The sequence below is a fragment of the Mya arenaria genome, chromosome 3, assembly GCF_026914265.1.
Source record: "Mya arenaria isolate MELC-2E11 chromosome 3, ASM2691426v1".
Taxonomy (NCBI): Eukaryota; Metazoa; Mollusca; class Bivalvia; order Myida; family Myidae; genus Mya; species Mya arenaria.
The window spans coordinates 7801598-7873686 of record NC_069124.1 but is presented as its reverse complement, the minus strand read 5'-3'; the positions used below and the strand labels follow the sequence as shown (position 1 = coordinate 7873686).

The 72089-nt window shown below is 36.5% G+C and overlaps 1 long non-coding RNA gene and 1 pseudogene across 1 annotated transcript; one reads left to right on the top strand and one right to left on the bottom strand.

Moving 5' to 3' along the window:
* Positions 1-37811: 37811 nt before the first annotated feature.
* On the bottom strand, positions 37812-39670 carry LOC128227432 (uncharacterized). Its single transcript, XR_008259818.1, has 4 exons — positions 39580-39670; positions 39014-39110; positions 38677-38774; positions 37812-38380 (listed from the first exon to the last, which is right to left on the bottom strand). It is a non-coding gene; the product is annotated as an uncharacterized LOC128227432 (long non-coding RNA).
* A 3089-nt stretch (positions 39671-42759) lies between these two features.
* Positions 42760-44288, top strand: LOC128228675 (uncharacterized; annotated as a pseudogene).
* Positions 44289-72089: the final 27801 nt, after the last annotated feature.

Below are 72089 nucleotides of genomic sequence, written 5' to 3'. Positions count from 1 at the left end.
GACTAGGATGTTTACCAAGAGAAGTGAAAATTGAAATTGACAAAAGTGCAAAACCAGTAGTACACCCACCGAGAAAAGTTCCGATAATGCTTAAGGACAAAGTAAAGGCAGAACTACTGAAAATGGAAAGACTTGGTGTAATAGTGAGACAAAAAGAGCCTACACCGTGGGTGAATAGCATGGTTACTGTTACAAAACCTGACAAGTCAGTGAGAATTTGTATTGACCCAAAAGACCTTAATAATGCCATACAAAGAGAACATTACCCTATGAAAACAATTGAGGAAGTTGTTGCAGAAATGCCAGAAGCAAAAGTATTTAGTACTATAGATGCAACCTCGGGATTTTGGCAACTTAAGTTAGATACTGAAAGTTCCAAGCTGACAACATTCAACACACCATTTGGAAGATATAGATTCTTGCGTGCTCCGTTTGGGATAAAGTCAATCCCGGAAATATACCAAAGGACTATGACAGAAATGATTCAAGGCCTTGAAGGAGCTCAAGTGATTGTTGATGACATTTTAGTATGGGGTAGAGATCAAAAAGAACATGATGAAAGACTTTCAGCAGTGTTAAAAAGGGCTGAAGAGTGGAATCTGAAATTGAGCGAGAAGAAATGTCAGTTTAGGAAAGATGAAGTAGAATATGTGGGTCACAAAATTACTAAAGAAGGGTTGAAGCCAGATCCAGAAAAGGTGCGAGCAGTACAAGAAATGAAACAACCAACAAATACAAAAGAATTACAAACATTCTTAGGGTTCATCACCTATCTTCAGAAGTTTCTTCCTAATATGTCACAAGTTAGTGCTCCATTGAGAAAGCTGTTAGAAAAGGACATAGCTTGGCATTGGGAAACAGAACAGAAAGATAGTTTTCAAGCATTGAAAGAGATGGCATCAGAAGCACCAGTATTGGCATTTTATAACAAAGATGAAACAGTAGTATTGAACGTTGATGGAAGTTCCTGTGGGCTCGGGGCAGTTCTACTACAAAACGAGAGACCTGTCGCATATGCCAGTAGAGCATTAAATAGTACAATGAAAAAGTATAGTCAGATTGAGAAAGAAGCTCTAGCGATAGTCTTCGGATGTAAGAAGTTTCATGATTACTTATATGGAACACATTTCATAGTTGAGTCAGATCACAAACCTCTTGAAAGTATCTTCATGAAATCAATCACTGAAGCGCCACCACGAGTGCAAAGATTCGCGATCGCCTTGCAGAAGTATGACTTCAAGGTTGTGCATAAACCTGGAAAGACTATGCTGATCTCAGACACTTTATCAAGGTTGTACTTACCTGAAACAAATGATGAACTTGTTCCTGATCTATCAGTTAATGAAGTACAGCTTAATGCCCATCTGCCAGTTTCAGAAACAAATTATCATGAGCTGAAAAGGGACACTGAAAATGATAGTGAATCACAGTTACTGCATAAAATGCTTGAAGATGGTTGGCCGCAAAATAAATCTCAAACACCAGAACCAATTCAGAAATATTGGGCAATGAGAGATGAAATTACTTCTATTGATGGCATATTGATGCTAATGGTTGTCCATGAAACACACATGGGCGTGGTCAAGTGCAAAGCCAGGGCTAGACAATTCATGTATTGGCCAGGAATGATGACAGAAATACAAGAAACTGTTGAAAAATGTGAAGTTTGTGCAATTAACGATAAGAAGATGAACAGAAAGGAAAGTATGATATCACATGACATGCAAGACAGACCATCAGCAAAGATAGGAGCTGATCTATTTAAACTGAAAGGCCAGCATTATTTACTAACTGTTGATTACTACTCCAAATGGCCAGAGGTAGAAAAGTTGGACAATTTATCCTCTGCAAATGTCATAGCCTACATGAAAAAGCAATTTGCTAGATTTGGTTATGCAGATGAGCTAGTAACAGACAATGGGCCACAGTTTAGTAGTGCTGAATTCAAAAGGTTTGTACAAGAATGCAATTTCAAGCATACTACTACAAGTCCACATTATAGTCAAGCAAATGGAAAACAGAAAGATATGTACAGACAGTTAAGAATCTGATCAAGAAAAGTGCCGACCCCAGCAAAGCGCTTTTGGACTACAGAAATACACCACTGGAAGGTATTAAACTTTCACCGGCACAAATGCATATTGGTCGACGACTCAAATCTTCATTACCAACAAGAACAGAACTCTTGAAACCGACATATGTAAACCAAGAAGATTTACTGCAAAAGCATAGACAACGCCAGAAAACTCAGGCAGAATATTACAACAGACATAGTGGTGCGCCACTACAACCACTAAATAAAGGACAAAATGTTACCATTAGACATAATGGTAAAATACTACTTGGGAAAGTCATCAAGAAACATGAAGCTCCACGTCGTCGAGACCAGCACAGGCAGGATTCTTCGCAGGAATAGACAACACTTGAAGCCTTCACGAGTACAGTTTCAACAAGTGAGTGATTCTACACAAGTATACAGAGATCCGAAGAAACCAGTTCAGGGAGAAAATAGTGAAAATAGTGCTAATAAGTCAAGTGTTGTAAGCTCTAGTCAAGAGAAAGTTAGTGAAGATGTAATAGTGCCAGAAGATGAGAGTGAGAATGAGAAAGCTAATCAGAGTAGTGTTGAAAGATCTAGTCAAAGTGAAGAAAAAGTCACAAGATCTGGAAGAAGTGTTAGAATGCCAGCCAAGTATGATGAATATGTGTGTAATCCAGTTGAAGTGTTTGTGTAAATGTCATTATAATGCAAAATAAGTGTTAAAATTAAGTATAGTGAAATATATAATGAGTAAATATAGTGGATAAATCAGAAGAATTCATTATGTGCCAGAGAACAAGACCAGTAGTACAGAAGAAGAGTCAAGAGTCACAGCTTTGATTTTACTATTTTGTTTAAAAGTTCGTTTTAAAGATACATTATTATCATGATACACTTAAGTCTAATATTATAATGTATATTTTATGTGTATGCATGTACTTTTAAGATCAATACATTAACAATTGTTGATATTTAGATTTAAGGTATAAGTATACCATTATCATTCAAATAATATGTAAGCTAATTTTAAAACATGATATGACAGATAACTTGTTTGGTTTGTATGAATGTGAAAGTGTATGTTTGAACTGTTCTATAAAAATAGAGGCTATGAGACATACTAAATTTATATGCATTGCTTTTATTCTATTGAGATACTTGAACATGAATGAATATGGAACTGTCTTTTCACTATGAACTTAGATTAGAAGTAATATCATTTAATGCCAAAATTGATACATTTATTTATGTAACCATGGTAACATTTCTTTAGAGAAGGGGAGATGTCAGATATTGTATTACTAATGGTTGTGTGTAACCTTGTTCTATACGGTGTTGTATCATATAATAAAATGTCAGCCTCCATGTTAGTTGTTCGTACATGACAGGTTGTACAAAATGTACCAGAGCCGCCATCATCTGGGGCAACTTCATAGAAACAGTCGATGATGTGGTGCCACTTACAAAGATGGCCGCTGATTCAACTTCAGTGGTGGAGGTGAAGATTGCTGAAGTTGCGGTTGATATTGGACAGCCAACTTCTGCGTTACCATCAGGTAACTCTGACCTGAAAGACCAACAAAAAGAAGATGAGGATTTCTGTTTTCTTCGAGAGTGGCTCATGCATAAAAAAGAACCTCCAGAAGGAACCTTATTCCTCGCAAACACATCAGCCAAGTATTACTGGATGAACAAAGATTGCTTTAGCTTGATTGACGGTATCATCTGGACAAAAGACTCGAAGAAAAATAGCAAACAGCTCCTAATTCCTGAGAGTCTGTGGGAGGAAATTATCAACCTAAACCATGATATACCAATGGCTGGCCATCAGGGCGAAGATCGTACGGTTGCAAAGGTGAAAATGAAATACTTCTGGCATAGGATGTCAAAAGACATAGTGAAATATGTGTCAACTTGTGCTGTTTGATTAAAAAAAATGGTTAAGAAGCCGAGATGGGAAATGAGTCTGTATCACTCTGGGATACCTCGTCCATATCGACTTCTTGGGACCGCTTTCTGTGACAGAAAACGGCAATCGCTAGGTTTTAATGGTCTTGGACCAGTTCCCGAAGTGGGTGGAGTGTGTCCCTTACCGTCAGAAACAGCCGAGGAAACAGCTAAAGCTGATCACATTTTCTGCAGACTATGAATTCCATTAGAGATTATGATGGATGGAGGGACAAACTTTGAAAGTGGACTGTTCACTGAATTGTGCAAACTGCTGGGAATACACAAAACTCGAACCACTGCATATCGGCCAAGTACCAACGAGCAGATGGAAAGATACAATCGTAACCTCATGGATTCTGTTCGTTGCTTTGTTTGGACAAAGCAAAACACCTTGGACAAGTACTTGCCACAGATTGCATCAGCTCTCAAGTCGTCACTTTGTAGAAGCACTGGGTACACACCAAATCACCTAATGCTTGGACGTGAAGTTTTAACTCCAGTAGAACTGGTATACCTGCTCACAAGCAAGAATGTAGAATCAACCCATGAGTATGTTAAATCCCTGGAAGAAAGTATGGTGGAGGCACACGAAACAGCCAGACTATGCTTGAAGTCTTATCAACAGCATATGATAAGAGACCATGATGTAAGGCTGAATCAGATTGCTTATGCTGTCGGAGATATTGTATTTGTTCTCAACACTGCAGAGCAGAACGGAAAGGCCAAAAAGCTTTTATCCCAATGGAGTGGTTCGGTGTGGTGCAAAGGAAGTATTCTCCATACCTCTACAAGGTGAGAATGAAGTCAAAGATCATGAATGTTAATCATGACCGAATGATACTATACAAAGGCAGAGATCTTCCAAACTGGCTTGTGAAGGCGAGAGAAGAGAGCGCTCGTACACATGTAGAGTGGGATGTCGAGCTGGATTCGTGTATTGTCTATGTAGAAAGGGAGATGATGGAAGTTTCATGATCCCATGTGACCAATGTGTCGAATGGTTTCATAGTAGATGTGTTTATGTGACAGAGGAGAAAGCAGAAGAGATAGACATTTATATATGCCCTAAGTGCGGAGCAGGACAAGCGTAAGGCTAGATCCAGAATTTATTTAAAAGCAATTTAAGCCAGCCTTCTGGGTTTCTGTACAGTGTCAGATTTTTGGCCTGGTATAGGTAAGCGCCAGATGCAGACTTAAAGGGCAAGGTATCAGGAGAACTTTTGAGCCTACCAAAATTTAAATGTGGCCTCAAAGCTATTAGAAGGGGAGTTCTGAGAGCTAAAGTTTGACACGCACCTGAACTTTTAGATGGACTGGAGTTTTGATAGGATCGTTCCTGGATCAATTTAGTTTCAGTCAAGTTGGGGCTATGGCCTATCAGTAAGTCCCAGAACATGGAATTGTGCCGTTGTATGTTACATTGACTGTTAACCTTTTAATTAAAAAGATATTTATACACATTTCTTTGTTCATCTTTATTTCAAATACATCAAGCCCTGATGTGTAGGTTGAATCTGAAAATGGGTTTTGATGTGAAGTAAAAGAAAAAATGAGCCCCCCAAAAATGGGCAAGTAAAAAATCCATTCAGGCAAGTGAAAATGGCTAGGTGGTTGCCCTTCGGGCAACCAAGTATTAGAATAAGCGTCAAGCCCTGCCGTTATTTCTGATGGATCAAATGACGCCTCATATCAAGAAGCAGAGATTGTTTATGTTAGTACCTGTCAAAAAGGAAAAATTCAGGTTAACTTTTCACTTATGACAAATGTCCCAAGGTGCAATGCAGAGACAATTTGTAGTGTCATGCAAGATGGATTAAAAAACTTGGCAACTAATTACAGTGAAAAGCTAGTTGCTTCTGGTACGGATGGTGCCAGTGCCATGTTAGGGTCAAAATCAGGAGCTGTACAGCGTCTACGGGAAGCAGCTGACAGACCTTACATAGTTGGTGTGCACTGTAACGGTCATAAACTGGAGCTTTCCTTTAAAGACTCTATTAAACAGAAAATCAACTTGTACAACAAAGTTGAACTGTTCCTTACCAACTTGTATTCCTTCTATCAGAATAGTAATGTTAGAAGGTCACAGGCCTTCCAGCAGCTACTTACAAAAAAGTAGGAAAAAAGTAGGAGGTTTTCTGACAGAAAAGAAGGAAATAGTATGAGTATTTTTTACAAAAAAGTAGGAATATTTTTGGTTAAATATGTAATTATTAACAGCTATTAACTTACCTAGAGGAGATGTTTTTAATGCAAAATTATACCATTCTATATGCCACATTGAATATTTTAGTGAATGATGCTTGGTCGGTTTCTGTTGCTAAACTGTGTGGGTGAAAAGATGATGCACGTCAAAGTGGAACATGTTGACACACCTTTCAACAACAGAAACCAGCCAGTTTGACATCTTTTGTTCATTTTCTGCAAATTAAACTAGCACAAAGATTAAACTTTAATATTTATTTTTGCAGACTTTATTTTCAAAAAAGTAGGAATATTAGTAGTAGAGTTTTTTAGAAAAAAAGAAGGAAGCTGTTAAAAAAGCAGGAAAAAGTAGGAAAAGTAGGAAAAAGTAGGAACGCTGGAAGGCCTGAGGTCAGGACTGAAAGAATCAAGCAAAGCAATGGGGAAGAAAATGGCCTTTCCTATCAAGAGTATCTGGCACCAGATGGGTTGGCCACATGAAGCTAGCCATTGAGAATTTTCTGAAAGGCTATGACATATTTGACACTCATCTTGGACAGGTGCATATTCTGATATAATTACATTTGAAAATGCATTCAGATGAAGTAATATCATTGAAGAAATAAATAACATGAAGGAAGTGTTAAAGATAGTAGACGCAAGCATCAATACTGAAACCCTGAAACAGCAAACCCCTCAAATGAAAGTTTTGTGCGACAGTTTGGGTGTGCGGTATTGTGCGCCTCACACCCGCAACACGACATTGCGTATGTCTGCCACATAACGTTGTTGTGACCTCACTTTTAGTATTATTTGATTCGCATAAATCTTATATATGATCCGTATTATAAACATGTACCGGTGTCATAGATCACCTTCCGGAATAAACAACAACAGAAACGTTTATCCATCGTTTATTATATAAATCGTTCTCCATCCGCTCCACAAACATAACATTTGGCGACGAGGTAGAAAATAAACATTATTCAATGTGTTATCGTCAAGTTTAACTATGAGTTTGCCATTGTTTCCGTCGTTTGACTACGAAATGGATAAAAGTAATGCCGGGCCCCGTTGGGAGCGATGGGTCGGTAGACTAGAAAACCTTCTAGTTGGTATGGCGATAGAGGACGACGAAAGAAAACGTGCATTGCTTCTTCACTATGCTGGGGATAGAGTGTACGATATATACGATGCTCAAAAAGGCACATCAGATAAAACGTTCACAGCAACAAAGAAGATTCTAACTGACTACTTTTCACCCAAGAAAAACGCCCAAATGGAAATCTACAGATTTCGATCTTGTAAACAAGCAGAGGGTCAAACACTGGACGATTACATCACTGAACTAAGAACATTATCTAAGAACTGTGAGTTTGCTAACTGTGATACTGAAATTCTCCAACAGGTTATTCAACATTGTAAAGACAATCGACTGCGGAGAAGGGCTCTGAGAGAACCTGACAAATCGTTAGCAGATATACTGGCTCTTGGTCGTGCGTTTGAAGTATCAGAAGAACAGGCACAGGTCATGGAGAAAGAGAGAGAACCTGTGAATGCCATCAAGAACAAGCCTAGTCGAGGAAGAGGTAAAACAAGACCTAAGAAAAACTTTGATCGATCTCAGAATAATCATTCATGGCATACTGATAAGCCAAGTCAGAAGTGTCGTAATTGCGGAGGCGACTACCCACACAAAAATGGCTGTCCCGCTAAAGGCAAATTGTGCAATTTCTGTAAAAGGCCAAATCATTTCATGAAAGTATGTCGGAAAAAGCACAAACAAAGTGTGAATGAAATTCAAGAGGGAGCAGTTGGTGAGCTGTCCGATTCTGGTGACAAAGGTCCTAGGACTAGTGTCTCGATAAACCAGAAGAAAATAAACATGATGGTAGATACAGGGGCATCTGTGAACATCTTGGATGAAAATACACATAAATTGGTGGGTCAAGTTAAACTATTGAAGAAAAACCTACCAAATATCATGCCATATGGTGGTAGTAAACCCTTGCCAGTGAAAGGCAAATGCGAACTGGTAATTGAAAAGAATGATCGATATATTCTAGACACTTTCTACATTGTAAAAGGTAATCATCGTGCATTATTAGGTTTCGATACAGCAAACAAACTTGGTGTGACTCATGTAGTAAACACAGTTGAAGACAGAGAGAAGAAATATCCTGGTCTATTTACAGGAATAGGCAAACTGAAGAATTGTACAGTAAAGCTGCACATTGACAAATCTGTGAAGCCTCTCGCTCAACGACAAAGAAGAACACCATTTCATCTGCGTGCCAAAGTAGAACAAGAATTAGATAAACTACTGAAAGAAGACATTATTGGAAAGGTAGAAAGGGAACCAACACCCTGGATTTCTCCAATTGTGACACCTCCAAAGAAAAACACAGATGAAATTCGATTATGTATTGACATGCGCGAGGCCAATAAAGCTATACAGCGTGAACGCCATCTTCTTCCGACAATCGATGAGATTAATGACTTGAATGGCTCGACAGTCTACAGTAAACTTGATTTACGTGCAGGATACCATCAGCTTGTCCTTGACCCCGAGTCTAGATACATAACCGCGTTCAATACTCATGTTGGAGTTTTCAGATACAAACGTCTGAATTTTGGAATATGTTTTGCGTCTGAAATTTTCCAAAATTCAATACGCAATGTCATACAAGGTATACATGGATCAAAGAACATTTCTGATGACATTATAATATATGGAAAGACACAAACTGAACATGACAAAGCGCTCGAACAAGTATTTCAGCAAATACATGAAAACGGTCTAACACTGAATGAAAAAAATGTGAATACAATAAAAAATCAATCACATTTTTTGGTGTTGTCTTTAGTGGTGAAGGCATATCTGCTGATCCTAAGAAAGTCAATGCTATACAGGAAATGACACTGCCACAGAACGTTAGTGAACTTAAAAGTTTCCTTGGTATGACCAGCTACTGTTCGCGTTTCATACGAAATTATGCTAACATCACTGAACCCCTTAGAAAGCTGACAAAGAAAGATGCAGAGTGGAAATGGGACAAAAGTGAACAAAATGCCCTTGAAATGCTCCAAAAGGAACTGTCTAGTGAAACTGTCATGTGTTTCTACGATCCAAGGGAAGAAACTCAGATTATGACGGATGCAAGCCCTGTTGGTTTATCTGCCATAATGACACAAAATGACAAAATAGTCGCATACGCGAGACGAGCTTTGACCGACACAGAAAGTCGCTATAGTCAGAAAGAGCGAGAAGCGTTGGCTGTGGTATGGGCATGCGAACACTTTGAAATATATCTGCGTGGTGCTCCACATTTTACAGTATTCAGTGATCACAAACCACTAGAGAAAATATGGCAGAAACCAAGACCGCCATTGCGTATAGAAAGGTGGGGCCTACGCTTACAACCATATAAAATGACCGTGAAATACAAACCAGGGAAAGACAACCCTTCAGATTACATGTCACGTCACCCAATTAACTCTGAAAATGAAAAACCTAAGCTAAATGCTGCTGAAGAGTATGTTAGATTCATTGCTGAAAGTGCAGTGCTCAATGCTATGACTCTTGACGAAGTAAAGTTAGCCACAACACAACATAAGACAATGATGAAAGCCATTGAATATACCAAATATGGCAAGTGGCACAACATAAAGTCAATAGAAAACCCAGAAATAAGTCTTGAAGAGCTAACATCACTTAGAAGTGTCAAAGATGAGTTGACTGTACATGGTGAAACAATCCTTATAAGAGACAGTAGAATTGTGTTACCAGCGTCCCTCCGCCAACGTGCCATACACATCGCGCATGAAGGTCATCAAGGGACAACCAGGACAAAAGCATTTCTTAGATCAAAAGTCTGGTTTCCAAACATGAATGAAATGGTAGAAGACATTGTAAAGGGTTGTATAGCATGCTTGGCTACAACAAAAGAAAGAAACCGTAATGAGCCCCTGAAGATGTCTGAATTACCTTCCGGTCCATGGCAGAATCTAAGCGCAGACTTTTTACCATTACCAAGCGGAGAGTATCTATTTGTGATAACCGATGAATATTCAAGATATCCGATAGTGGAAATAGTGAAATCGGTTTCCGCGAACCGAGTAATACCTGTATTGGATAAAACACTCGCTGAATTTGGTATAGTCAAGACTATCAAGGCCGACAATGGAAGTTCATTCAATTCGGATGCATTCAAACAATTTGCTACTTACTGTGGATTCACACATCGACGCATTACTCCACGATGACCGAAAGCTAATTCTCAAGCAGAAGCATTTAATAAGCCACTTATGAAGATTGTGAGAGCAGCACATGTTGAAGGCAAGAATTGGAAGCAAGAACTGTTTAAATTTCTGAGACAATACAGGGCAACTCCACACACTGTGTCTGGTTTCACACCATACCGATTGATGATCCAGAGAGAACCGAACACAAAGTTGCCTAAAGTTTATGAAAATGGTTCAGAACCGAAAGTAGATGAAGTAGTGAGACAACGTGATGAACGATCAAAGTCAGAAAGTAAATCATACAGCGACACAAGACACAATGTTGTTAAGTACAATATCAACGTTGGTGATAAAGTACTTCTAGAAAATGAGAACAAAACAAAATTATCACCGAAGTATATACCATCTCCATATACAGTAAAAGGAAGAAAGGAGCTATGATAACAGCTGAAAATGAAAACCACGAAGTTACACGAAATAGTTCACGATTCAAGAAGGTCAGATCTGGACTGAACTATAACCAAACAAATGATAACAAAATCACTGAAGATGAACTGGTCAATGAAAATCCTCCTGAAAATCCAACAACCAGAAATGCAACCGACAAATCCGAAATACCCGTTGAAATCCATTCATCAACACCAGCAGATTCTACGGAGCGCGAAAGACCCGCGAGAGTCAGACGCGAACCTACGTATCAGAAAGATTTTGTAAGAAAATGATAAGAAACATAATACCTATTCTACAGTGTTCTGATTTCATAAGCTACAGTGTTCTGATTTCGTAAGCTAGTGTTCTGATTTCGTAAGCTACAGTGTTCTGATTTCGTAAGTACAGTGTTCTGATTTCGTAAGCTACAGTGTTCTGATTTAGTGATTGGGCATAATAATCCCCAAGTGATCTATATAGTACAAATAAATAGTTTACAGCAAGTGCTAATCTTTATCTTGTAGAAACCCTTTTATTATGAAACATTGTTAGTTTTATCTTGAAGATATTTGATTATGAGACATCATACGGACACTAACTTTGATGAGATTATTTGATCATTAATACATTTAAGCAAAATAGTAATCTTGGAGAACTTATACAATTCATGTGAAAGATTGTTATCTACACAGTGACAGTAATAGACAGTATTATTAGACAGTATTATCTACAAAGATGATTATTTTGAAAACACTAGTCATTATAAAATCTAGTCATTATGTTAAAATTATGTTTTATATCTTAAATTGATCAGACATTTAATACTGACATTTATTGTATTGAAAAAGACACTCAGAGACTCTGCTAAATATCTTTCACAGTCTTTTGATAATATCCAACTAATTTGAGGAGAGATGTTATGACCTCACTTTTAGTATTATTTGATTCGCATAAATCTTATATATGATCCGTATTATAAACATGTACCGGTGTCATAGTAGAATATCACCTTCCGGAATAAACAACAACAGAAACGTTTATCCATCTTTTATTATATAAATCGTTCTCCATCCGCTCCACAAACATAACAAACGTTACTCTGACAAAAAGGAACGTGCAGCGCCATGTTGTTTTCACGTTTTATTCCAGTAACAAATAACAGAGTATTATGAATAGTTTAAATTCAATATAGAAGTCTTATTATTAACTCATTCAATTGAATTAAGTCACTTAGAATGTTCACAAAGTTTAAGATGCACACAAAGTAAAGCACAAAGTTTAACAAAGAGAGAAATAGAGTATAATATCCTTCACAAAGTTACACAAAGTTGTTACGTTATTGATCACTAAATCATCACTATTTTAATGAAAACATGTATGTGTTTACATACTCCTAAAATGTGATACAGGGTTTGATAAAATATGACAGGTGATGAATGTGATTATCAAAAAATGAAAATATTTGTCTTCAAGCAAAATAATGACATAATAATGTCGGAAACGGCGGGTTATATACAGTGCTTCCATACATTGCTAGTTGATTTTACAAATGGACCTTGTTGGACATTGTGTATTTGTTGTTTTTCTGAAAGTTGATTTTCATTATCAGCCCACAGTGTCAAATGCTATATGATCCTAAAATTCTTCTTGTTTTGTAATTATCAAATAAATATATGCTTTCTTTTTAAAATGTTTGACAAGAATGATAAAAAACGACATAAGTTTTTTTCCCCATTTATTTTAGTATGTTCATAGATTGCAATGGCTATAATTTATATTAAATGAATAGCATAAAGCAAAGACACACTGTTATTATTTTTATCATCACTGGAAGGTTCATTTTAAGATGCATTAATTATAATTATTACAAACACATATGAATGTACATTTTCTGAAAAGCTTTTAATTTTTTTGTTTTATGATAATGGAAATACACAAAAAATGACCAGTTAATTAATAAAATAAGAGTTACTGAAAACTGTTTGCGATAAATAAATGTATGTAAAAAAACACCCATCTTAAACATGGGAATTTAAATGAACTAGTTTATATAAAAAGTAAATTGAAAAATGTTTTCCCCTACTCCTGCGCACATTTTTTTTCAGACGATCAATTTTCTGAAGACCAAGCCCTTGTCAAAATGCAATAACAATCAGTTCATGCCTCGACATTAACTTATCTATTTCAGCTTCAAATGCTTTTAGTAAGATTAATGCAATTGAGCCTCCACTGCTTTGTAGAGCTTAATAAAAAGCTATGCTGCTCTCCTGTATCCCATATAAAAATTAGTGGAATGTTACCTTGATAATAAGGATCATGTCATTCTGAAATTAATAATTTCATTGACGGCTGAAAGTTTCAAGTCTTAAAATTGGTAAAATATTTCTTTGATAATAACGATCATGTCATTCGGAAATTAATAATTTTGTTGACGGCTGAAAGGTTAAAGTCTAAACAGTGTTTAGAGCCTAATGAGCACATTGGTGTATGTATTTTAATTTCTTTACTATGCAGCTATCATTAGAATTTGTGTTGTATATCGTCGTTGCGGAGTCAAAACCTCGTAACTCTGTTTTTTGTGAAATGGGTTTTTTCATTCAGCGGGAAACAAAAACTAATTCCGCGCCTTCTGACAAACTCTCGTAAGTGAATGCCAATGGGAAATGGTCGTGGTAACATGTGACAAAACCTCGTACTCGGATTGGTCTTTCATCACAAGAGTCACAACCCGCGTAACTTGAGTTACGAGGTTTTGACATTGTTACTTTAGTGTGCGATGAAAAAACAGCATTTTGAAACTTGTGGAAATATTCAATAATGATGATTGAAAGAGCATGTAAGTTGTTTTGTTGTTTATTATCTTCGTTATTTCAAAGCATAAAAATACCATGCCTAAAAACTTACACTGTTTCTAAAGAAAACTTATAGATTGCAAGTTGCTTCATTAAAAATAATTTATATTTTTAAAAAAGAGGATAAGTCTGTGTCTGTATACTTTGTAATCCTACTGCTGTTTTTAAATTTAATATTCTGCTTTTGTACTTATGATTTATTGGTACGATAATTCATTTGGATATCGAAAGAACCCCTATTTTAATGTTGAAATGAGATACGAGAATTTGACATATATACTTGTGCAAATAAATATAATTTTCTACGTTTGATTGAAAAGAATTAGGAGAAAATTGTTTCCCCTTGTATCGTTCCGAAACGATACGCCTGGGGGCGCTATGATTTCGCGCTCTATCGAGCACGTGTTTACCGTGCAATATTGATTGAATCATTCAGCGCATGGTCACCAAGCTGTGTACAAGCATGTCCGACGATAATTCTCACTCCGACAATTCAATTGCCAGGCAGTTGCGTGATATTTCAAATAAACTTTCGCAACAAAGTGACGAAGTATCTGCTTTGCGTGAGGAATTTGGGGGAAACAGTGTTTCTATCGGAAAGGAAGTTAAGAAATTGAAAACGGACATAGACGTGCAGTGGAAGAGGCAAGGTAACAAAGTTCAATACACATTCAACGCGGAGATTATCGACTTTATGAGTCAAGCTTGTTGGGCTTTGGAAAACGACAAAGTATCCTACTGCAAAGATGTTCTCTCTGAAGGAATAGATAAACTGAAACACAGGCAAAAGTTAATTCGTATTGCTGATAGCTCTGAGGGTGGATGGGACACCGTGAATTGTTACGAATCCAATCCACTAGCCAGTGACTCTGATGATGAAACTAAGTTACGTAAGGCCGAAACGCAAGCTCTCAAGAAGCGAAAAAACAAGAGCGTCAAGCGTCTTCAGTCAGTTCGCAAGACGCCTTCTGCAACCGTTACTTCCGGCGCTTTGTATGGGTATCCTGCTTATCGTGGTTTTCAACCAGACGCATACAGGCAGCAGGCTTTAAGAGGCAGGGGGTCTTTTCGTGGCTTCTACGGCAACGCTCCCAGACCCAGTCTCCCGTTCGGTTCCTGTTACTCCTGTGGGGAATACGACCACTTCCGGCGACAATGTCCGTATACCACCGGTGCAGCCGTCTTCAAGGCCGACGCCTCAGCCACCAAGAAATGACGTGGCACAGGGCACCAGCACCGTGGAAGATGAGTATTTTTCATATCTGTCAGAACATTGTAAAGAACAGGAACATTCACACAATTTGACTACTGATTATTTTGAGTATGAATCCTGGCAAAAAGACATTATAGTTCGTGGTAGGCTTAGAGAACATTTAGATTTTTGGAAACGAATTTGTACAAATGATTTCATAATAGACACAATAGAAAACGGTTATAAAATCCCTTTTTATTCTTTACCAGCATCTTGTTGTTTAAGGAATAATAAGTCTGCTTTAGATAATTCTGAATTTGTTTCTGAAGCCATAAATGATTTGTTAATAAGAAATTTAATTCAAGTTTGTGAGTCTAGGCCTCATGTAGTTAGCCCACTCACTGTCAGTGTCAGGAGCAATCAAAAGAAACGTTTAATTTTGGATTTAAGAGCCGTTAATCGACATTTATGGAAACAATATTTTAAGTATGATGACATCAAAACTGCATTAGGCTTTTTTGAACAAGATTGTTGGATGATAAAATTTGACATACACTCAGCATATCATTTTATAGAAACTACTCGCTTCATACTGAGTTTCTAGGATTCTCTTGGGTAAACAGCCTCGGTGAAACTGTTTTTTATAAATTTTTAGTCTTTAGTCTTAGCAGCAGTGCTTTTATTTATAGTAAAGTTACTAGGCCCTTGGTAGCTAAATGGAGGGGTGAAGGCTTTAGAGTCATGATGTTTCTAGACGATGGTTTAGGTTCAAGCAGGACTTACGATAGTACTGTAGATCTAAGCGCTGTAGTAAAGCAAGATTTGATCTCCTCGGGGTTCGTTCCAAAAGCTGAAAAATGCATTTGGGTACCTGTTCAAAACATGCAATTTCTTGGAAATGATATAGATTCAAAAACAGGATCTTTGTCTATACCTCATGCTCGGCTTGAAAAATGTAAGGACACTCTTCAAGGTCTTGTTAACAGTGTACGAAGTCACAGTAGGGTGAACGTTAGAAAGCTAGCAAGTTTTACAGGTCAAATTATGTCCATGTCAATTGTCATAGGTAACGTTGCTCAGATTATGAAACGTTATTTAAGTATGGACATTATTCAGGCCCCTCACTGGGATTTCTATGTGTATTTAAGCACACAAAGTAAGGACCAACTTCGTTTCTGGGAAAATGAGTTGCCTTCGTTAAATTGTAGAAGATTTTTTGAAAGTCATTCTTGCTCAAAGATAGTTTACACTGATGCTTCGTCGTACGCGTACGGTGGTTACGAGGTTAGTACAGTTAACGGAGTAGCACACGGTGTTTGGTCACCTGACGAAATGTTGAAGTCCTCCACGTGGAGGGAGTTAATGGCTGTGTATAGAGTCCTGTTGTCATTGGTTCAAAATTTGAGGTTTCAGAGGGTAAAATGGTTTACGGACAACCAATCCGTTTCAAAAATTGTAGCTAATGGTTCAATGGTACCTGAATTACAAGAAACCGCTTTAGATATTTATAGATATTGCGCGTCAAATTCTATTATCGTAGAAATGGAATGGATTCCAAGGTCCGAAAACGACAAAGCTGATTATTTGTCAAAAATCGTAGATTACGACGATTGGGGTGTTTCGCAAGCAATAGTAGATATGGTTCAGAATAAATGGGGGAATCTTGAAGTAGATTGGTTTGCGTCTGATTTCAATGCAAAATTGCCTTGCTTCTATACAAGATTTTGGAACAAAGGTTCCAGTGGCATAGATGCATTTACTGAGAATTGGTCTGGTAAATTTGGACTGTTCGTGCCACCAATTTGTATCCTTCCGAGAGTTATCAGGAAAATGATTACTGACCATGTGTTTGGAGTTTTGATAGTTCCGTACTGGCCGTCTTCAAGCTTTTGGCCTTTATTATGTCCACTTGGGACTTTTACAGATGCAGTGTTAGACTGGATGTATTTACCAACATCAAAGAGTTTTTACACAATTTGCAAAAACGGAAAAGGGTTGTTAGGAAATAAGGATTTAAATTTCCAAATGTTGGCACTATTGGTTAAATTTTGATAGAAGGGAGTTAAATCATGTACTGATTTAGAGCAATTACAGTGCTTTATTATCTCCCTTTGCTCCACACAGCTGCACGTGAAACATAATTACGTTAATTGCGTTACAACATGCTCTCAAATTGTGGCATTTTCATTTTTAACCAGTCAATTTTGTTTTGCAATATATGATAATCACGAGTTTTTAATTCCTACAGCATATGATATATCGCCTTAGGGCATATTTGTACGTTTGTACGCTGATCAATGACAAATATAAAATGCCTGATAGTACATTTATTCACTCTAAATGTTTTCAGTAACCAGAAATTACTCTGTTGAAGGTTTAGAAGCAAATATTGTAAAATTTACACGTGAATTTTGGCAAACGTAACGCAAATTTATGTTTTACGTGCGTTATAGGTCGAGCGCTTTTTACAATAGTCTGTGAGACATATGCACAGTTATAAAACATTTAGTTCTCACAATAGTACCTAAAGTACATAAATTTCAGATAATGGTCTTGTAGACATAATTATTGCAAAGAAGTAATGCATTTTCATATATGTAGGCTTGACAGCCATTAGAATAGTCAGCGAAAGAAACGCACGCATTTATATATACAGGCTCGGCGGCCATTAGAATAGCCAGTTAAAGTGATGTACGCATATATATACGAAGGCCCGGCGGCCATTAGAATAGCCAGTTTTAGTTATGTGCTCATATAAATATGCAGGCCACGGCGGCCAATAAAATAGCCAGTTATGTGTTCATATAAATATGCAGGCCCGGCGGCCATTAGAATAGCCAGTACAAGTTATGTACTCACATACATATGCAGGCCAGGCAGCCTTGAGAATAGTCTTAGAATTTATAAAAAACTCCATGTGTTGTACTTATGTACTACGTTCATGTATTATGATTATGCAACAAAGGTTGAAAGCGTTCCAATAGCTTTAATAACAAGTTATATTCACAAGATATAAGTTTTGTTGTTTAATAGATTCAATAGTATCATTATAAAGTTAACATGTTTATATGTTCATTTTGCAAATAAAAGATACATTTAATTTAAAAAGATTTTTACATCTATTTTTCCAGATTCACAAACACGAGATAGACGAGCTGTCGGAGGTCTTGGCGGACAAGGTGGCCCTTCTCCCTCAGATACTGCAAAAGTCAAGAGCCGACAGCACGTGCAAGAACTATAATCAGTCGTTTCAAAGGTGGAAAGTTTGGGCTCTTTCAAACGGTTTCGGGATTAGGGACATTTTGCCCGCTAGGGCGTTTCCGGTGGCTATCTATCTAACTTCGTTAATACAGACTGCTTCTACAGCAAAACCTATTATATCAGCTTTCTATAGTTTAAAATGGAAGCACGAAATTAATGGTTTTGTTTCCCCTACTGATTCAAAACTTGTTATTAATGTGTTAGTATCAGCAAAACGTATAAATTCTAGGTCTACGATTAAGAAGGAACCTATAACTGTTAGTATCCTACAAAAAATGTATGATAGTCTTTATGGTGAATGTAACCTAATGTCACAGAGAATGATTTGTGCATGTTTAATAGCCTTTTCTGGGTTTTTAAGAAGTGCTGAACTGTTAAAGATAAAGAGAAGTGATATTATTATAAGTACAGCATATATGGAAATATTTATAGAATCTAGTAAAACTGATCAATATAGAGACGGCGCATGGATAGTTATAGCGCGAACTGGAACTTTGTTGTGCCCTGTTAAGAATTTGGAAAAGTATATTCAATGGGCTGGATTTTCTGATGAATCTTACATATTTATGCCCCCACAAAGTGGCGGCATATAGGGTTGCCCTTGTCCGTACGTACGTACGTACGTACGTACGTACGTATATGACTTGTAACGTACGTACGTACGTACGTACGTACGTACGTCCCGAAGATTGTTTCCGATCTAATTCTTGAAAACCGTTTGTCCAATCCTCACCAAACTTTAAACACATGTTTGTGACCATAATATCTTGATCAAGTTCGATAGTCATGGAAATCGCTTTAGTCATTTAGGAGTTACGGCCCTTTTTTGCCAAAAATTCCCGAAGATTGTTTCCGATCTAATTCTTGAAAACCGTTTGTCCAATCCTCACCAAACTTTAAACACATGTTTGTGACCATAATATCTTGATCAAGTTCGATAGTCATGGAAATCGCTTTAGTCATTTAGGAGTTACGGCCCTTTTTTGCCAAAAATACTTCAAAAATATATGTTTCCAATCTAATTCTTGAAAAGTATGTGTCCAATCCTCACCAAACTTTACATACATGATTGTGACCATAATATCTTGATCAAGTTCGATAGCCATGGAAATCGCTTTTGTCATTTAGGAGTTACGGCTCTTTATTTGCAAAAAAAGACTTGAAAAATACGTCCCGAAGATTGTTTCCGATCTAATTCTTGAAAACTGTTTGTCCAATCCTCACCAAACTTTTAACACATGTTTGTGACCATAATATCTTGATCAAGTTCGATAGCCATGGAAATCGCTTTAATCATTTAGGAGTTAGGGCCCTCAGATTATTTGTAACTTGAGTGCTACTAAAACAGGATTTAAAGTCAGAAGTGTTAACAAGCCTATGTCTTATTCAACTCTTAGAGATTTGTTCATAAAAACTTTCAAACCTTTAGTTACAGACGTTCGTAAATATGGCTTTCATTCACTTCGTTCTGGCGGGGCTACGGCTGCCGCGAACAAAGGTGTAAAAGACCGAATGTTTAAGAGACATGGACGTTGGGCGAGTGAAAAAGCGAAAGACGGTTACGTAAAAGATAGTTTAGAACAACGTTTGGTTGTTTCACAGTGCTTGGGTTTATAAATGATGAGTTCCGAATTAGTTTTGTTTTTTATAAAGTCGCTTTCCCATTCTTTATAATTCAGTTGATTGGCCATGACGCTTACAACAAATTAAACATTTGTATACTCTACATGTTGTTTTTCGTCTTAGTACAAGATCGAATTAGTAAGATAGAGTGAGTAAGGATTGATTCTAGGGGAATATAATTTTCTACGTTTGATTGAAAAGAATTAGGAGAAAATTGTTTCCCCTTGTATCGTTCCGAAACGATACGCCTGGGGGCGCTATGATTTCGCGCTCTATCGAGCACGTGTTTACCGTGCAATATTGATTGAATCATTCAGCGCATGGTCACCAAGCTGTGTACAAGCATGTCCGACGTTTTTTATTTCAAAAAACTTAACGGGTTCATTCATATCAAACATCGGAACTCATCATTATATTCTTGAAATCAGTATACATTATGATATACAAAATTTTGTCTTTATGTTTAACAAAAGTTGTGTTGTTACATAGATATATCAATGCTTTTTGAATAATTTCAATGAAAATGTGTTGTTAATGTTAGTATATGTTGAAATATGTGAAAATGTTTGTGTATGTACAGTTGATTGGCCATGACGCTTACAACAAATTAAACATTTGTATACTCTACATGTTGTTTTTCGTCTTAGTACAAGATCGAATTAGTAAGATAGAGTGAGTAAGGATTGATTCTAGGGGATAATTCAGTTGTAGTACAGATACGACATTTTGATTTTGACTTCTGAAGTAACAACAGATGATAATCAAACGCAAACGTGAATAAATAAGAAAAACATAAATGTATTTTATTGACCAGATTGAACTATAATTTATTGGAACATTTCCATGTAACAAAACCTTATTTTAACTTAGAAAAATTACCAGTTGCACAAAAATGAAACACAATTATTAATTTATAATATTTGCGAGGAAGGTTGGCCTTATGATATCAAACTTATCGTCTGCAGTTATAATGTATAAGTGTCCCTTGACGTCCTTTCATTGCTACTCGGAAGAATCTCAGCATGCTTTTCTATAACTGTGCCTCCAATAAATTCCATGTTAGAATAAAAATAAACAACATCACTTCATCAACCATCAACCTTTTATTATTTTGTAGGTAACCAAAATGTCTGGTGAAAGTGACACTGAGTCTACAGGAGAAACAGAGTTACAAACGTATAAGTGTCATATATGTAATTTTAAACCGGGATTTTATGAACTCATTCACATTTTAGAACAAATAGTTTTATCAGTACCGTATCTAGTTACACTACGGAACGGGCAACCATATGTGCGTTGTGAATTTGCAGATTGTCAACGTTATTTTCACGTCAAATGTATACACCCTAATTTTCCAAATGAAGAACTAAACTACTCACATTTACAAAGTCTTTCAGAGTCAGGTATTCACTGTCCCGTTTGTGAACCTGGCAACAAAATATTGAACTATTGAATACAGATACAATTTATTTCATCATGTCAACCAGAGGTAAAATAATGGCCAAACAAACTGCAAACACAGATGTTCAGTGTAAAATTCAAGGATCAGATATTAAAGTGTTAAGGCCAAACACTAACATTTCACTAACAGTATTAGTGTTCCAGAAACAGTACCGGACCATTCACAAATTCATATGACAACAGATAATGGTGTACAACCTGAAGTCAATGATCCCGCAATTACAGAACGTATAACATTAACTAGTACAAGAAAGGAGACAGATATATCGCCACATGATATTAATAACAATGGTGGAGTAGAATCTTTTGTTTTCGACATTGCAACAGATATTGAAGATGAACCATTTGTAGATCCGATGATAGAAGAGGCCGATTTTGATGACGATGTACGAGACCCATCTTACGTACCAGAAAGTAGCTCGTCAGATTCTGAACAACTAGATTTTCAGATAGATCAAGAAACTGTTGAAAGTATTAGAACTGGTACAAGACGAGAACTTGATATTCAGATAGATCACGGTGAAACTGTTGAAAGTAATAAAACTGGTAAAAAAAGAAAAAGTACAGGAGTTACTAAAAATAAACAGCTACGAATGAAAGGGAAAGCCTATAGAGGCATGAAAAAAGTAGATGGACGATGGGGTAATTATGTGGAAAGAGGGGGCGGTTTTTATGCCCAAGAAATTGTTCCAAACGTTGTGAAAAAAGCAGTGTTAGATTTTGTCCTACAATTACAGAAGAAACCCGACAAGAAATTTCTGATAAGTTTAGGGGCACTTTGGACTGTGACGAACGTAAAGTGTACATGAATTCATTAGTTGGATCCGGTTTTCAAAATGTAAAAACGGTTGAAAACTCTAGACGAAGTAGATCTTTTCAGTACTTTCTATGGCAAAATAATGCTCGTGTACAGGTGTGCAAAAGTTTGTTTCTCACTACTATTGGAATCGGAGAGTACACTGTTTATGGATGGTGCAACAACTCAGCTAGTCGTATTCCGAGTAAAGAAGACAAGACAGGTAATTGTATAACGTATTATTTATTCAAAATGCAGTTAAATGATTGTACACATAGTTTACAAATATTTAGTGATAACAGATGAGTAATAGTTATCAAATATATAAATGATTATTATAATAAATTAATGTAACAAATATAAAATAACATTACTACATGTATTCACATATTAGTTATACAACAATTAGCAATACAATTCATCCATTCATTCATTCATTCGTTCGTTCGTTCGTTCGTTCGTTCATTCGTTCATTCATTCATTCATTCGTTCATTGATATTTACACTAAAATTTATCCACCTAAATTATATTCATTCACTCAATACAAATAAATTGCATTCAATTAAATTTTGTTTTCAGAAACTCGAAAAGCGGAACAGCACAGACGGCATGATGAGCTTCGTCAAGGTGTGCGCCAATTTCTAGAAGAAATTCCAAAGCTAGAGTCTCACTATTGTCGAGCGTCTTCAAGTAAATTGTATCTTGAGCCTCTTTTTGACACGTTCAGTTCTCTATACAAGGTGTACCTGGCTTACTGTAAGGTAAAGAAAACTAAAGAGGCACACAGACAAGTTTTTGAAAACGTCTTTAAAGAGATGAACCTCAGTTTATTTAGCCCAAAGAAGGATCTGTGCGACACATGTTGCTCTTACGAGGCCGGTAACATAAACGAGGAATATTACAATATACATATACAACGGAAAAACACTGCTCGTGCAGAGAAAGAGCTTGATAAGGAACGAGCAGATAATGACCCCTCACTGAAAGTAATCAACATGGATCTACAGTCAGTTTTACTGTGCCCAAAATTAAACGCAAGTGCCTTGTATTATAAAACGAAATTAACCTGTCATAACTTTACAGTCATGGATATAAATACCAAGGAAGTACACTGCTACTTTTGGAATGAAAGCCAAGGAGACTTGACGGCGAATTCATTTGCCTCGTGCATCGCTGATTATATTGAAGATGCTATCAGAGCCAACAATGATGTGAAACATTTTATGTTGTACAGTGATGGCTGTACGTATCAGAACAGGAACTGTGTTTTGTCTAATATGTTATGCCACATTTGTAAAAAATATCAAGTTCAAATAACACAAAAATTCTTGGAATGGGGACATACGCAGATGGAGGTAGATTCGGTTCACAGGGTCATCGAGAGAAAACTGAAACATAAAAGTGTGTATGTTCCTCAAAACTATGTGGATGTAATAGGTGAAGCATGTTCTGTTCGTCCATATCAGGTCAAGTACGTGGATCACACGTTCTGTAAGAAGTATTCAGATCTGTCGTATTACAGTACAATTAGGCCAGGGACAAACGTCGGAGATCCGGTAGTAACTAATATCCGTGTGCTGCAATACAATACAAACGGCGAAATTCAGTTCAAGCTTTTGTTTCACGACGAGTTCAGTAACCTATCTAGACGAGCTAGACGATCGGATGTTGTAAACCAAGATCTAACTCCGCTTCATTGTGGTCCATTAGTCATTAAGCGCTCTAAATTCCAGCATCTGATGGAATTGAAGTCTGTTGTCCCTGCTGACTATCATCCGTTCTTTGATAATCTCAATACTAGATACGTGTCAGTGATTTGAATTAACGTTACTACAGTTACCATCTTAAAACAGTTTTGGATTATGCCATAATTGTTTGTTTTGCATTTATATATTTTCATTTTGTATTAGCGATTGAATGAACAGTCTCACCAAAATTGCTCTTCCGATAGTGTACAAACTGTTTTCTAACAAAGAGTATTATTTTGTTTAACTATTGAAGTTACATTTAGTTTTGTGTGTCATCTCTTTATTTTTAATCATATAGGTTGACGTATTTCGTCTAGAATGTCATGTCACATGCCATTAAATAACCTGCAATTACCTGTGTCTAAATGTTTTTAATTCAGATGACCATAGATTAGAGACAAGACTGTTCGTTATAAAACTTGAATAGTTTTTGTCACAATTTGTTACCAGTTTTAGTTACATGTGTTTTGGAGATTTGTTAAAGAACAGTAAAATGACTTTTGTGTGTCATAAAGAAATTGTCTTTAAATTGCTTTTAATCATAGAAGTCTAGAGGTTGACTTATTTCATTGAATGTCATGTCACATGCCATTTAATAATCTCTAATTATGTCATCTATTGACCAAATGTTTTTGTTTTTAAAAGGCAAAAGCGTTTCGCTCCTTCGACTTGAAAATGTTTTGTCACAAATTCTTACGAGTTTTAGTACAAGTATTATGAAAAATTGATAAAATCTTTTGTATATTATTTTATAAAATTTGTTAAGAGATCAGTTAAATGACATTTGTGTGCCATAATATTTTAATGTCATCTGTTGACCTAATGTTTTTGTTTTAAAGGCAAGAGTGTTTTGCTTATTGTACATGAAAATGTTTTGTCACGATTTGTTACCAGTTAGTTTTTGAAAAAGTTGATTAAATTTTAAGCATTTTCTCTTATTGTTTTACTCATAAACATGCAGTAAGTTTCTTAAAAAAGGTTTAAAACAAAGGTGATTTTCTAAAACAATTTATAAAAAGAAAATATGTGTATTTGTCACACATAAGAATTTTAATGATGCAATAATTATTAACTAATTAATATTTTGATTTTCATCAAAAACTCGTATCTACGACTTTTTGTCACCAATATCAAATCAAAATGTTGTAAGTGAGAAAGGTCAATAAAGGTGCCTTTTTAAAATAAATAAGTATCAAATTTATATTTAAAATGCATAATCACATTAATATACGTTTCGTTGTATATATGCAAAAGGTTCTCAAATATCACATTTTTTTCCTCCTCCTGTAAAATTTATAAATCCGGAGTTACGAGGTTTTGACTCCGAAACGACCATATGTTTGAACTTCCTACTTCTGTACCTGTTTTTGTAGTGTTTTATAAAATTATTTATAAGAATTCTACGGGATTTGATAAAAATCTGACTTATTTCTGATTTCGTACCCAAATTGTTCACACCAATTTAAGTGTTTGAGTGCCATATGCCATGCGTGCAGAATTAACTTGATATTTACTAGAACAATTCAGTGCTTTATCTATTTGGTAATTTAGTATTAAACTACGTTTGAAAGTATAACGATTTTCGATGGCTTGCTTAAACTGTCACGCAAGTGGTATATTTGTGTATTTTACCCGTTTCACTGTCTGCGCTAGGGCAGAACAGTACAATACCAACAGAAAAAAATATATCCAGTGGCACACAAGAAAGTCTACTAGCAGAACTTTATCAAGCAAGGCTATGGCTAATTATGAAGATACAGCAGCTTTTGAATGAACTAGAGCTGTCACAGGAGTGACGAATACCCCTAAATGCCGCCTGGACACAGGAATGGCAAACCATTCCTTTGAAAAGAGGCCATAACTCCAAGGTTACTGCCAAAAAATGTTCAAATCTGTCAAGCCTTTCATGAGATATCGTCCAGAAACCGTTTTTCTATTTTTAGTAACAGTGACCTTGACCCCACCAGCCCCAATATCGACATTGATCTGTATCTTCTGATGTTACACCTGTGTACCAAAAATTGTTCAAATCCGTTTAGCCTTTCATGAGTTATCGTCCAGAAACCGTTTTTCTTTTTTTCATTAACAGTGACCTTGACCTTGGCCCCACCAGCCCCAATATCGAACTTGACCTGTATCTTCTGATGTTACACCTGTGTATTAAAAATTGTTCAAATCTGTCAAGCCTTTCATGAGTCATCGTCCGGAAACCGTTTTTCTATTTGTAGTAATAGTGACCTTGACCTTGGCCCCACCAGCCCCAATATCGAACTTGACCTGTATCTTCTGATGTTACACCTGTGTACCAATTTGTTTTTTAATCTGTCTAGCCTTTCACGAGTTATTTTCCGGAAACCATGAAAACCGACTGACCGACCGACTGACAAAGCTCACTAACTTGATCTGTATCTTCTGATGTTACACCTGAGTACCAAAAATTGTTCAAATCAGTCTAGCCTTTCATGAGTTATCGTCCAGAAACCGTTTTTCTGTTTTTAGAAACAGTGACCTTGACCTTGGACCCACCAGCTCCAATATCGAACTTGACCTGTATCTTCTGATGTTACACCTGTGTATTAAAAATTGTTCAAATCTGTCAAGCCTTTCATGAGTCATCGTCCGGAAACCGTTTTTCTATTTGTAGTAATAGTGACCTTGACCTTGGCCCCACCAGCCCCAATATCGAACTTGACCTGTATCTTCTGATGTTACACCTGTGTACCAATTTGTTTTTTAATCTGTCTAGCCTTTCACGAGTTATTTTCCGGAAACCATGAAAACCGACTGACCGACCGACTGACAAAGCTCACTAACTTGATCTGTATCTTCTGATGTTACACCTGAGTACCAAAAATTGTTCAAATCAGTCTAGCCTTTCATGAGTTATCGTCCAGAAACCGTTTTTCTGTTTTTAGAAACAGTGACCTTGACCTTGGACCCACCAGCTCCAATATCGAACTTGACCTGTATCTTCTGATGTTACACCTGTGTACCAAAAAAATTTCAAATCTGTCGAGCCTTTCATAAGTTATTGTCCGGAAACCGTTTTTCTATTTTTAGTAACAGTGACCTTGACCTTGGCCCCACCAGCCCCAATATCGAACTTGACCTGTATCTTCTGATGTTACACCTGTGTACCAAAATTTTTTCAAATCTATCTAGCCTTTCATGAAAACCGACAGACCGACCGACCGACAGACAGACCGACCTACCGACATACAAGGTCACTCCTATATACCCCCTCAAACACCTGTTCCGTGTGTTTGAACAAATCATCCTTAAACAGAGCAGAATTAGGAACGACCCTAGTTTTCGGTATGATACTACCAATCAAACTATGAGAAGCCATGTCAATCAGCAGCAGCAGTTTGTCAGTGAGAGAAGTGTGGCTGGTGTTAGGAAAACTGAAATTGATATGTGTTGTCCAATTCACAATAATGAAACAGAGCGAAACTGCACAGCGGGAGCGGATTTAACAGAGCGGGATGGGCAGGGCGGAATAGCAGAGCGGGAGCAAATTTTACAGAGCAGGAGCGGCAGAACGGAATAGCAGAGTGGGAGTGGCAGAACGAAATTGTAGAGCAGGACCGGATTTACAGAGCGGGAGCGGCAGAACGGAGCGGCAGAGCTGACTTGCAAAGCGGGAGTCGCAGAACGGAATAGCTGAGCGGGAGCGGATTTTACGGAGCAGAATTGACTGCTTTATAAATATATACATCTGTTTAATGCTTATGTACTATCATACATTAAAGGAAGGAAGTTCGTAACCATATTCATTTTTCTTTTTCCTTTCTGTACCCAAACATTTGTCCTACAATGTGTGATAATAGTGACCAATCCGATTCTGAGATCGACTTTAATATAAACCAACATGAACATGGAAACAAGCATCCAGGTAATGATGGTGAGGGTGACCATTCTGAAACAGGACCGATGTTCAGGAGACGCCCACGCCCAAACATCAAACCCGACCCATATACAGGAGAAGAAGATTGGGACCAGTATTTTACTTATTTTGAAGATTGTGCGGAGCTGGCACAGTGGACAGATAAAGAAAAACTATTGTACTTGGCGACCTTCCTTAAGCAACTGACACGTGTCCACTACAGTTCTCTACCTGTTTCGGAAAAACGTTCTTACAAGCTACTGACAAGCCGACTTGAGCAGAGGTTTGGCAGTAAACGGCAACAGAATAGGTGGCTTTCGAAAATGCAGAACAAGATAAGGGGAAAATCTGAAACAATAGCTGCTTTTAGTGCTGAAGTATGGTTGCTGGCCCAAAAAGCAAAGTCGACACTAGATAAAGAGGCACAAGAGATGCTGGAGCTTCAACATTTCAACAAGAACGTTTCCGCAGAAATGAGGTGTCACCTAATGGATAGAAATTGTAAGACCATAAGCGAAGCCGTTGTAGTCGTCAAACGCTATGAAGAGGTGATAGGACGAGCGAACATCGGCACAGGGTCGCTGCCCATACGAGGAGTTACAAGTGCAAGCAACAATGCCTAACAATACCAGCCAAACAATTTGTGAAAGTTTGTGTAATGTCATAACCAGAATCGAGCAACGGTTGGACAAGCTTGAAATGGTTAACAAAAGCAAAAGTCCTGCGAGGTCGTGCTGCTATAGATGTGGTGCAGGGGACCATTCTATTAGGGATTGTCCGGTGAGAGGTAGTGACAATAGAAGATTTTTGCAGTCGGAAAACTTAAAAACCGTCTCATCAGTAGGTCGTGATGCGGCCCTGACAAGCGGGGTATGAGGGTAGGGCATATCTGGGACAACTCGACAGCAAGGGACAATGGTATATATGTTAAAGGAAACATAGAAGAAACAGCGGTGGAGCTCTTGTTAGACAGTGGGGCTACCGCAACGCTCATATCAAAGGAAACTTTTATAAAGTTGGGAAAGGACACAGCCATATTGCTAGAACACAACAATTATGTACACGCTATAGACTGAACCCCCCTGGGTGTGCATGGCTCTTGTGGTGTGCATATGACGTTAGGGAGATACAAGGCTACAGTTAAGGTCATTGTTTGCGACATTCCCCAACAGGGCATACTAGAGCAAGATTTCATAACGGAACATATAAGATCATGGGATATACAGAGGCGGACACTACACACAATTGATGCCAACAAATAGTACCAATGAATGTATTGATATATCTTCACAAGAGGTCCTGCTACCAGAGCATGTGCAAGAATGTATGAGCGAAGTGTTGTCTACCTTCAAACCGAGGAAAAGAAGAAATTTGAGAAATTACTTAACAAATATCAAGACATATTTGCAAGATCATCTGATGACCTTGGATGTACAAACCAAGTTAAACACACTATCAACACTGGAACAGCTAACCCTATCAGACAGCCACCAAGAAGACAGCCCTACGGTAAAAGAGAAAAAGAATGAAGTGAAGTACAGACGATGCACGCAACATCGAAGAAACCCCAGGCAAATTGACTATAGAGGTTCAACAGGACACTCTTGGCGATGTTGAAGTCATATTGTCAAACTGAACAGGACATTTGGGATACCCACCTTCAACAAGTGTTAATGGCATATCGATCATCCGCACAAAGAAGTACCTCAATAACACCGAACAAAATGATGTTTGGACGCGATATTCGTCTTCCATTACAGGCAGTAGTTGGGTGCCCTGAAAATAACAACAGACACAACACCAGAAAGCTATGTTGCTGGACTACAAAGAAAAATGACACTTTGTCATGATGTGGGGCGAAAGCATCTGAAGTCTGCAGCCATGTATCAAAAGAAACACTATGTCTGTAACGCTAAGAAGAGTAAATTCTTGCGGGGACAAGTAGTTTGGTTGCACGATCCCTCACGAAAAGTCAGAGTTAGCTCTAAATTAGCCGTAAAGTGGAAGGGTCCATTTCTAATCACTAGGGTAATAGATGACATGGTATGCAAGGTGAAATTGTCATCTAGAGCGTGTCCAAAGGTATACCACGTGGACAGACTCTATCCATACAGGGGGGCAAACATTCCACAGTGGATTACAAAAGTCCAGTCAAAATGCACATAAATATGAACATACAATTATATTAGACAATAAACATTTGTGTTAGTCTGTGGAGGTTTTTTTTAAATAATATTAAAATTGTAAAAGTACACATCATTGTATTAAACTAAAGAACATTAGATTCAGTTTATCCCTTCATTCGCTATTCTATGGTTGGATATTTCAGGGTAAAATCCTAGTTGCGTGAGGTCTACCTTCAAAGCCAGAAGATGCTGCGTGCCCACGTCATATCAGCCCACCGTCTATTATCGGTATACTGTCCATGGTGTAAGGCATCGGAGCAGATTTACACCAGGATCGGAGTTTGTGAAGTCCATGTGAAGGCTGTACACACGGAGGTGAAACTACCTAAGGACAGATTTTACAGGGCTAATGCGTTCTACTTCGCGCAGCATCCAGGAGTATGCCAGGGTATATGACTATGTCACAGATTATGATTCCTTTGATTCGCGTGCCGTGTATGAAGCCAGGTAGGTAATGAGGGAATGGACTGACAGAAAGGAACGTACAGAACGGATGGCTGCGGGATGGAGATCAGGTGTAGAAATAAATAAAGAGCTGCGGAAGAACTCCAAAGGTACATCGCGGGAGACAACACCAAGCAAGAACCAGCGAAAGGTAGTGGACAGAAGAACAGAACATGAACATGGTAACGCCAGTCGAAGAAGTCACGAAAGGAGGACGGAATGTGGCGAAGAGTTAGTGACCAATGGACAGGCGAAGGAAAGAGAGGGGAAAGAAGGGTCTAGTGCTGAGCTGGGAGAGAAGACCAATGTGGAGGAAAGAGGACAGAAAAGAAAGAGGGCGGAAGAAGATAATGAGTTGGAATATGTAGATGATATTGTGTTGGGGGAAGGAGGTGGCTCCACAGAAAGAAGCAGTTGGGCCATTTGGAGATGCTAGACATAGTACACCAAGGAGCATTACGGCCAGTTCATCTTCCTCATCATCAGAAAGCAGTGAACAGAGCCAGGGTGGATTTAAAGACAGGGCTGTCCGTCTCCTGATGAAGGGCTGTATGCCTATGTGTCCGCCGGCTAAGAGGGATTGGTCAAATGTCACGGAGTTTTTGTTCCAGCAAGGTCATCAGAAGTTATGCTGGCCTCCAGCAAACTGGCGCTCCATGACAGCTGACCAAAGACTTATGGCCCATGAGTATGCTGCCATCTTCCTGGAACAGTTGTTGACAGCGACTTTCTCCCAACCCTGACCTGAAGGACCCTACTTGACAAGTACCAGTTCATGGCTATTGAGGCGGAAGGGAAGCCCGGGGTTGAAGAAGAGGACTGCAATAAGATAGACTCGAAGATTCGTTTCTATAACTTTGCATATTTGAACGGAATAGCAAAGGGGGATATAACTGAAAATCGAGTATCTCAAGAAATATTAGGAAGCCTTGAGCGTGTCGAAAGGTGGACTGACTGCGACATGATTTTTGAAGAGATGGACACTAAGAGCATTAAGATTAGACTTTAAATTGTGCGTTTTTTATATTCCTCCTCATTGAACAGTGTGTTTAGAAAATTTATATTCATACTAAGTAATGCTAAGTTAATACATTCCTGTTATTATGTGTTTAAAAATGTTTGATGTGTTCTTAAAAAGTATATAAAGTTAGATATTTAAATTGTCTTATCAATTATTTAATCAAACTGTTGTATAATCCAGGAGGACTATTTTGATAAAGAGAGGGGAAGTATAATATGAGGGACTGGGACTGCTTCTTGACATGGATTGGCAATAACGATGAACAATAACTTTAACCATACTTACATATTTACCACGATTTCTATAGATATCAATGTGCCAAGTTTCTGACAGTTTTGACAGGTCACGGAAATATATGACATTTGCATGTAAATAACCATTGAAGAAGGTTTCATGCATATATCACTATAAAATATATTGCCATATTGTCACTTGTGAAAGAGTATATCTTACACTATTTGTATCTCATTGGTATAACGTCATAATTCCATTGGAAAGTAACTTTTTTGTATCACTTGTATATGTGGCGCCATCTGAACTTGTCTGTTTACGAAATATTGGTTCGTGAGATTTGCGAAGTAACACAGCAAATCATGTAAAGTTAATTTACACTATGATTATATATGGAAGTATTAATATAGCAGAATAGTTTTAGTATATTAGATATTGAAATTAGCAATATCTTTAATGTTTCGCCAATAACTATTTCTTGGACCGCGGACTGACATAAGGTAGAAGACTTTTGCCTCGTCCTTTTGATTGGCTGAGAAGAGGGAAATTAACGAATGCAGCATTTTCATTGGCGGGAGCTGACGAAGTACTGCTACGGTGGCTGCTGAAGATGTATCCAAGAGCTGGATATAAAAGGGAACGCGCAGATGAACAGGGATTTTTTTTCATTTCTTTAGGCCTGACAACATCAAAATTTATACGTACACTAACATGACTAACAGTAACTTACACAACGTAAGACTACTACGGATGGCGTCGCAAATGTAACTATATTGCTTCAATATTGGTTTATTATAACAAATAAAATAAGTAACATTTAAACATATTTTCGTCTTTTTATTCTCGTTCAACAATGAATAATTAACCTTCACAGACTAAAGACTAAAAAGGTGTCACTCCAGCGAAATAATATCTTGCATGTCATAAACGGGGTAAACTGAATACTCTTACACTGGTGTCAGAAGCCCTTTCTGTTGAACTAAGGTGCTCCTGCGAAACATTCTAGAATAACTCTAGAATTATTCAAGAATAATTCTAGCATGTATTTCTAGAATATTCAAGACACGTTAAATGGCAGTTCTTGAAATGTATTTGAAGAATACTCTTACAATACTTATAGAAAGGGCTCACTTGGGACCAGAGATTTTCAAGAAGTGTCATAGAGTCCAAACAAAAAATCTGTTTTCTGAAGAATATGACAGGACTAAGCAAAGAAACTGTATTCAGTACAATATACTGATTGCGGGACCAAAAGATATGGCAAGATCAAGTATTTCCTTACAAGTGGTGGGACAGTCTATGCAATTATTAATCAGTGTGAGACAACAGAATTAACATTGCTGGACAACACCCATTCAAGACATGAATTAATGGTACACCAGAATTTGTGTTCACACATGAAGCAGTTAAAATGGCTCAAGACCAGTTATCTGCCCCCCATTGACCAATATCCGGATGTAAATACAGAAAAGAGTGCTTGTGTTCAAGTATCAATATTTTATTAAAGTTGAATGAAAGAGAAGAAACAGGTGGCCTTTTTGCATAGAGCTTAATATAATTGGACACTGTATTGCAAAAGCTGATAGTTTTCAGTGTAAAAAATGGAAAAATCATTGCCTGTGGAACTATGTAAATTGGTTGTCTGTAGCCTTATTCCGTCTTGACCTCAGGGTCATGTATTACTACTCAATTTTGTGAGAAAACACAATGGTCAACCCTATGTTTTCTGGTGATTAAATATTGTGTCTTGGACTGTTCTACAGCAGCCGGTTACTTGTTTTTCAATTGGGACAGTTTTAAAGTGAAAAGCCAGGTTAGTGTCTATATAAAACATATAGTAAAAATAACTGTGGTCTCTAGCTTTTGGAGAGGTGGCCTACTGTGAAATCATTAATGTTCGTGGGGCATTAATGTTTGTGGTTTTCGTGGGTTGGGTGATCCACGAATTCAAGATCCCACAAAATATAAACCATTCATTCACTTTTTCAATTGCCTTGTTACGTACATACTCTAGTATATTCTTTACAGAGGTCGCAGTATACAGTGTGTGTTAAAACCTGTCTCACTGTATAACTTACGATCATTATTCTGCTAATATATTATAACTGCCTTTAACAAATAATGAACCAAATCAATTAAATGCGTTTTATGCAGCAAAAGACAGTTATAAGCACGTGTTTAAACGTGTGCTGTTAATGAAAATCTCCAAGTTTACAAGATGTGCGTGATGAGTGTCCATACTCGATTTTTTTATTTAATGAAATAATTAATCGATTATTAGTATATTGAAGGTTACTAAGCACCGAACGTGACAATATACGCACCTTTTCGGTGTTTTCACAGTTTGCAAAATTCTTAATTGGCATTCAATGGCTTCCCCTATCTGTATTTATGATCAGGGTACATCTTCTTTTGTTACCTTTATTCCCAATTAAATCGATAAGTGACATGGGTATATGCACTAATTGGCATGTCGTACCACATTAGCGAGTGTCATAAACCGAGTGACAAAGAAGACGGAAATCACGGGCCAGCGCATGGATATTATGCAGATGATCGCATCTTCGATTCTTTTCTTTTTTTCAAAAAAGAAAATCCACGAATTCAAGTACCCACGAAATTGGACAATTGAATGAAATATGCATCGACCGAAATGACAGCTGATTTGTTGCTGTTTTAAGATTATGACCATTAAAGTGTGAGGATAAAGTGTGTTATGGCCGTCATGATCTTTGAATCTATGAACTCAAAATCCAGAGTCATCAGCTGGTCACCAGAAACCTAAATGTCAAGTTTGAGGGCCATGGGTGCAGGCATTGTCAAGTTATCACAAGACAAGTTTTTTTTCGTTCAAGGTCACTGTGACCTTGACCTTTGACCCGATGACCCCTTAAATCATAAGGGGTCATCTACAAGTCAGATGCAACTCCAAATCAAGTTTGAAGGCCATGGGTTCAGGCATTGTTGAGTTATCACTCGGACAACCTTTTACCATTCAAGATCACTGTGACCTTGACCTTTGGCTCTATGAATCCTAAAATCTATAAGGGTGATATACTGGTCAGGCTTAACATCCATGTCAAGTTTAATGATCATAGGTTCAGGCATTGTTGAGATATCAGTGGGGGAAGATTTGTTAACTTTTTTGCGTTAAAGGTTACTGAGGCATTGACCTTGGCCTGATGACCCCCAAAGTCGATAAGGGTCATCTACTGGGCAGGCCCAACCTTCATGTCAAGTTTGATGATCATAGGTCCAAGAATTGTCGAGTTTGCTTTCAAGGTCACTGTGACCTTGACCTTTGACCCCTAAAATCAATAGGGGTCATCTACTGGTCAGGCCCAACCTCCATGTCAAGTTTGATGACCATAGGTCCAAGAATTGTCGAGTTTGCTTTCAAGGTCACTGTGACCTTGACCTTTGACCCCTAAAATCAATAGGGGTCATCTACTGGTCAGGCCCAACCTCCATGTCAAGTTTGAAGGCCATGGGTGCAGGCATTGTTGAGTTATCACTTGGACAACCTTTTATCATTCAAGGTCACTGTGACCTTGGCCTTTGGCCCAATGACCCCTAAAATTAATAGGGACAATCTCCTGGCCAGCCTCAACCTCCATATCAAGTTTGAGGGCCATGGGTGCAGCCATTGTCAAGTTATCACTCGGATAACCTTTTACCAGTCCAGGTCCCTGTGACCTTGACCTTTGGCCCAATGACCCATTAAATCAATAAGGACCATCTTCTGGCCAGGCCCAACCTCCAAGTCAAGTTTGAGGGCCATGGGTGCAGGCATTGTCAAGTTATCACTCGGACAACCTTTTATCATTCCAGGTCACTGTGACCTTGACCTTTGGCCAGATGACCCCCAAAAACCATAGGGGTCATCTCCTGGTCAGGCCAATTCTCCAAGTCAAGTTTGAGGGCCATGGGTGCAGGCATTGTTGAGTTATCAATCAGACAACCTTTTACCATTCAAGGTCACAGTGACCTTGACCTTTGGCCCAATGACCCCCAAAAACAATAGGGGTCATCTACTGGTCAGGCCCAACCTCCAAGTCAAGTTTGAGGGCCATGGGTGCAGGCATTGTTGAGTTATCACTCGAACAACCTTTTACCATTCAAGGTCACTGTGACCTTGACCTTTGACCCATTGAGCACAAAAAACAATAGGGGTCAGCTACTGGTCAGGCCCAACCTCCAAGTCAAGTTTGAGGGCCATGGGTGCAGGCATTGTCACGTTATCACTCAGACAACCTTTTACCATTCAAGGTCACTGTGACCTTGACCTTTGGCCTGATGACCGCCAAAAACAATAGGGGTCATCTACTGGTCAGGCCCAACCTCCATGTCAAGTTTGAGGGCCATGGGTGTAGGCATTGTTGAGTTATCACTCGGACAAGCTTTAAAATTATTTTACCATTAAAGGTCACTGTGACCTTGAACTTTGACCCGATGACCCCCAAAATCAATAGGGGTCATCTACTGGTCAGGCCCAACCTTCATGTGAAGTTTGATGACCATATGTCCAGGAATTGTTCAGTTATCACTCGGACAAGCTTTGGTCTACCGACCGACCGACCGACCGACATACCGACATGCCTGTGCAAAGCAATATACCCCTCTTCTTCGAAGGGGGGCATAACAACCTTAATACATTATAAATGTCTTAAAAACCCTAATTTACTGTTTATTTCAATAGCCAGCCTGGATGCTGTAGCCACAGACGAATTTTCAAGGACAAGAACCAGTGCTGGTCAAAATGTGGTCTTGTGTGGTTTTCCATACCGGCTCTCGGCAAGGATTATCGAGAAAGGTATACTGTCTCCAAGTAAGAAGAAGTTCTAAGCATGTCTGGTTTTAATGCTTTCAAAATGTATCTGGGTACTCAATAAGATGATATTAACCTTTGAGTTCTTAAAAACTGATTGCAAAATGTTCAAAAGACTATATATTTCATTAAATTTGTCCTGAAAACCTTTGAATTCATGACCTTTTCTGCATATTTATCACTTTTATGACTACATAAAAGGTTGTGTATGCCTGAAATGAGTGTTTACAGGCCTTTTTCAAACTTTAACAGTTGTGGCAGATAGTTTTATAAGTGTAAAACATTGCTTTTGTGTCTTGCTTGCAGATCATGATGTGCCAATAAGCTCCAGTTAGCTGCGGATTCCTCCCCCCCCCAGCGGTAGTCCTGCAATCTGAAACCAGGAGATGCAGCTCTGAATCCAATATTTCAGAAGAATGAAAATATTAGTCAACTCTGTAGTACTTGTTTGTGTGTAAATGATTCAAAAGCGTGAGATTTAAAACAAATCAGGTGTAAATAAGCAACTTATAGACAATGGTGAAGTGCTGTACTCTGAATTTAATGCCAAATCTAGCCTTCAAAACAGATACTTAAAGTAAAAATAAAATAAAAATGGGCATATTAATGCTATCTCTGCATTTTCTACATCATGTAGCCACCTCATACATGAAAACACTAGCAGTTGTCATGAATCTTTCAGTTTTGGTGTTTTTTTGCCATTTCCTTTGTTGCGCCATTTGTCCTGGAAGCAAACAATTTGGCATATAATGGTGTTTAGACTGTCTATAAACACATGATCACTAAATTTCTTTTGTTAAACTGAACAGTTCTATTACCTTTGTATATAACTGGACCAGAAAAGCAAAGTTTCGACAAGTTGAAGCATTTCAGTTTGGCTCTATGTCATTTTTTTATATAAAACGCTAAGTTGATAAAGTGAAAAAAACTTATTTTACTTAGAAAAAAATCTGAAAAGAGTAGGCAGGGCATTTTTGTGGTGCTGTTCTATAGATACCATTGAAAGCTACGAGGAAAACTTTACTTGGTCAAATTATTCCAATGCATAAGGAAATAATGGCTCTTCAAAAGTTTGCGGCTTACCAATTGAGGGAAATGGCTGTTTCTGCTTTTTATGAAAATACCCTTATGAAAATCGCGAGCTAGAAGACGAGCTTGTCAAGGGATCGTACGATCAACTTCCCAATCTAGTTCGCGAGCAAGCGCGCCCGAGCTTTAAGCTATTATGGGCCGTAATTGAAACAAATACCAGCTCGTACGTGTTCGTTTAAGCTCGTACACGCTCAAAATTAAGATAGTACAAGCTTAAAAACAAGATCGTACAAGCTCGTCACGAGCAGCTTTACAGGCTTGTATGAGCAATTTTACGAGCTTGACAAGCATGTTACATTTCACGTCGCGAGCTTGAACAAGGTCGTCATGGGCAGCTTTACGAGCTTGTATGAGCAATATTACGAGCTTGATAAGCTCGTTACAATTCACTTTGCGAGCTTGTGCAAGCCTATCTGAAGTTTAAATAAGAGGACCCTTATTCACCTAACCTTATTCTAGCCCCTGGCGTGTGCTTTTAAAGAAAAACATAAACTATTCATGAATGACAATTTGGACAAATCATGTTCATGAACTCCCACTTAGTTAATGAACTTGACAGTTCATGAACATGATTTTTTCAAAATGTCATTCATGAACTAAGTTCATGAATAGTTAATGTTATTCGCAAACAGGGTAATAATTTCATCATTACTACACGTCCATTTATAACAGTTTTAATTTTTTATGACACTTGACACAATTAGAAAGGAGTCATTGAATTGCTCATTGCAGTCCTTGACAATTTACATCTAGTCTCTGTAGACAGGTCCATTTTCCTTAAATACACTTGATAAGGAAATGAATCTGCGAAAAACTTTTTTGCAGTCATTCTTCTCGTGCTTGTTTTTGTTGAAGTGTTCTCTCCTCAACTCTGGAAGCTTTTGTCTGAGACTTTGACATCCATCTTCCAACCTGAAAAATATTTCTTTTTTTATTTGTACTGCCAATATTTTCCAATAACTAACGGCCAGTTGGTTATCAAATCAGTGCGAATTAAGATTTCAATGTCGCAGGTATATAAATTAATGATAGATTATTGTATTTGTTCAAACTAAAGTGCTCAAATTTATTGAGTCTTATTTTAAAAAAATATTTTTATAAGTGTTTGTCCGTTACAAATAAAATCCACTCCACACATTCACCATATTGTTTTCAAAATCAGAATGAAAATCTTACCATGGGAATTGAAAAATAGTCTATATACTCACTGATGGATTTGGCAATTTACAGCTTTGAATGTTTTTCTCCTTCACTGGTTGATTCTTTTATGGACTGATGATTTTTTTTGTTAGCTCCTTTAGGCCGGCTAAAATAGACGAAACAACATTTCAGACACAAAACCATAATTTGCTTGCATAGTGGTTTTTTAAAAGGTCAAGGGTCAGCAGTGATGCAAAAGCCCATTGAAGGACCAAACTTTAAAATGTTAAAAAAAATCAATTTCTACTTAGTTTTGAGGTTCAATATTTCACTAGCATGATTCATACCCATTTATCCATTGCAACATGGAAATCTTACCATGTGCTTTAAAAATAGTCTACTCACTGATGGATTTGGCAATTTGCAGCTTTGAATGTTTTTCTCCTTCCCTGGTTGATTCTTTTGTGGACTGATGATTTCTTTGTTAGCTCACTTAGGCCGGCTAAAATAGACGAAACAACATTTCAGACACTTAACTATAACTTACTACACCAAAACATGTTGCCAATAATAGATGTTTCACTCCCCTAAAAGATCGTTCCTCAAAACTATATAAGGACTTTTTAAACGTTTTAGTTTTTGACCTTCCCACCCACTTTTGCATCGCTGCCGGACATTTATGGCAATTGATTCTTTTTTTAGACAAAAATAGCCTACTTACATTAAGTAACAAATATAATAGCTGTTAAAATATATAACAATGAAGTATTAGCTGTACGCTAGTCACAAACATTCATTTAACTGTGTTTCTACAAAAACGTATTTCGTACGTTTGTCGCGAAAATGTATTACAACAAAACATATTTGTTCATTACTTTAAAATGTTGCTATGTTATTTTAAACAATAATGTTAGCGTAAAAGATCCTTATAAATGTAATTGAATTATACCCCAAACTTTGCTTGAACTTACCTTTAATAAACGAAACAACACTTCAGTTTATTTGGCGCATTATTTCGACAAACATTTTCGACTTTCCAATAGACCATAATCCTTTGCGGTCCAGGGTGACTTCCGGTTTATTTCCGGGTTATAACGAAGTACAATAACAGCGGACTAATTATCATTCCAGGTTTGTTATAATTTATTTATTTATATTAGATTTGTCATTTTAATGAATTTTTATTACATTATTGTGATATTATTTGAATGACATTTGTTATTTGAGCTATAAATCGCTTGACTGTTTACCTGGACACTTAGTTCTGGTGGGTGGGGTAGATGGTTCAGAAAAGACTGCGGTACTTTTCTTATTGGAGTATTATTAACAACAAATAATTATCATCTATTCTAAAAATATTTGTTTGAAAATCAATACAAATAATACATTAGTCTGTTTTACTTGAAAATCAATACAAATAATACATTAGTCTGTTTTACTATCTGACCATCAAAATCTATTATAAGGAATCTGTATGTACATGACCAGGTATAACTAATAAGTCTTATGAATGAACATATATAAATCCTCATCAATATAAGGTATGATATTTATAATGCTTTGTGTATTTTATTACTATGTAATAAACATTTTACTTAGAAAGAGCAATTATGTCATGCTGTCACCTGTGTAGTCTTCTGAATAATTTGTTACTAGTTAGTTATGTTTAAATATTATGATGGCCACAGGACTAGTCACATACACCCAGGCCTGCACTTAAATTGTCCAGATTGTCTTAAACCCCATCCATAAATAAGTCTGAGAGTTATTTACTTTTTTTATAAAAAATATACTTTTATGTTCCATTCCTTTCTTTACAGATATTATTCAAATATGCTGATGTTATCTTCTGAGATCATTGCTTTCAATGAAGAACATCACTACAATTGGTTGGACTGCTAGATTGGTAGCAACGTGATGGACAGCTAGTGCCTGTTGAAACACTAATGTTGGTTGGGCATCTATTGCTTACTGGGCCGCTATATTGGATGGACCATACGTGTTGATTGAACAATTATAAATGGTTGGACCGGAAGTGTTGGTTGGACCACCAGTGTTGTTTGGACTGCTTGTTGGACAGAATGTGTGATGGACAACTAGTGTTATTTGAATCACTGTTGGATAGACAGTTATTGTTGTTTGGACAGCTATAATCAGTTGATTTACAAGTTTTGGTTGAACAATATTTAATGGAAGCACAAGTGTTGGTTGGACTGCATTTAATGGATGGATATCTACTTGTGCCTGATTTGACCAAAATGAAGTGATGAAGTGATGATTGAACTTCTACTGTAGGTTGTCAGGTCATATTGGTTGGATTCCCATTGCTAGTACTTGTTGGATCTTTTTGTTGGTTAAATTAACTGTTGTTTTTTGAGTGTTATTATTAATGATATTCATACATGTATAATATGTTTAATACGTGCTTAGTATTCAACACTTATGATGATGATTATAAGAGATATTATTATTCAGTAATCATAAATAATTATAAATATATATAATTAAATAAAAAAATTATGTCCTTGTACTTAAGTTATGTTTTACATTTACAATGTGCATCAATGTGACATTTGGTGATTTTTCTGATATTTTATGGACTTAGTCTTTTTTCAGAGTTTGTTAAAATTTCTAAGTTCTCATAGCTTGCTCCATATAATATAATTTGTGGTCCAAGCTCGTGCAAGCTCGTAAAGATAGCAAGCTCGCACGAGCTTGCTCTTGTCAAAACCTTGCGCGATCTCATACAAGCTTGTACGAGCAAGCAACAGGGGAAATTAAGATTGTGCAAGGTCGTAACGAGCTTGTCGCGAGCTCGTACGATCTTATTGAAAGAGCGTATTTTCATAAGGGTACCACGGGTGCTAATACTTGTCTCATTCATTGAGTGTTAAAGTAATTTAACACGTGTCGTTACGGTCACCATGCATACGGTATTTTGAAAAAAAACTTTTTTAAAAACTGGAAAACTGTGGTTTTGAGTTATCTCATTTATGAAATAGTTTAAAGAAATGCATTTGCTTGATCTCACATAGCATTTGTTTGATCTCAAAACTAATATTTGTATAGAATTATCTTTTAGTGTTATCATTCTTTTACTGGATGTTATTCTTGTACTATTTACAATATCATTGTTTAGTCAATCAGTGAATAAAATGTGATCAAAAGTGAGTAAAATGACTATATGTATTTGTTTGCTCTTTGCTCGCTCCTCTTTTTTGCTAAATGCAAAACAAATATTTTTTTATTATTATTTCGCTCGCTCACCCCATTAATTTTTGAAAAAAAAACGATGAACAAGTTATCAATTTGGTGTGGCCTTACCGATTGTTTTAAGAAATTAAACAAATCAAAAGTTTAGCGCAAGGCTGTCTTTTAGAGCTGTTTTATGCAATTGCTAAACAATTTAAAAGTGAGAATTAGGATAAAAAAATGTATCTCAAATCAAATGCAGTTTTTAAGTAACCTATCTATACATAAAACTTTTTAAAACCAAGGTTACACCCTGACTTCATATTGGGGCAAGTTATATTTTGTTCAAAAATAATTAAAACATGCTTATCAAGACCCTTACATACACATTTATTTCGAAATTGCCTTATCATTTTTAAATTATTATACTTAAGCACTTAATGTAAGGTCAATATTAAGGCTGAACTTGGTTTACAATCCATAATATATAATATCTCCATAACAAATATTCGTGAAAAATATCATAAATATTCATGAAAAATATCAAAATCTTGCCCATTTCAATAAAAAGTTGTTCTTTCATTCCTTTTACGATAGCAGCTCATTCTCTTGTCGTCTGTTAGAACACCAATTTCTATATTGCAATTAACAAAATCACAGAACTATAAACATTCATGTCAAATATAACATTATAAAACTCATATCATTTTTAATAAACTATAGACAGTTTTAAAAACATTGTACACATAATGGTTAATGATTGTTTAAAATTTTCAGAATGTCGCAACAAAAAGCTAGAAGATGACAGTTGTCCCACATGCAAAGGCAAGTCCTTAACAAGACAAACATTCTTCAATGCCGCACAAGTAGTGCTAAAAAGAAGTGATGGATCCAATGAAATGATAAAAATGTTCCACACTGATCTAAAGCTTTTATGTGAAATGCCAGACCTAAAAACCATGGGAGAAGATCCAGCCCTGTACCAGTTCCTAACAGCATTGCTACCAATCAATGCTCGTTGCCTCTTCCTTAATGGAAAACTAACCATCATGTCGACAAAACGCAAACATGATCGTTGAACAAATCTACTACACTTTACAGCTCTAACCATATATAAATGTTCATAGGACAGTTTTTACAAAACAAGCATTCTTCAGTCAAGCAATTTGTTCTCAAAAACAAACATTTCATGCATAGGGAATAAGAAAACAGTTTCACACTAAATTGCAGCTTATTTGTGAATTGCCCGACCTGCAAGCTATGGCAACAGATCAAGCCCTAAACCAGTTCTTCACAGCATTGTTACTTATCAATGCTCGTGGACTCTTCCATAACATATAAATCACTAGCATTCTGACCAAACACCATTATGATAGTTCTCATAAACACTGCACAGAAACCCATTATTCTTATCTTTTTATCAACAATACAAAACTTTAACATTATTGCCATTTTGGATTGTATTGCATACCTATAATCATGTCATGTAACTGCTTCATCATATGTTTCCATTTCTCATGTTAATAAACTTCAAAACAAAAGTAATTTCAACTTCTTCTTTCTTCTGTTGTATTTCTCTATTACATAATGTTCATAATAGTGCAACATCATCTGGTTTCCTTCATTTGCTATCACTACATTATTATAATTGTTATTTTTTGGCTTAAGCATGAACACTTCAGTCATTTAAGTAATGGTTTATATTGCATGCAAACTAACACACATACATCAGTTCAAATCATTCAGCAACAACCTTTTTCACATCAATTTGTTTAAACCAATGACTACAGTTCAATTACGCACGTTTTTCTTCATTTCTTTTCCATCATCAACAATTATACATTTGCAGCTTCCCCTTAGTTTTTACTATACACTCTTTACTTACCTCTTAATAATCAAAACTTTAAGAATTGTTTAATTTCAATTCAATATACAAAAATTGTCATTTTAACAGTATTCAAATTTGTTTCCAAAGAGAAAATTAATCGCTTGGAGGAAGATGTCCGAAGCTTAAGAAGGAAGTATAGGAAATTGGAGGAATGCATCTTAGAATTAGAAAAAAACAAGCAGGACAGGGCCATTATTAAACGAAAGTTCTGCTGAGAGTCTTGTGAAACAAGTCGTCACAGTGGTGAAACCAGTCGCCATTGTGGAACTAGAACAGGCTGTTGAACAAACCAAGACTGTGAACAAGACTGTGGAACAAGACATAACTGTTGAAATAGATGTGGAAGCTGTTGTTGCCAAGGGTGTAGGGGTACACAATAAATTCAAAAATGTGTGTTTACACTTATTCACCAGTGAAGAACTCTGTTCTGGGACAAGGACTGGGAAAAGGACTATCAAATGTATAGACGAGGTTAAACCCCAGCTGAACCAAAACCAGTTCCAACAGCTGGAAAGTTGTGTAGTCAGCAAATACCCACTTTATGACAAAGAAACTTTCATAAAAAAATGAAAATTTGCAAAAGTTCTGCGAAGAGACTAAAAAGAAAAAAAATAAGAATTAAGATTCATAAAAACTTGACAGAAACACTTGTATTCTAACACAGTTTCCCTTTCCCAACCTGGTGGATTTTTCCATGAAAACATTATAAAATTGTCCTTGAAAAGTGCTTGAATTTTATTATATGTTATATATACCACATTTTATGTTCACCATGGTACATTACTCAATTGAGTTTGTTTCGTGCAGTTAGATACATTTGTTGTCCATCAGTCTGTTCTTTTGTTAACAATTTCTGTCTGGACTACTAGTCAGAAGCTAAGAAGTTAATAAATTGTTCTTAAACAAGTTCAAGAACTGTTCCTGAACATGTTCAAGAACACATGAACATCTTCAATAACTGTTCTTGAAGTTCTAGAAATGGGTTAGTTCTTGAACTGCCATTTAATGCTCTTGAAATGTTTTAGAACAAGTTGAAGAATTTGTTCAAGAACAGTTCTAGAAATTCTCGCAGGGGTAGCTCCCTTTTATTCTGTAACGTGGGTCAAAGGGCAATCAGTATTTTCTCTGCTTTCAGATGTCTGACTTTGGAGAAAGTTTGGAGCAAGAGAAGAAGTCGAACCTAATAAGGGAACTAGGTCTCTTCGGGCTATCAACAGAGCATCAAAAAGGCCCTGTTGCAGCAGAAGGTCGCCATTGCTAAGAGCCAGAACCAAAGACTGTGGTTGAGGACCATGGCTGCAGAAGCTTGTGATCTGCAGTTTCAGTCAGATCAGTGGGTAGATGAGAATATTTGCAAGGTCCCCCACAAACAGATTCCTGTCAGTGAGATGCCGGCTGGTCCCTCAAGGGACATTCGTCTTCAGAAGGACCCTTCCCTTGAGCAGGTCCTCAGGAACTTTGCAGAGGCTACACTTGAGTCAGAAAGTGAATTTGTAGAGATGGTGGTGGCAGAGGAGGAAGCTTTGTTAGCTGAGCCGTCAGAGGAAGCTCAGGAGCCGTTGCCTTTGTAAGAAATGTCACGGCTACTAGTCAACCGAAAGTTGCTCCTAAGGTTGCTCCCAAGGAGAAAACACCACACAAAGTACTGAAAGAGCCTGGGACAAGGCATCATTCCCCAGGGACTCTTCGCGTCATAGCTCAGGTTCGAGTTCTCTCCGTTCCTCTGGGGACTATTCCCGTTCCAGGCAGCAACCTGCAAAGAGGCAGCAAAATCCCGATAAGCATTGGAGATCACCAGAAGGCTGGAGGATGACTGGTCGTCAAAGGTCCTACCAGCCCAGATCACGGCCTATTGATTCCAGTACTAGGAGTCTTAGGAGCATGAGTCCAGCTAGGCAGCCAGTCTAGAGGGGGCACATGTTCACGTCTGTGTAAATTCTACCTCTGTGGACATAAACAAAACAAAACAACTCATACCGAGGACATAAAAAGGAAAAAGTTGACCTCAAGAGGAACAGTGGAAATGGAAGAGTTCGGGAAAAAGAACAACGGCGAGGATACTCTATATCAACTGAAAAGAAAAGGCAAGAACAAAAAAGAAAGGTGAAGTTAAAAGATTTGATTTTTTTAAATTCCATAGCGTTTTATTTAATTAAATAAATTAAATAAAATTTCAACTGCAAACATCCTATTTTCCCTGAAAATCTAAAGAAAATAGAGAAAAGAAAAATGAGAGTAACTGCCGAAAGCTTGAAGTTGTGTCATAAAAAGCAGAAACTCCTTTTAAAAGTCTTTGATGAGGACTGTGTGTCCCTACAATTTCTTAAACAAGTACATGACATGAGGGACCAAGCACGAGCTGCTCCATTACATGGAGGAAATACTTCTTAACAAAGAAAAAAGGCTTTTTTCCCATGTTAAGGTTTACGGTTCAAAGCACTCGAAAGGAGATTGTGATGCAGAAATAGAAGTTTCAAACAGAGCAGTCGATCATGCAATAATTGGCAGGAAGGTAATTAAATTAATTTCGAAATAAAACAACTCATACCAACAAGACCAATCCCTGTAAGCATTGAAGGGCAGGAACTAAATGAACAGCCGAAAGGAAAGAGGTCAGGAATTAAAAACAAATTTGAGGATGCTCTAGATGAACAACCAAAAGAAAAGAGGTCGAGAGCAAAGAAAAATGTCAAAGAGGCTCTATGGGACAGTCATAAGGGAAAAAGACAGTAACGAGGAAAGCGTTGATCTCTTGAGAAAGAGTGGAAATGGAAGAGTTCTGGTACAAAACACAAAGTCGAGGATGCTCTAGATGAACCAAATGGAAAAAGGCAAGAAACGAAAAAAGAAAGAAGGTGAAGTAAAAAGATTTGTAAAGGTAATTAAAACAGTGCAGCAGAGCTCTATAATTACTGTAAATTGAATTTAGAAATGGATGAACCCTTTCATAAAAAGAAGTTCTTCTTTGTTAAAGATGAGGAGATTGTTAGGAACGGAAAAGAAACCAATGTTTAAACTTTACCAAACACGAGGAAAATACATCAAATTATAATGTGAGAGAGACTATTGGCAGCAATGAGGCATCCACTCTGATAGTTCGTAATTTGTCCTGCTTCTTCAAACGGATATAAACAATACAGCACACGATGAAATTGCTGTACAGGATTCATCCGACAATGATGGACCACTGGCATGTTCGAGAACTTTGAAAAGACAAACAAAGCAATGAGGAGAGTGTTAATTCTACTTATTCTGAGGCAGGTGAATTGTCCCATGCAAAAGGAACATACTGCAAAGGTATGCATAATTAGGCTTGGAAGATAAAACCTATAGTGTGTAAGTCGATTAAGCAAAAACCAAGAAATTCCAAAGGAAATCTGTCACTGGAAAAGCTAAAAAAATCAATTAAAATACTGAAAGTAAGAAACAAAAACAGTCTGGGAGCAATTTAACTGATGTAGATAATTACAATCACATAAGGCTCACGCCAGAAAACTTCAAAAAGTTCTTGCTGATATAAAAGGAAATGCATATGTTGCTTCGGATGGTAATTGCTTTTTTTGCAACTGCTGCAGGAAGTGTACATATATGGTAGTGTATATATATATTTGTTATTATCATTATTGCATTTTTATTCACAAAGTGTTTTGTATAAGTTGGTTAAACGATGCTAACTAAACGGTTGTAAATGTTGTGGTCTCTGTAGCCACTTTATATGTATGTGCATGTAATCTGATCCCGGGACTTCTGGAAGATATACTATCATGAATAAAGCTAGAAAACGGTCATCTGTTGTTTCTAAGGATATCTAATCCCCGAACATATTAAATCTATCCGAATTTCCATTGCCTGCAATCTATTCGAAATGCTATGACATTAGACAAAGTAAAATTAGCATCGTTTAATAACAAGACAATAGGAAAGGCTAATGAGCTAACCAAATATGGAAAATGGTACAAAATAAAGACATTAAATGATCTAGAAATGATTAAATCAGTATCGGCAAACACAGTTATACCAGTGCTGGACAAAGTAATATGTTTGGGGTACTTACTGTCATCAAAACGGATAATGGCAGTCCATTTAACATAAGTGCCTTTTTAGATTAGGCCTAAAAAAAATACATTTGGTTCGGGTTACCCGACCCTACCTACGGAATAGGCGCCGACCCTAACGTTTTTATAGTCAGTTTGAAAAAAAAATATGAAAAACTAAAAAAACTAAAAAAAAAAAAAAAAAAAATCTTTTTTTTTTTTTTTGCTTTTCAATATGTAGTTTAAAACCTTAATTGCTTATATAGAAGATAACTTTAACACCATTCTCCAACGATGAAAATGACATTCTTATATAAAGCCTAATAAAAAATAAATAAAAAGCCTACCTACCCTACCTATTTTTGAATAGGATGTAACCCTAACCAAACAACTTTTTTTTTAGGCCTTATGCAAAATACTGTGGATTTATTCATAGAAGAACCACACTAAGGTTACCCCGGTCCAATGCTCTAGCAGAGTCCTTCAATAAGCCACTTATGAAATATATCAAATCGTTATGTGTGGAAGGAATAAACTGGAAACAGGAATTATACAATTTCTTTAAACAATATAGAGCGACGCCACATAAGTCAACTTGTTTAACGCCGTTCTGTTTTTTGTTTCAGCGGAAATCATCAACAAGATTACTGGATATCGCCAAACCAGGACAAGATATCAGATGAGACGAAACTGCAAGGCGTAATGACGAAAAATCCAAATTCCACTCAAAATAATATGAGGACAAAAGGATAAAGGCAAAGGAACGCCGCATTAACATTTATGACAAAATACTGCTGCAAAATGAGACACCTTCTAAGTGCACTACGCAGATCAAGCCAATACCATACACGGTAACGAAAACAAAAGGACCTATGATCAGTGTAGAAAGTGATTCGGGACATCATGTGAAACGCAATTTATCTTTTATGAAAAAGGTTAAACCAACCTTGGACGCCTCTAACATAGACAGGAATAACGCTGACGATGATGTTGGGGATGGTCATCGATAATAATGGTGGTAAAATATGACGGAGGCTCATACCCGACCACCTAGGGAATGACGACCACCGACTTCTTTGTGCGATTTTGTGTGGAGTGTTCATAATAAGGTTTCATAGAAATACTGGCATAATAAACCCAGTGAAACCTGCATATCGAAGATATTTGATCTATCGTGTGAGTTGTGGAGTTGTAAACATAAAATAAGTACAAAAGTATCTTAATTCTTATAATATTTTCATCACAGTTAATATTGTTAAGGCGTTTTAAATATGCTTGGACACATGAACATATGATTAAATCTAAAACATTCAGTACATTTAAAAATCCTCACAATGAATATCTGTCAAAAACATACTTTATAGTAAAGAAGTGAATGTGAAAAAATTACGGACAATAGATTACAGACAATTACCTTATATTACATTATTCTTTATTAAAAAAACATTAATATTAAAGATTTTGAAATAAAAAATGGTTTCCTCTGGTCCTGACTTTGTTTGTGCGTGCTGTTGTCAAACATTCTTTCGGCATTCAGTTAGTGACACTACTCGAATGAAAGACAGCAACTCATTCAAGAATTACCTGCAGTCATATCAGAATGAAAGTGGTGAAGTATGGATATGTAAGACATGCTTGCGATCTGTTAGACAGGGAAATGTGCCGAAAATGTGGGCAAACAATGGTTTGTCATTTCCCAATAGGCCAAAGGCATTAGAGCTTTCAACTTTAGAAGAGAGGTTAGTGTCTCCGAGACTTGCTTTCATGCAATTGAGAGAAATGCCGCGTGGTGGGCAAGTTAGCGTTAAGGGTAATATTGTCAATGTCCCTGCTGATGTCACCAATACCATAAAATCATTACCAAGGATAATGAATGACTGCGAAACAATAATGTTGAAACTGAAGCGTAGATTGACATATAAGCACCACATTGCATTTGAAAACATAAGACCCAACATGGTGTTTGAAGCAGCAAAATGGTTAGTAAGCAATAGTAGCCTTTTCAGGAATGAAGGTATTGTTGTAAATGACACCTGGCTTGAGACTTTTTCCTTGGACAGCTCTATCCATGTAGATGATGATCTTGAGGATGTCAATACAGGTGATGAAAGTAGAAACATGTCCACATCCTGGACAGAAAATGACAATTTCACAGAAAGACCAACTGGAAATACTGATACATTTTTGCAGGCTGCAGATTTCAAGGAATTCAATCAGATATTATGTGTTGCCCCAGCAGAAAACAATACACCAATCAGTTTATTTCAAGACTTGCACTCAGAAGTTATGGCATTTCCTTCTATCTTCTGTGGTCAGAAACGCACACAAAACTCTGAACGCCTTGTACCGTTACACTACAGTGATATATGTAAGTGGGAATTGAGAAATGTTGATAGACGGGTTGCAATTTGTGTTCCAAATTTGTTTTACAAGCTGAAAAGGCTGCAAATCAAGCAGATACGAGATAAAGTTACACTTCCAGTACGAAAATGTAAAACAAATGGTCAGAAATATACTGCTGGAGACATTCTTTCACCAGGATTTGTTGATAAACTTACAATGCAAGATGATGGCTATCGAGTGTTGCGGAATATCAGAGGTTCTCCACCTTATTGGGAACAAGCGAAAAGAGATGCTTTTGCTTTGATCAGACAACTAGGTACGCCTACATGGTTCTGTTCATTTTCAGCTGCTGAAACAAAATGGGAAGTGTTATTGAGTTCATTGTCAAAACTTGTAAATGGGAAAATTTTGTCCGCAGAGGAAATCAAGCTGTTAAATTGGCAGGATAAATGTTCCCTCATCAAATCAGATCCTGTGGCATGTGCTCGTTACTTTGATTTTCGTGTTCAGTGCTTCATCAATCATGTCCTTAAAAACTCCTCGCACCCTGTTGGTGAAATATTAGACTATTTCTATAGAGTTGAGTTTCAGCAAAGAGGATCACCGCACATAATATGCTGATTTGGGTAAAAAATGCTCCAATTCATGGCATTGCCTTAGATTCAGATGTGACAGCATTTGTTGACAAGTACATTACTTGTAAAAATGATGAATCAATACCTGTGTTGGGAAATTACCAGACACATAGGCATGCTAAAACATGTCGGAAGATGGGAAAAACCGTTTGTCGTTTTAACTTTCCATTAGCACCAATGCCCAAAACTCATTTTACATCCATTAGATGAATCATGCACACACACACAGCTTCAAGAAAAAATTAAAAAAATAAGTGCTGCATTGGATGAGTTGCGCAAAACAGATGTATGTCTCACATTTACGGACTTTTTGGCCAATTTAAACATGACAGAAGATGAATATTTATTAGCATTGCGTTCTGTACTGAAAAGAGCGACTGTGTTTTTGAAAAGAGATGTATCTGAATCCAGAATCAACAACTTCAATAAGACATTGATCTGCTGGTGGGAAGCTAATATGGACATACAATATATACTTGACCCTTACTCGTGTGTTTCTTACATTGTCTCATACATATCAAAAGGACAGAGAGGCCTTTCTAATTTGCTTCTGGAAGCTTGTAATGAAGCCAGGGAAAAGGATAGCACAGTAAAGGAACAAGTAAGACGGATAGGCAATCAGTTCCTGTCAAGTGTTGAAATAGGTGCTCAAGAAGCGGCATACCTTGTGCTTCAAATGCCTTTGCGAAGGTCGACTAGACAATTTACCTTTGTAGATACAAACAGACCAAATGATAGAACAAGTCTCATAAAATCTTTTTCCCAATTGTAGGATCTCCCTTCATCTTCCAAAGAAATAGAAAAGGACAACATTTTAAAAAGATACATACGGAGACCAAGAGTTATGGACCAAATTTGTTATGCAGAGTTTGTTAGTTGGTATGACCTTTGTAACGTCAAGAAAACTGTTGTTACAAGTGGACAGGCAACAGACGAAGATGAATTGCCAGAAAATGAATATGAGGAAGACGAAACCGATGAAGTTGAAATGGAAGAAAACAATCTATTATTGCATCCCATCATCAAATTTCCATGTGGCACCACAGTGAAAAAAAGAACCACTCAAAAAGTGCTTTATTGGCATCATGTGCCTTTAAATAAGGATCCTGAAGAGCATTACAGGCAACAAATTATGTTGTTTACTGCATGGCGTTTTGAAGATAAAGACATTAAGGGGGCATATGATTCTTATCAATTGTGCTTTGAGGGAAAGTTGGAAGAGATCACGAGAAATAAAGTTCAATATGAGCACATGGATGCTGACTTCTTTGATGAAATAATGAGGGACCTAGAAGGTAATACGAATGAGACAAATGTTGAAAATGAGCACCGGGAGGCCATAGATGTAATGGAGGGTGATTCACCATGCAAGAACTTTACCTGCTTTGATCTGGGGAGTGTTGAAAACAATGAACATCATTATGACCTAGGTGAAAATTTGGGTATTGCAAGGCAGAATGTAGCAAGTGTAGTTGACATGCCAACAGGTAATGATGCAGAGTTTTATGCCTATAGGAACACAGTTCAGGATTTAAATAATGAACAAAAAACTTTCTTTTACCACATACTCCATGCTGTAAAAACTGATCCAGAGCCTTTTCATATATTCTTGTCAGGCGGTGCAGGAGTTGGCAAAAGTGTGTTGATAAGAACCCTCCAACAAGCCCTGGGGAGATACTTGAATCATTTAAGAGACAAAGATCCCAGTTCTTTGAAGGTCCTGCTCTGTGCTCCTACTGGTAAAGCTGCTCACAACATAGGCGGTAACACTCTTCACTCAGCATTTTGCATTCCAGTCAGTCAAGGTTTTCATTTCAAGCCATTAGACATGCAGCAGTTGAATACTCTGCGCGCACGTTATCGAGATTTGCGCATACTGGTTATAGATGAAATTTCTATGGTAGGAAGGAATGTGATGAATTTTATCAGTCTCAGACTTCAGGAAATTATGGGATGTGTCAAACCATTTGGAGGTATCAGTATTTTAGCTGTTGGTGATCTATTTCAGTTAAAACCTGTAATGGATGCATGGATTTTTTCAACTTCAGTTCAGTCAGCAACTATGAGTAGCTTGGCAGCGAATGTTTGGATTGATTTATTTATGTTCTTTGAACTCACAGAAATAATAAGGCAGAAAGATGATAAAGATTTTGCCACACTACTGAACAGACAGCGTGAAGGCGAGCACACTGTTGAAGACATTGACATATTAAAAAGTCGTTGTACTGAGCCTGACTCTCTTTCTACGGCACCACATATTTTTTGCAGAAAGGTTGATGCCATTGACCACAATGTTTCAGTTCTCTCAACCTTGCCACAGTCTGATGTCATAACAGTTGAAGCAGTAGACTGCATATCTGGTGATTTAAATGCTGCAATGCATGAAAAGGTATTGGCAAAAGTGTCCACAGATGCAAGCAAAACAATGGGCCTTGGCAAAGTACTGGTTCTTGGTATTGGAGTTCCATGTGATATTTGCTAAAATATCGATGTAAATGATGGTTTGACTATGTAGTGAAATATTTTGACTTCCGCGTTCCAAGCTCGGATAGGTGTAGTATAGTATGGGTGGAATTTCAAGACTCTACCATTGGACATAAATGGCGAAGGAAGTACAAAAACCTGCAAACAAGTGCAATAGATCCATCATGGGTTCCTATCCTGGAAACAACAAGGAAGTTTCCTGTAAAACATTATAAAACATACCTTGTAGTGCGTCGTCAATTTCCATTGGTTGTAGCAGCTGGTAAGACTATACATAAGGCACAAGGTTCAACAATGAAAAGTTGCGTTATGCACTTTGGAAATCGAGCTGTTCCACATTTGCACTATGTTGGTTTGAGTAGAGTAACATCACTTTCAGGGATTGACATTATAAAGTTCAATGAAGACAAAATAACGACGTCTACTGATGTACATGCAGAAATGGAACGCCTTCGTAATGATAGAATTCTGCACCTGAATTTGCCTACACTGAATATCTGGAACAATGAAATGATTATTTGCTTTCAAAACTGCTGATCATTACATCAGCACATAGATGATATTCGGCATGAGCAGAATATGTTGAATGCTCAATTGATTGCTTTTGTTGAAACAAGAGTTCATGAACCATCTTTATACACTAGCAAATACCATATTGATGGCTACTTTGCATATTCCTCCACAAAAAGCAGCTCTGCACATGGTATAGCAATATATTCCAGATCAGAATTGAACCATTTTTCTGTCCATACATTCTCAAACATAGAATGTGCTGTTGTTCAAACTGAAACAAACATTGTGGTGTGTTTCTTATATTGTCCACCTGCTCAAGCAGTTGTTATGAACTATGCAGCTTTCATGAGAAATTTGATAGAGATACTACCTAATGTAGGGACATATTTCTTAATTGGTGATTTCAATGTAGACTTTGCTTTTGAATCAGACTTATAACCTGAAGCAACTCATTCAGTCTGTGACAACAGATTATGGATCTTGTTTGGATCACATTTACCTTCCTTGTTCTGATGAAGATACTCTTGCTTCTGGTACTTTAGAGTCTTACGACTCAGATCACAAACCTGTCTACATAGTTCGCAAGAAATGATTACCAACAAATGATTTGAAACATACAAAGCGAGAAAATAAATTTCAGTCAATGCTTTCTTAATTTGAAGTTGCATATTTAATTTCAATTTTTTATTATAAAAACTTCATTTCTTTATGTGCTTTAATACAATATTTATTATCTAATCACTCAATTCACACATACATGCAAATACTACTTATATAATTATGCTCATTTGAATGCAACTTTTGAACACTAATAACTTTGCTTTTTTTCATGACATGAAGTTTAGTTGAGCAAACATTTTTAAAATACATAAAAGAAAATGGTAAATGGTTTCAATCATGCCTTACCCTTACAGATGACAACCCTAACAGAAGCAGTTAGCAGCAGAAAACCCTTACCCTATGACGCAGGCGTTAAGGCAAAGGTAGTTGCAAGGGGCAGTATCTTGCACTACACCAGCCAAGGGCAAGATAAGCAATCCTTGACTGTGACGTTAGCGGATTTCTCTTCGGCAGTCAAGTGTATAGTGTATGATGCTGCTAAATTTCCACGATTTGCTGTTGGGCATACAGTTTCCCTCAAGAATATCATCATAAGGAACAATACTATCATTATTACCAAAACATCAAAAGTGTTCCTGGTACCAGGAATGGATGTCCCCCAGCAGAGCGAGCGTGAGGGCGACCACTTGGTGCATCCTCCTCCAGCGCCGGAATTGCCATTGGAGCAGGCGCTGAGGTCACCCGCAAAGTCAAAGGTGACCGTGAAGGGCCAGCTCATACAGGTATTGAATGTTATTTTAACCTTATTCAAGTTTGTCTCTGTAAGAATTTTAAAATGTTATGAACCAGTTTCTGCAACTGAAATTTTCTTACTTATAAATTCTCCCTCCTCGAAGTTTATTTATATATCCAAGTGAAGAGCATTTATTTCCACGATTATGATAGACAAAGCAAATAAATTTTGTGCTAATCAAAGCAATACACTTCAGGAGGACAGCGTCAGGGAGGTTACTGTCAATAGCTCGCCGGTGAAGTTGAAGGACCTCTTCCTTAAAGACTCGACAAGGGAGAAAGTCAAAGTCACTTTGTGGAGACAGCTCCAACTGAGGCCAAGCCGGGTGACTTAGTTGTGATTACTGACTGTGTGGTAACAGTTACAAGAATGAGGTGTCGCTCTCCTCTACATCATCGACCACCATGAAGGTAGTTATCTGTCTGTTTGGTATTAGTTGTTAATAACAGTCATTTCTGAAGAAGTATCATGCTTCATTCAAGAGTTCATTACACTATTATTTCAAAACATTAAATACATACAAACAAGCAATTTTTAGTATCCTTTTTACCAAAGACTCTAACCTTCTTATAAATAGCTTCAAAGGCAAAAATATTAGACATTTGCTGAATGCTTGAAAAATGTAATGTGGTCCACTATCGCTTCATAAGGTAGACATATCTGTTCTTTGCACATTTCTTTCAATTGGTATCCTACATATAAACTATAGTTTTCCCAAGTAATACATTTTTGGTAAGAAATGTATAAATTCTGGTTAGTCTAATACAATATTGACAGTGCATATGGTAGTTAAGGGAATTTACAAAGGACACTAATAGAGTCTCTCATGAATGAGTTCTTGAAAGTTATTTAGAACACATTTATATCTCCAGCATATTTGTTGCTTGTCCAATAATATCAATATGATTGCAGTAATGAATTATATTGATGTAATACATTTTATGGTTCCCTGAAATATATATTTCTCTTTTTGTTTTTATATAAATTTGAGTGAAACGTGTCATTGTACTGTATTGAAAAAACAACAATAGTCAGATGTTGTCAGCATTCAAAGTCATGATTTTGGTAAGTTTGAATCTTGTCAAAAAATACATTGGGCTATGCCATCATTCAATTGATGAGTATGAATTACATAGGAAAGGGCAAACATCGTCAAAAATTTGATATATTATAACTGCAAAAAAACCTCCACAACCATATTTATTCCACTGGAAGTGTTGGGGGTATTTTGCTTTGCACATGTCCGTCCTCAGTCGATAAAATATTTTCCAAGTGTTATCTTCTCAATTCCTGGACCTAAGGTCATCAAGTTTAACATAAAGATTGGACCTGACCAGTAGATGACAACCATAGATTTTAGTTTTCATCAGATCAAGGGTGAATGTCACACAGCCCTTAAGCATAAAATCAACGATTCCTTGACCTATAGCCATTTAACATGACATAAACATTGGGCTAGACCAGCACATGACCCCTTTAATTTAATTGATATTCAGTTCAAAGGTTAAGAACACAGTCACTTTAAGCGAAATGGTTGAGAAAGCTTCACTTAATGATGAATTAAAAATCTTTGACCTATGGTCATCATACTAATCAGGAAGGTAGGGACTGAACAAGTGATTAACCCTATAAATTAAATGAATCATTAGGTCAAAGGGGAATGTAACAGTTACAAAGAAGGAAAACTCAACAATAACTAACCTATGGCCATCAACCTTGTTGCGAAGGATGGGTTGACCAGTAGATGGCCTGTTTGATTGAAGGCTTATAAGGTCAAAGTTCAAGGTCACAGTGCTCTTTAATACGCCAAGGTTGAAAAAGCATCTCTGGCTAATAACTCAACAATGCCTGAATCTGTGGTCATCAAATGTTACATGGGGGCTGGGGTGTACCATAGGATTACCCCTTTTGAGTTTAAGGTAATCAGGATAAAGGTCAATATACAGTGATCCTGAACACATAAAAGTTGTCTATGTGTTTACTAGCAAATGCATGTACCTTAAACTTGACATTATGGTTTAAGTAACAATGAAATTGCCTTATGAATTTTGAGGTCATAGACCAAGGTCACAACTCATAAAGGTCATTTTATATACATCATATTAATCATTCACTGGTTTTTAGAGAATGCATGTATATCTGCAAATATTAGTCATTAGCTAAACATGGTTGACGGTACCTTCAATTCTCACACTTCGATTGGATATGATCTTATTTCTAACTCAAAGGCTTCAAATGTCAATGACAAATTAGCTCTTTTTTATGTCCATGAATCCTCACCTTGTCCAAATATTTCTCACAACATGGAACTCAGAGCAGTATGTTTTACAAACACTTAATGGTTATATTTAATAACAGACATGACTTTAAATACCACATTCTTTCCAGATTGCTGAGGCACCGCTGGAAACCAGCCAACTCACTGTGGTGGGTGCTGCAGTGGAAGGGGAAACCACAGAATTGCTCTTAGAAGATGGATCAACTCGAGTTGTACCGTCTGAAATGTTTCAGACGGCTTTGCCAGCGGGTTCATTCATTGAGGAGTATGTTGTTGACAATGCCCCGTTGGTTGTTGTTGCCACAAGCAAAGGCGCCAGCACAATTCAAGTGCAGCTATAAAGAGCTACATAAATTTCAACCTTTCACTCCAGAAAAAACCCTCATTTAATTTAATATACATTATTTCATCCACAAAGGCATAATATCTGTTAGTATTGCATATACTGGTGTCTCTTCTCTGAATATTTTTACACTGCATTTCATTCATTTTCATTTTTATAGATACAGTTTTTTATATTCCTCTAGTCATTCCAACTGGTTTCCTTTTTCAAGATATGCTACACTTAAACCACAAGCTCTTAAAATAATCTTGTTAACAACAGTGCAAAATTGCAAAAAAATGATCTCATTTATATGTGAAAGGTATATTTGTTAAAAAAATATTGCTGTTTTTTGCTTGTATTGTCTGCATGTATACACATTTTGAAATTCCACACTTGAATATATTTTTGTATTCATCATAAGGAAGTCAATTTGGTTGTAGCTTTAGAGTTATGCAGCAGGGCTTCCATTAAGAATTTTAAACTGGAAGTATAGATTTCCTGTCCATCAATTTCACTGAAATGTGAAAGTTTAAGTCTCCTGAACACAATATCTTTTTCCGTTATTTTTCAACAAGTATATTAAAAATCAAATTATTTGCAAATTTAACTTGCCAAATTCACTACTTATATTATAGTTATTCATTTATTGGTATTTGAAACTTACAGCATTGGAAGTTTTCTTCAAAGTTTTTGTACTTCTAAGCAATCAATTTTGGAAGTTTTAACCCATTTATAGGAAGAAATATACTTCCAAACTACCTTTAACAAAGCCCTGTATGCAGTAGTGTTTATTAACCTTCATGGAGACAAGCATTTGCATTGGTGTGCCTTTTTGGAAGACATTGTATATATTGTAAATATATCGGAAATACTGGTTTTCATGATTGTATTTCAGACTTAATCCAGAAGCCAAAATTATGTATCTTCCATTGTTTTTAAAATAAATGAAACAAATGCATTACACATCTGAAGATGTTAATTATCACTATTGCTTCTTCCATGGTTTATTTATATGACAAGAACTTTAAAAAAAATGTATCATTTGTCCGTCACCCATATAGTATTGTGAACACCAAGAATATGCTCTCAAATTTCATAAGATGTTGAGGAGTCTCCTTTACAACTTCAAACAAGTTTTTCCGTTCTCCGTACAAAAGCTCAATATGTACAAAAGCTCAATAAATTTCCCAAAAAATACTATTATTGAAAGAAAAAGATGTATGGCAAATTTATGTTTAAATGCTTCCTTCATGCACTATTTCTGATACTGGTCATGATATTTTATGCTTTCTCATATTTGTTTCATCTTTCATTGAAGAACAAAACTAGTCAAAGCAAAACAAGTTTTTTTTATATCTAAGTGCTGTATAAAGGTGTTTCTCTGTGCATAATATTTAAAAGTAGCTATCCTTATTCTGATTCTTATTGACCACATGTCTGAATATGTTTATGTATATATTTATGTTTTGTTTACTTTTCATATCTTTGTCATGTTCATATGTTAAGCACCATTCAACATTGTTATTTCTGTAATATGTTTGGGACACTCCATAATAAAGCTTAATGCTTTCAGATAATTTTAGAAAAACTGTTTTTTAGTGCATTGCTTTACATCATTGCTTTATGTGTAGATTTAACAACATCAGAATGTTATTTTATCATGATCTTGTACAAATGCTGTAATTCCTTCCTCATCTTCTCTTAACTTTTTAGTCTATATGCAGATATAGTTTTTTGTTGTTATCTTGCCTTTATTATATTGTCAGTTTTCTTTTTTTTGCACAGGTCTATTTTTGAATAGACTTATGCATATATATAAAACAAGTTCTCTTTTAACTTGACTGCACAGTTCCACTCTACTGCTTTAATATTTAGATTGTTCAATAGTGCAGAAAGTTAATTTCCCCATTTCTAACTATAGTTTTACTTTTTTGCTTTCAAATGCAGACTTTTCAATACAGAAAGTAAATTTTCCTGTTCCAAGTATAGTTCTACTATTTTGGCATTCAAAAGTAGACCTATAAATAGAGAAAGTTAATTTATTTTCCTTTACCAGAATAGTTTCACTATTTTGCTATCAAATGTAGAATATTCAAAACAGAAAGTTATCATTTTCCTATACCAGTTCTACTATTTCGCTTTCAAATGTAGACTACTCAATAAAAACCGTTACTTACTTTTCCTTTACCAGTATAGTTCTACTATTTCGCTTTCATATGTAGACTATTTAATAAAAACAGTTATTTGCTTTTCCTTTACCAGTACAGTTCTACTATTTCACTTTAAAATGTAGACTAATTGATATGGAACTTTTTTTATTTTTCCCTTTCCCAGAAGAGTTTTACCATTTCGCTTTCAAATACATACTATTCAAAACAGTAAGTTATTTTTCTTTTTCAAGTTCTGTTCTATTATTTCACTTTCATATACATACATGTACTATTCATAAGCAGAATGTAAATTTTCCTTCTTAACTTCTGTTCTACTGTTTCAAAAGTAAATTTTTCATTCTCATGCATACCTCCACTATTTGGTTTGCAAATGTAGACTATTACTCTGAAAAATGTCAATTTTCCAACTTATTCAGTATAGTACTTGTTTGCATCATATGTAGACTATTTAATGGCAGATTTTTTCTTTTAAATGTTTTCTTTATTTTTCTGTAGGTATCTACTATTTTGCTTTCATTTTTTTTTACATTTTGAATGGAAGAACATAGTTTTTCATCTTTCTGTATATATTCTTTCTATATTTTTTGTGTTCATTATTCAACAGTTTAATGTTATTTTTTACTGTCTATTAGAATACTACTTTACTAACATATGTGAAATATTCAAAAGTTCTTTTGGTTCTCTAATTATTTTCTGAAAATTTCATATAAATATCTGATTTAAGGAAGAAAAAGTGACAATCACGATGAAAAATGGCAAACATTTGTTTATAGTTTCCTGTAGCCATACATATCTCACATACATACTCTTTTCAATTCAATTCCCTTTTGTTTTTTTCCATTCAAAACAGCTATGTAAACATGCCTAATCATGCTATTTACATCTCTTCCATTTTTGTCATTGACATGTTACATATAAAAGCAGCAACCTGATGTTAAGAATTACCTTTCTTGCATTCATTATGCTATGTTCAAAATTATGTTAATAAAGTTCAATAGTTCCACACCACTGTAAATTGTCAATATATCCAAAACAACCCTGTAACATCATTGAAAAGTAAAAAATCTGCCTTTCAGACAAAATGGTCATAATGATATTTAAGGGACTGTACACCAGATTGGCACCTTCAAAAGTAATTTCCTGTAAATCTCCAGACAATCATATAATAAAATGTTATACCCTTTGATATCATATTTGTAAAAGAAATACAAGTCATATTAGAACCAGTGTCGCCAAAATTAATGGCCAGTGTTGTATCCACTGTGCAACGAAGGACACTCTAAACAGTTTGAATAATTAAGCTCTATACCTAACTTGGTAATATCAGTGATAACATTGACTAGCCAATCACGCATAAGTAATGAATTCTATTAGCTTTACAAAAGAAGAGCAAATACATATGTTAACACTTACTTATATAAAGATATCAAATGTGTTCATGCGTTCCAAACATACTAAGGTCGTAATCCCACTAAGATTCATGTTGATCCATGCGCATGGATTTGTGATTGTTACATCTGCCACACCGACAGTCTTTCAGCGCTTTCAGCGCTTTGATTTTATCATGTTATGGAAGAAGATATCAAGTTATTCTCAATGTCCCATAGCTACATAGTTCGGAATCATGTACATTTTCTAGTACATTCTATCCTAAGGTTAAAGCCAATTCATCATAGCAAAGATGTAATTTATATCATCAACCATTGTAATATTTTTGCATGAATTATATTTTTAAAAACATTATAATGATGATACTATAAAGACATGAAAAACTGGTGTTAAAAAGCATTACTTTATACCGCTTTAAGTATAGATATTATGTTTGCCTGAAGTATGTAAATGCTATCACTGATATACTACACATTCTCAACTGTGTATTATGTTTCAAACAATGTAAGAATTTGATCACTGCCAAATGGTCATGGAAATTAGGATATTATTTCACAATTTGTTCTTAAAAAACATTACTAAATTTGATCTTAATGTTGTTGGTTATTCAAAAATTTGATTCAGTTTATCACTGAAGACAACATTCAAATGATAACTAAAGTTTTAACCAGCAATTGTTATTTTTCTGACATGCAAGTCAAAATGTATGAACAATTAGTTCATTGTTCAATATCTTTTATGATCATGAAAAGCAATTTTTACCCCAAAAAAGCTTTGTCTTTTCTGTCAAAGCTTGGTCTTTTGTTTGTGAAATGTCGTCTTTGGCTATAAATAATGGGAATTGCAATATGAATAAGACGAAGGTTTCTATCCAAAAGACGAAGCTTTATTATAAATTTATAGGTAAAAGGCGAAGCTTTTCTTAAAGGAAATAAGTCCTATAATAAAACAACGAAGCTTTTATGAAATTTTTTTTTTAAAAAAAGCCGAAGAAAAAGCGTACCTTTTGCAAAGCTTTTCAAAAAATATCATGTTTCAGATCTTCAATACAATATTAAAGTACTCAATGATATGACTGAATAACAATTGAGCAAGACGCATCGGTTATTGAACAAGAGGGCCAAATGGCCCTGAATCGCTCACCTGTCATATATTGCACATTGGTTTGATAAGAAATCTGGATGGTTCAAAGTAGTTAAGGTTTTTTAGAAGTCTGGGTCATTTTTTACCCCAATGCCAAAGTTTGGACAATAAAGGTAGAGGTCCACTTAATGATGTATTATGCCGAATAGCTCTAGTCCTTGTGAATTCGGAGAGAAAATTTTTTTATGCTTCTATTATATACAAATATTGAAAACCTAAGCCTATGAACAAGGGGCGTGGCCAATTTTGACCCCAGGGCTTAAGTTTGAACAATCTTATTAGTGGTCCAATAAACGATGCTTCATACCAAATATCTAAGGCCTTCGCCTTTTGGTTTCGGAGAAGAAGATTTTTTAAGTTTTCATCATATACATAAAAATTATAAGGAAACCCATGACCCCCCGGGTGGGGCCATTTTTTGACCCCAGGGCCAAAGATTGAACAATATTGGTACAAGTCAACTAGATGATATATCATGTCAAATATCTAAGCTCTTGTCACTACTTGATTTTACGTGTGTATCTATATATGTATATTTGTTATTAATTGTTGTATGTGGCCCATATTGAAAATTGGTATGTGTACTAAATATGTTATCCAGTTTAAATTAAGACGTTACTTGTCTTTGTGAGTTCGGAGAAGATTTTTTAAGTTTTCACTATAACACATAGAGAGAAAACCCATCAGCCCCGGGGTGTGGCCAATTTTGACCCAAGGGCCATAATTTGAACAAATTTTGTAGAGGCCCACTAGACGATGAATCATGCCAAATATCTAAGCTCTAAGCCACGTAAGTTCAGAGGAGATGATTTTTGAAGTTTTCACTATAAACATAGAGAGAAAACCCATGACCCCCCAATGGGGCGGGGCCAATTTTGACCCCAAGGCCATAATTTGAACAATCTTTGTAGAGGTCCACTAGACGATGAATCATGCCAAATATCTAAGCTCTAGTCCAAGTAAGTTCAAAGGAGAAGATTTTTGAAGTTTTAACTATAAAACATATAGAGAATACCCTAACCCCCCGGGGCGGGGCCAATTTTGACCCCAAGGCCATAATTTGAACAATCTTTGTAAAGGTCCACTAGACGATGAATCATGCCAAATATCTAAGCTCTAGTCCAAGTAAGGTAAGAGGAGAAGATTTTTGAAGTTTTAACTATAAACATATCAAGTATACCCATGACCCCCCGGGGCGGGGCCAATTTTGACCCCAAGGCCATAATTTGAACAATCTTTGTAGAAGTCCACTAGACGATGAATCATGCCAAATATCTAAGCTCTAGTCCAAGTAAGTTCAAAGGAGAAGATTTTTGAAGTTTTCACTATAAACATATAGAGAAAACCCATGACCCCCTGGGGCGGGGCAAATTTTGACCCCAAGGCCATAATTTGAACAACCTTTGTAAAGGTCCACTAGACGATGAATCATGCCAAATATATAAGCTCTAGTCCAAGTAAGTTCAGAGGAGAAGATTTTTGAAGTTTTCACTATAAACATATAGAGAATACCCATGACCCCCCCCCCCCCCCGGGGCGGGGCCAATTTTGACCCCAAGGCCATAATTTGAACAAACTTTGTAAAGGTCCACTAGACGATGAAACATGCCAAATATCTAAGCTCTAGGCCAAGTAAGTTCAGAGGAGAAGATTTTTTAAGTTTTCACTATAAACATATAGAGAAAACCCATGACCCCCCGGGGCGGGGCCAATTTTGACCCCAAGGCCATAATTGGAACAATCTTTGTAAAGGTCCACTAGACGATGAATCATGCCAAATATCTAAGCTCTAGTCCAAGTAAGTTAAGAGGAGAAGATTTTTGAAGTTTTAACTATAAACATATCAAGTATACCCATGACCCCCCGGGGCGGGGCCAATTTAGACCCCAAGGCCATAATTTGAACAATCTTTGTAAAGGTCCACTAGACGATGAATCATGCCAAATATCTAAGCTCTAGTCCAAGTAAGTTCAAAGGAGAAGATTTTTGAAGTTTTCACTATAAATATATAGAGAAAACCCATGACCCCCCGGGGCGGGGCCAATTTTGACCCCAAGGCCATAATTGGAACAATCTTTGTAAAGGTCCACTAGACGATGAATCATGCCAAATATATAAGCTCTAGTCCAAGTAAGTTCAAAGGAGAAGATTTTTTAAGTTTTCACAATAAACATATAGAGAAAATCCATGACCCCCCGGGGCGGGGCCAATTTTGACACAAGGGCCATAATTTGAACAAACTTTGTAGAGGTCCACTAGACGATGAATCATGCCAAATATCTAAGCTCTAGGCCAAGTAAGTTCAGAGGAGAAGATTTTTTAAGGTTTTCACTATAAACATAAAAAGAAAACACATGACCCCCCAGGGCGGGGCCAATTTTGACCCCAGGGCCATAATTTGAACAAACTTTGTTGAGGTCCACTAGACGATAAATCATGCCAAATATCTAAGCTCTAGGCCAAGTTAGTTCAGAGGAGAAGATTTTTTAAGTTTTCACTATAAACATATAGAGAAAACCCATGACCCCCCGGGGCGGGGCCAATTTTGACCCCAGGGCCATAATTTGAAAAATCTTTGTAAAGATCCACTAGACGATGAATCATGCCAAATATCTAAGCTCTAGTCCAAGTAAGTTAAGAGGAGAAGATTTTTGAAGTTTTAACTATAAACATATCAAGTATACCCATGACCCCCCGGGGCGGGGCCAATTTAGACCCCAAGACCATAATTTGAACAATCTTTGTAAAGGTCCACTAGACGATGAATCATGCCAAATATCTAAGCTCTAGTCCAAGTAAGTTCAAAGAAGAAGATTTTTGAAGTTTTCACTATAAACATATAGAGAAAACCCATGACCCCCCGGGGCGGGACCAATTTTGACCCCAAGGCCATAATTTGAACAATCTTTGTAAAGGTCCACTATACGATGAATCATGCCAAATATATAAGCTCTAGTCCAAGTAAGTTCAAAGGAGAAGATTTTTGAAGTTTTAACTATAAACATATAGAGAATACCCATGACCCCCCGGGGCGGGACCAATTTTGACCCCAGGGCCATAATTTGAACAAACTTTGTAGACAATGAATCATGCCAAATATCTAAGCTCTAGGCCAAGTAAGTTCAGAGGAGAAGATTTTTTAAGTTTTCACTAAAAACCGGGGCGGGGCCAATTTTGACCCAAGGGCCATAATTTGAACAAACTTTGTAGAGGTCCACTAGACGATGAATCATGCCAAATACTAAGCTCTAGGCCAAGTAAGTTCAGAGGAGAAGATTTTTTAAGGTTTTCACTATAAACATAAAAAGAAAACACATGACCCCCCGGGGCGGGGCCAATTTTGACCCCAGGGCCATAATTTGAACAATCTTTGTAGAGGTCCACTAGACGATGAATCATGCCAAATATATAAGCTCTAGTCCAAGCAAGTTCAGAGGAGAAGATTTTTGAAGATTTAACTATAAAACATATAGAGAATACCCATGACCCCCCGGGGCGGGGCCAATTTTGACCCCAGGGCCATAATTTGAATTAACTTTGTAGAGGTCCACTAGACGATGAATCATGCCAAATATCTAAGCTCTAGGCCAAGTAAGTTCAGAGGAGAAGATTTTTTAAGTTTTCACTATAAACATATAGAGAAAACCCATGACCCCCCGGGGCGGGGCCAATTTTGACCCAAGGGCCATAATTTGAACAAACTTTGTAGAGGTCCACTAGACGATGAATCATGCCAAATATCTAAGCTCTAGGCCAAGTAAGTTCAGAGGAGAAGATTTTTTAAGGTTTTCACTATAAACATAAAAAGAGAACACATGACCCCCCGGGGCGGGGCCAATTTTGACCCCAGGGCCATAATTTGAACAAACTTTGTTGAGGTCCACTAGACGATGAATCATGCCAAATATCTAAGCTCTAGGCCAAGTAAGTTCAGAGGAGAAGATTTTTTAAGTTTTCACAATAAACATATAGAGAAAACCCATGACCCCACGGGGCGGGGCCAATTTTGACCCCAGGGCCATAATTTGAACAAACTTTGTAGAGGTCCACTAGACGATGAATCATGCCAAATATCTCAGCTCTAGGCCAAGTAAGTTCAGAGGAGAAGATTTTTTAAGTTTTCACTATAAGCATATAGAGAAAACCCATGACCCCCGGGGCGGGGCCAATTTTGACCCACGGGCCATAATTTGAACAATCTTGGTAGAGGACCATTTGGTGATCCTACCTACCATATATCAACGGCCTAAGCCTTGTGGTTTTGGAAAAGAAGAGTTTTTCCTTTTTGTTGCCATGGCAACCAGAGTTCTGCATGGAATTGAATTCTTTGAACAACTTTGATAGAAGACCACCCAAGGAACATCCCTATGAAGTTTTATTAATATTGGCCCAGCGGTTAAGGAGGAGATGTCTTTTAAGTAAATTATTGACGCACGACGCACTACGCACGACGGACAAAAGGCGATCACAAAAGCTCACCTTGTCACAAAGTGACAGGTGAGCTAAAAACAATTCCATATTGTTTAATGTATCTCTAAAGAACTAGAACAGCCTTACACAGTATGCATACAATCAGGTAATTAAATAAAAAGTGACTTTGATAAAGCCTAAGCTGTCACATATTTTACTGATTATGCTAACAATGCTGATTTAAATTCTTCAGTGTGACTATTCAAAATTATTAAAATCTTTCAGGCCAGTTTCGTTAAGGGCATCAAATATTATGAAACCAAGTTCTCGAAATTTGAAGTTGGTAACTCTGTGTCACTGAGAAAAGCCATTCGAAGGGACAGCATCATCGTGGTAACACGAACCACGAAGGTGTTTGTTATTCCAAGTTAACATGTCCCGACTGAGAGAAACGCAGAGGGACCGTTATTTGTCAACCCTCCACCAGAACACGAATTGCCATTAGAGCTTGCCCAGAGATCTCCAGAAAAGCAGAAAGTGACCATGAAGGGAAAAATGTTTCAGGTACTGATTTTTACATACTTTTTCACTACTGATTTTTACATATTTTTCATTACTGAAACCTTACACATAATGAAAAAAATCAACCACACTTAAACCTTGGGGGCAAGGGCATCATGTAGTAACATGCTACACAACTGCTAAAACATTCACATATTTCCAGGAGCACAGCACCTGTGAGGAGCAAGTGAACAATTCCTCGGTGTCCCTGAAGGATATCTACATAATGACCATACCAAAGATAAGGTGAAGGTGACCTTGTGAAGGCCTATTGATGTTGGTGTCAAGTCAAGAAGGTAATGCAATTCAACTATATGGTAACTAGGCAATCAAAAGTTGAAATTCTTACCGAGACACGTAAGTAACTTTTACTACTATTTAATGTATAATAATGTTTATTTTTCATTTTGTACACAAACTTGCACGTGGGGGATCGGCACGCGCAGCGTATTGCGATTGTGTGTGAACCTAATTTGCATATCTATGAATAGCTTCAAGGTTTTCCTTAACTGACTGATACAAACGATGATCATTGTGCACATATTTGTGAACACTGTTGTCGTGCTTGTTTCACACCCACATTCACTTAAATGTATACAAACACAAGCTTCTATCAGAAATTAATCAAAATATCATTGATATTTAGTGTCTGCCTGATTTCGAGCATGAATTGTCTGACGTAAATTTTAAGATTTAAATTTTTCGTAAATGCTGAAGAATTGAATAATATTTCTCTTATTACAGTCTTATATTTAGTATATTAAATAAACAGATAATAAAAGCATACAATAGGCACCTTAAATCTGCCCCGCATTATATTTGTCGGAAACTGCTTCTCATCCGTGACAAGATAACCAGAACAGTGTACCCTCTTTGCGCCCGTATTAGATACACTAAATGTGACGTCACACATGTGAAAAATATATCGACAATAGCAGCTTCAGCTGAAGTTATCTTAAATGTGAACAATTTTAGTAGGTATTTAAACACGTATAAATAATTCAATAAAAACGTATAAAAACTGTCGGAAACTGCTTCTCAACCGATTATATGACGGTTTTGCCGGTTTATCCACACGGCATTAGAATGCTTTTCGGATTAATTACACGGAAACAATTATTTGGAAGGTAATGTATGCATTTATCTATGTCGTCATCCTTTATTTAAATTGTCATTTGATGTTTATTTTAAATAGCCTTTTGACAGTTTGACCCAAAGTATTTTTCCGTAACAACGGTCGGTTTACTAATAGCAACAGATATTATGACGGAAAATTTGAAAAACACTTGAGAATTTTATGAAAATGTCCCAGTTGAGTCAAGCAAGCACCATCCCCTACGAATTAAGCCAAGACCATTTATTTCGTGAAGAGTGAATAGAAGTTGATAGACTTTATTTTCATGAAGTTTTGTGTCCAGAGAGTTCTGGTGCAAAAAAGATAGAATTTAGTCAGTCTGATTCAGAAAATGATTCTAGCCATGAAAGTAATTACAGTCAAAACTCGTTGGCTCTATATCTCATGGCTCGATATCCTCGTTGGCTAGAACACAATTAAAAGGACCGATTTTTTTTACTCTTTGTTCATATAAAATTTGATAGGATGGCTCGATATCTTGAGGGTCGATATTTCACCACGCTCGAAGTCATTTTCGCGGGCCGAAGTAAGAATTTCACACATTAAGGCACTAATCGATTAAAATTGCTTGACTGGTATTATAATTATTAACAAATTTAAATGGTTTAACAGTTTGAATAAACATGTCATCATTTTAAGTTCTGTCTCTAATTGTTATCCATCTATAAATGTCAATGCATTTTGATATAACTTATAAGCTATGTTTGTGTTACCCACTGTTTAAAATTGCTTGTATCTTGTTTTCGCATAAATGTATTTTTATAATAAATAAAAAAAAATCAAATGATATTTTCTATGTATCGAATAAGTCATGTTACGAACTTTACGATGCGTAACTATGTCCAATAAATACTCTTCTCTTGCGGAGATAGCGTAGCCAATAACAAACGAAGTAAACAAGACTTTTTGTAACGAATAAAAAACAACATTCTGTAAGCATTCCCGCTTGGCTCGATATTCTCGAGGCTCGAAGTATTTTGGCCGGTCCTAGAATATCGAGCCATCAAGTTTTGACTGTATGTCAATGATGAATCAGATGATGATATATGTAATACAGAGACTGTTCAGTGTGAAAGTTTTGACCATGATTTAAAACCTTCTGTAGAGGATATAAGACAGAGAAAGAAAACTGATGATTTCTTTGCAAACCATGCAGTCAAGTTGTCGATGGTAATGATATTACTGACTTACGTATGTATTCAGCTGGTATGCAGACAGATGAACTTGATCTTGTTATTAAATCAGCCATGTTGTGCCACAGAAAAAATGGCCAACAAACTGACAGTAGTATACATAAACGGCAGGAGAGGGTTAGGCTCAGTCTGAAGTTTTATATTAAGGGAGTTGAAGTTTGCCGTGAGGTATTCTGTATCGCATACAACATCAGAAAGGAGAAACTAAAAAGAATTGGTCTTGACAATGATGGATTGATTGCTAGGACTCGTGGTAATACCAAAAAACTACCTCATAATGCAATCACATTTGAGGAAAGAGAAAACATAAGAAAGTTCCTCATCTGCTATGCATCTGACAATGCAATGCCCCTTCCCGGAAGACTTCCAAACCACCACAATAGTAAAGTGTTGTTGTTGCCATCTGATAAGTCACAAGCAGACATTCATGTTGAATATGAAAAAATAGATGGTGCTAGAAGTATAAGTCTTAGTACTTTTACCAGAGTATGGCGTGAGTTGTGCCCACATAACAGTCTTAGCTAAACCAAAAACAGACTTTTTTTTAGGTGCCAAACCTTTTCTTGTAATATTTCACAAAGTGGTGCCCTTTCTGAAGATGATAAAATGACACTTCTTGATGAATATGAAAGTCATGTTGAAAGTGCTAGACATCAGAGGGAGCAATATAGAATGCAGTGTGATGACTCTAAAGATACATGTAGTGAAGACATTACAGTTGAAGGTGTGCTTTGGTTAATAAATTTCTAACCACTATAGTTCTATCTGTCTTATGTCATGCTTCAAGATATTCTAGTCTAAAAATTAAAATATAACATGTTAAATTCTATTGATTTATTTTAATTAACATGCTGGATATTGAGTTATCATTTTTTAGAATGACAGTCTGCATCAATGAAAGTGACTTTCACATTTTACCTTAAAATTGCTTTTTTCATGCCTGTTATGCTTGTAAATACATGTAAACTTTGAGTGTATAAATATTCAAAACATGGATACAATTCTGAAACGGAATGAAAAGATACCCATCAGATCATTTTATATTACTTATATATTTCCTTCTAGGCCATCAATTTAAATGTGAAAAATATATATATATATTTTAGGTTCAGAGTCATGTTCCTAAGATGCAACCGTCCACTACAGCTGGGACTTTGCACAGCAGGTTCATATTCCACACCATAGCCAACAGGTTAGTTGATTTTTTTCTATCGAGTACAAGCAAATAATCAAATGGATTTTTTTACTAAATTTATCAACTTATTGCAAGAGATAATCTTTTTTTAAAGGATTTATTGTGCAGTAATTTGCGTGATGTATCATACTTGTGAGTGCCTAAGGTTTACTGCAGTTCTACTTAAATGGCTTCATAGTGTATTTATTGAATGTAAAGTGTTTATGTTAGAATTCTTTTTACATGATTTAGAAATTGAATCTTCTAATATTTAGAATAAAATGCTGGTTCTAATTAGCAGATACTGTTGTCAAACTGCCAGGAGATGTGAGGTATTTGGATTTTGCTGTGAAGGATCTGGTAAGCTAATTCATTTTGACTGAGACTCACTACTTATATATAAATCTAAATTCACTTTTTTACAGTTTTGAATTGCAATGTGTTCTCTGTCATTATAAGATGTCCTGATGTCAAATGTTGATAATTGAGAATTGAAGGAGCACTTCTTAGCAATAAATGTTTTACTTCATTCAAACAAACTGATTAAGAATGTAACGTTTCCATTGGTCAATAGCCATCATGCACATCTCAAAATCTGGAATTGGATGTGTATCTGAACTTTTATTTGGTATATGTTAGTTATGGTTGTTTTAAATGTTTTTTGTATTAATGTTGAATACTGGTGCTGTTAAATTTTGCTACTGTTTCTTATGATGGTGATGATTAAGAATAGTGATAAGAAGGATAAATATTTTTCAGAGAAACAGGTGTTTTACCTTGGTGATGAGGGTGTTGCCCCAGGCAAAGGAGCAAACACAGTTGTCAGCTACCTCCACCATTACCTTGAAAACTACGGCCTGGTTGAGGAACATGCTCATGAACAAAAATAATGCCGTTCTTGGTTATGCTGTGTGGAGAACATTGACAGGTGAGAGTTGTTGTGTTTTAGTGAAAATTAAATATGTTTCATGATGTAAACTTAATTATTTTATTGCTTTTTAATTATTATCTTTATTATATTTTATGTGCAAAATGTATTTTTACTGTTTTATCATTTTTTCCCGTAAAGTAATGAAAACCAGATAATTCTTGCTTTGAAACTTTCATTAACATTTTCCTTTAGTTTTATATGGCAATATCTTATTTTTGTGCCAACGTAAAGTTCATTTAATGTCTAATCTAATGAGTGTTTAATACTTGTTTGTGTTAAATCTTCATTTCTATTGTGAACCATTAGTAAATTTAAGTTCATTGTTATT